At 45.3% G+C, this 72,089-nt stretch overlaps 2 protein-coding genes across 3 annotated transcripts; one reads left to right on the top strand and one right to left on the bottom strand.

Moving 5' to 3' along the window:
- Positions 1-24,563: 24,563 nt before the first annotated feature.
- On the top strand, positions 24,564-29,175 carry LOC109740572 (thylakoid lumenal protein TL20.3, chloroplastic). Its single transcript, XM_020299627.4, has 6 exons — positions 24,564-24,973; positions 25,066-25,095; positions 25,885-25,991; positions 26,459-26,493; positions 28,049-28,177; positions 28,664-29,175. The coding sequence occupies exons 1-6, from the start codon at positions 24,663-24,665 to the stop codon at positions 28,853-28,855; spliced, it is 804 nt and encodes a 267-aa protein (XP_020155216.1). The 5' UTR covers positions 24,564-24,662; the 3' UTR covers positions 28,856-29,175.
- A 43-nt stretch (positions 29,176-29,218) lies between these two features.
- Positions 29,219-32,608, bottom strand: LOC109740571 (NAC domain-containing protein 7). Of its 2 annotated transcripts, XM_020299626.4 has the most exons (5): positions 32,344-32,608; positions 32,076-32,178; positions 30,744-30,924; positions 30,357-30,628; positions 29,219-30,282 (listed from the first exon to the last, which is right to left on the bottom strand). In XM_020299626.4, the coding sequence occupies exons 3-5, from the start codon at positions 30,901-30,903 to the stop codon at positions 29,656-29,658; spliced, it is 1,059 nt and encodes a 352-aa protein (XP_020155215.1). In that variant the 5' UTR covers positions 30,904-30,924; positions 32,076-32,178; positions 32,344-32,608; the 3' UTR covers positions 29,219-29,655. The 2 variants fall into 2 exon arrangements, with proteins under 2 accessions (XP_020155215.1, XP_020155213.1); XM_020299624.3 differs by lacking the exon at positions 32,344-32,608 and having other exon boundaries at positions 32,076-32,337.
- Positions 32,609-72,089: the final 39,481 nt, after the last annotated feature.

Consider the following 72,089-nt stretch of genomic DNA (forward strand, 5'->3'; position numbering starts at 1 on the left):
TCCTAACCCTTCTTTCCTTCTTCCTCACCTCTTCTTCTTCCCCAACAGACCACCGCACGGGCCGTACGGATACTCCCCAACATGCGGTTGGATAAACATACTCTATGAACAAAAATTATGTGTCAGCGATAGGATGGCTGAGTTTGGTTTGTTCACATGCGACAGCACGTGTCAGTGAGGGTGCGTTCCCTTGGTTGGGTTTCCGGCGTGCAGGAGCAACTGTGTGAGGGTGCGGTGCGACCGCGACGTGCAGGAGTGACCGTGTGAGGGTGCGGTGCGACCGCGACAGCCGTGCGCAAGTGTACCTCCTTCTCATTTTGAAAACTTTAGGCAAGCTTGGCAAAAATGTGTGGCGAAGTTTGGCAATGCAAGGCCTAGACCCAAACAGGATAAGTACGTACGTACTAGGAGTACTAGTGTTAAAAAAGAAAGGCGGGGTTTTCCTTCGTGGGATTTAATCAATACAAATCCTTGTTTCACGTGTCAATTAATGCGTATTTGTTTCTCCAAAGACCAAAGAGCTAACCATCTCACTCCTCATCGCTTGATTAATGCAGCGCCATGGAAACCAACCTTCTCACTTCCGTATGCATGCAGGGGATATTAATGTCCTTGGTTGCTAACCCCATCAATTTTGCCTCGATTAGTGTTAGTGGCCCTTTGCAAATTGTAATTTTGATATACTGGCCTTGTGTACAAAAAAATGGAGGTAGTAACTATATTTGACTTCCTTCCCCATTGCGGTGACGTCGACGATATCTTTTTTTGGTGGTTTGGCGAAGTGCGTTCGACGGAGAACACCATTGAGGGACACCACGGTAAGTCGTTCGCAAGTGCCGCCTGCAAGCCGAGACAACCGCCTTATTTGCATCCAAGAAGTCCTTTACTAGTACTACTAGGAGTACTAGTGCGGTGAGATGGTTTCTCGAAGAAGATGATGGAGAAGCGGAGTCAGCGAAGAGTGAAATGATGGTTGCTTCGTCCGTGCTTTTGTGATTTGATGCCTCACTGCTTTGTGATTTGTGATAGAAGGGACAGGGGAGTAGACTCTGTGCTCTATACTGTACTACATGCGTCCAAGCATGGGAGAAAGAGGATAGACGTTGCATTTTTCTATTCCTTCAATCAATCAATCAGGGAGCTTCGGTTCCATCTTTTTGGCTTTGGCAACACCGTCCACAATGGTTCCCACGATGCCAAAAGCTCTTTTCACATTTGGCTACACATTGTGGATGCCCTTAACCGTACCACTTGGTTTTGCTCTTGTGTGCTATCTATACAAATCTCAATTATATTGATCTAAAAAATTATAGAATCAAGATTAGTAAAAAGGAGGTGATTTTGCCGCGCGGATGGCGGGGGAGGTTTCTTATTTGAGCAATGCTACATCCACGTAATGGTTTACGTAAAGTTATGAACTGATGTGATGTGGGACTATTTGATTGGATTAAAGGAGAGGATTAGGCCCACCCCATCTGAAAATCAGGGGGGCATATATAGATTAGATGGAAAGTATACGTAGCAGCTACATAGCCCTTTGTAAGTCTAGGATTAGGCTTCTTATTTTCGGAGGACGTTGTCCTGGCGGTTTGCTAACATGTGGTCCCACGTGTCAGTGCTTTACCAAGCCGATCCGCGTCCCACATGAGGCAGAACAACGGCAGAAGCAACACGTGGTTAAGTTGAAGAAGATGAGGGAGAAGCGGATTCAGCAACGAGTGAAATGATGGTTGCTTCGTCCCTCCAACTTAACTGCGGGAAAGGTGCAGCTTGTGATTTGACGCCTCATTGCTCATTACTACGCCAGCGCCATAACTGGGGTGCTTCACCCCGGCTGCTCTGCACTGTATTCCGGTATGGCACGTGGACCCGGTAGCTTGATGTCCCACATGTCGGCAAAAGGGACTAGAAGATTTATGAAAGCAAGCGCTCCACTCTTACGACGGAGGAGTAGACGACACGACGGCCCAGTGAACTGTCACTTGTAGTACTGTATAGTACTATAGTTTTGCTGTTTCGCACGATGCATCGATACAAACCCGATTAAACAGGAAAGGGCGGGATTTTTCCCGCGCGGTAGATGATACTGGCCATACATTTCGAAGGCAATTTTAATGTATGCAAACTGAATAATTATAAGTAACAATATGATATCTAGTAAAACTAAAAACACATATGATTTATTGTGTTAGAGTGTAGTAGTAGTGCTGTATTGCATAGTTGTTAGATGTAACATGCGAGAACGTGTAGAGATGTAGTTTTGGAGGGCCTACAGAGTGAAAAGCGTAATACGGTCACCAAACTTCAGAATAAGCTGATTACGGTCACTATATACGTTTTGCGGTGATTATACGGTCACTTGCTCACAGTTCAGCATCGGATTGCACTCTGTTGACCGGCCAAATAGTCTGCGTGGCGCCATGTTGACTAGTAAAATTGACCATGTTCCTTGTGGGTCCCACCTGTCAGTTCGTATAGGCAAAAGGTCAGATAAACACAAATTTACGCAGGCACGACAAGGCTCCAACCCGTGCGCGGGAATCACCTGGTTGTGTATATGTCTGTCAGGGCCTGATGTGTGCGCATGCACGTGTAGGTTGAGCACTTGAGCGTGAGGGTGTGTGTTGGTCGTGTGGTGTACTGGCGTGTGCATGCGTGTGTGCATGTGAGTGTTGCGTGCGTGCGTGGCTGCATGTGTACGTGTGAGTGTTGCGTGCGTGCGTGGGTGCATGTGTTTGTGTGAGTGTTGCGTGGATGCAGTTCATGTGCATGCGTGCGTGTGTGTATAATCACCACACCAGCTCCTGTGTGTTAAAACAGACGGCTCAGCATACCAATACAAGGCCACCTTGTCCGTTGTGCCCGCGGTCATGACTTCGAACCACCGTCCAAATATTTTTTGTCGTTTGTTTTCATTCTTACTAGCAAGATGCCCGTGCGTTGCACGTAACATCAAGATGCATTTGTATGACTTGTTTATCTTGTGAGAGAAAAGGATGAACGAGGGAAGGCCTTATTTGCAAATGTGGAGAGGTGTGTGGGTACCTTTTTGCAAAATTGCCATAGTTTCTTTCCTAACCGTTAGATATAAATCGGACGGCCTATATTGCAGGATGGCAGGCACACCATCATCACTAACTCTGTTTTTTATAAGAGTGTATTTTATGTATTTTATAAGAGTGTAGATGTAGAGTAGATACAAGTCGACAGGTGGGCACGATGGTAGTGAGATAATGTGATGCAACACTAGAGGTGCCACGTGGAGCGTTTAACTGGTCAACTAGTCATGTCATGAGCAAAAACAGAGTTGTATGGTGAGCCCGTGACTGTATAATAACCACTAAACGTAAATGGTGACCGTAATGAGTGGATTCTGAAGTCCAATGTATGTATCGTGCTTTCGCTTCAAATACAATGATCGTCATTGCATATATCGCGAGAGAAAGATGAAACATGCGTGAATTTTCTGGGGGCTTACTTTTAGAGGGCCTGGAGATAGTTTTGTGTGCATACGTGAAAGGGGCGTACAGGGGGGTATGCGAAGGAGAGAGAGATGCTCTTCGTTTCTCTTTATTATGACTAACTTTGTATATTGTATAAAAATATACAAATTCACAGTGCGGAATAAATATCATTGTGGGCACCATGCAATGCAAATTACCGTTCGTACTCCTCCATATAACTTTGTAATGTTGTATATATGTAGAAACTCTAAAATAATTTTTTGGCCACACTTTATTCAAAAGGAATGTTGTATGCAAAATAAACGTGAAGAGAGGGCTTTTTAGATCAATGGGGTACGTGATGTAACATGTGTGAATGTGTAGTTGATGCATTTGGCGGGGCCTAGAGAGGTATGTGTGTGTATTACGTATTCGAGAGAGGCATGGATAGAGGGGCCGACGGGGGGTGTGGGAGAGATAGCACGAGAAATGAGAGTGGTCTAGAGAGAGAGAGACGAATATGACGTGACGACAAGAGATTCCATTCCCTTGAGTGTGTATATGCAAGGGGGGAGGGAATAGAGGCACCAGGAGAAATTTTCTGTGTGTGTGGTGTTTGTGTTGGTATGTGTGGGTGTGAGAAGATAATGAGACGTGGGGGCAGAGGGTGTGTCACCGCGTGAGGTCCGGTGGGTCGAGGTGAGGCCCTTCATTCGGTTCCGACCTGCGCCACATTGGTCGGCCCGTGACGCATTTAGGAAGACCCATGGATGACTAGTCGTACAAGACAAAGATAGCAGAATTGTGAAGGACTCTATGTCCACTGACAAAGCCGGCTAGGATTTGTAACCCTAGGTTCTCGGACTAAGGTAACCCATTTATCTATGATATTACTATTCATCCAACCTAACTTTAAGGGGCATCCTACAGAATGCTCTGCTAGAATCATACTCGTCGATTAGGAAGAGAGGTGTGAGACAATGCGTGAGAGAAAGGCGTAAAGATAATGTGCGTACATGAGACACGTAAGGAGCGGTCATTGATCCATCAGACATCTAGATTCTATCGAATTTGAGCATGTCTATGTTATTATTCGACACAATTGATCCACATAGTTAGTATTTTAAACTCCAGACAATGCATCGCTTTAGCAATCGAATATAAACGTGAGTATAGTTCATGTTGTGTGTGTAAAGCACATTATACATACGAAAGTTACACAATGGACATTATAAATAGCTACCTATGAACTAGCATACATTTGAATTCAACTTAAGGTGGTTTAAAAAAATCGAATTCAACATGAAGTCCATTCAATTATTTGAATTTGATATCATGGCATTTGTAAACCATACCTAAATTATGGGGCACCAATCTTTGCTCTGATTTTGTACATAATAGCATATGTAGTCGTGTACAAAATAGATTCAAATTTAGCTCCTCCATTCCAAAATAATCGTAGTTATAGGATTTTCAAGTGTCAAAATTTCAAAAAGAAGCGGATAATTTAATGAGGTTTTCAAACATACAAGGTCAAATATAACGTTGTCTATTTAGGTCAATCCTCATAGTTCAAGAGTACTCTAAACGTGAATGCTTGTGTTTCAAAATTTCGAACGAAGCGCCAAAAGAGCCTCTACTCGCCCGAAACCGCGTGAGACCAATGTTCGGTAGTACAAGGAAATTACTTTTCTAATAACTCCGACCCGTGAAACCTACCGGCCCGACGTCCAAAGGTCTAAACCGGGGTAGGTTTGTAGCTTCATCTAGACGCCACACAACCGCATCCGAAAAACATTCATACACAATGGCCGCCTAAGCACACATGCGTGCGGCCGAAATCGCTCCCGCCCACTATTTGGGACACCTGGGATTACCATCCTACCCCCGACCCGTAGTAGGTCCGAAATTTAAGAGGGGGGCAAAGTTTGTACTTTCCCCAAATTTCAAACAAGCGCGTCCCATCTTCTGTTCAAAAAAGCCAAAAACAAGCGCGTCCCAGACCGAAACATGGTTCCCCCCCACCCGTCCGATTCCCCATTCGTACTCCATGGGCGCCAAAACTACCTCTCCAACAGCCGCGAAACCCCGGCGTCCTCCGTCCGCCACCCCATCCCACCCATCAACCGCCGCCCTCCTCCATCACGCCGGAGCCAATACCCCGACGTCGTCGTCCACCGCAACCTCAACCGCAACGCCCTCCAAAGCTAGTAGTTGAAGCCGAGGCCGAGCCGTCCGTACCCGAGCCAGTTCAACCATGCCGTCCTGCGCCTCACCGCTGCTGCTCCAACTTCGCCACCCTCCACCGCACCGGAGCTGTTCCTGCTACGCCGTCCTTCGCCGCCTCGGATCTGCTTCCCCTCCGCTGACATACGGCCACGGCAACATAGTCAACAATTTGGCCATGGGTTCGTCCAAGCCTGCACCCTCCAGAACATCGGTTTCCCTGGTAAAAAGAAGAAGATCGGCGCGACATGTGGAGGTGACCACACCGGCAACCGAAAAAGGTACTCCTCTTCCCTTATTCGTGCAAATCTTACGTCTCTGCTTGCACGATATTCATCCCACATAAGACACTAGTTGACCGCTTCTTCTTGATATTAGATGTTCCTAGTAACTCGCGATGCATAAGGTTTCTCCTCATATACTATTTCACCTTAGCTAGAGGTCCGTCGCCCCCCTGAATTTCAATTTCTGGCCAGTTGATTCCCAATTAACGAAAGCATTCCCCGGTGTAACAGGCACTAGTACGCCTATTACGCCGGGGAAGCAGCGCCTTGGTGTTTATCTTAGGGGCGTGTGCGGCCTAGAGCTACTGGCGCCCGATCTGGAGGTCGGCCGGGATTAAAGGGATGGCCTGGGGGCGCTGCCAAGCACGGCGGTGGTGTGAGGTCAATGGGAGGGCGGGGCGGCGGAGGCAGGAGTCTGGGCCGGTGGTCGCTGACGGTTCGAGAAAGATCGTCAACAGTGACTGGCGGGAGGTAGACGAAGGCCATCTGCCCGTTCCTTATAGATCGGACGGTTCATTAAAAAATTGACTAACCTATTTATTTTCAGTCGACTGTTATCTTAGATATGACCACATGTGGTGGTGTGCTGGAGGAGTACCTGCATTTCCTGTGCTCATATATTACAAAATCATACGGAGTAGAATCTAATTTTGTTTGCCATGCAATGTTGTAGAGCTATCATATGTCTCCTGTCATTTATTTTTCAGCCACTTGCTATCTGCTACTTTTACAGTGCACTAGTTCTGCACACACTTCACCCTTACTCTCACTATTGTGTTTTTATGCAAGGGTATTTCATACTCTGCTGCCATGAGAGAAGCCAAAAAGAAAAGAGAGAAGTCGCTCCAGCTTCGTGTGCGGTTAGGCAAGACACGTTACAGCGCTATAAAGGGTGCAGTGTCAGCAGATGGAGACGGTAAACGTAGCTCTGGAGTTGATGACCTCGCTCGCAATGAACCACCATCCCAGGTGCTTGCTTTAACTTCGCGGTGTCATATGTGGTTGCATGTTCCATATGGTGTCTAGCTTGTATTCGAAAGGCCGAAGTCGGTAAGATAAGGAAAGATATTTTTTTACATGAACCACCATCCCGTGAGCACCAGAAGACAAATAGCTAGTCAGGGCACTGGCCGAGCCAGTGACAAGCTCAGCAAAGATAGGCATCACCTGGAAGCCAACTAAAAAGATGCGATGGTGGCGAAGCAGCCCGCCTCCCACCAGGCTCTCGGGTCCTAGATGATCATGCTCACCACTCCAGCCGGATGTCTAGCTTGTATTGCTTCCAATTTGGTTAAATTGCATCTGCTTAGCTTACACATTATACCTTTGAATATGACATGCCTTTCTGTTTTTGGTACATACTAGTACATCTGTGTATTAACCATGTTCTTACATCAAACTAATGTTCTTGTGTATCCCTCATCAATCACTTATGACGAGGCAGGCAGGCAAGGGGACTACTCCTCATTTAAAGAATGCAGCGTCAGCCTCCCGACATGATTCTCAAGAAACAGAAATGCTAGATGAAGATAGTGAACGTAGCTCTGTAGTTGATTACAGCATTTCCCCTACACTAGCATCGCAGGTGCTTGCTCTAACTTGGCAGCGTGATATGTGGTTGCATGTTGCATATGGTGTCTAGATTGTAATTCTTCCAATCTGGTTAAACTGCATGTGCTAGTCTGCTTAGCTTATACATTATACCTGTTAATGTGACATGCCTTCCTGTATTTAATACATAGTACATCTGTCTATTAAGCATGTCCTTACATAAAACTATTGTTTTTTTTGTATCCCGCATCAATCAACATGACGAGACACCTTTAGTATATGCAGTGCGATATTAGTTGCATCTTTCATATGATTTATAGCATGCGCTGCTTCTAATTTGTTGAAATTCCATTTATGATGGGACGCTTTTAACTTGGCAGAGTCATATTGGTTGCATCTTTCATGTGGTGTCTAGCTTGCATTGCTTCTTATTTGCTGGAATGGTTTCTGCTTAGTTTACACAAACAGTTGTGAACATGACATGCCGTCCTGTTTTTCGTACATATTCCATCCTGGTATCATGTGTTTGCCTTACATCAAAGTAGTGATTGTCAGTATCATGCATGAATGAGTTTTGAAGAGAGAATTTTATTGCTTTTTCTTGTCGGTTTTACTTGACAATTCAAAATCAATAAAGCGGAAGGAAGTTAGCAAGGCAACGGATAAAGGTGCTCCTTCCGAACGGAGGGCCTCTACAGTTTCTACTCCTCCACACCCCCAAGATGATTTCCAAGACAACACATGCATACACACTCAACAAAGCTGTGTTTATGATGAGCACGTCTCCCCTAGTGCAGCATCACCGGTGCTCCCTCTAACTTGGCACTGTTATATGTGGTTGCATGTTATGTGTGATGTCTAGCTTGTATTGCTTCTAATTTTGTTGAATTCCATCTGCTTACATTACACATTATACATGAATAAGACACGTGTTCCTTTTTGTAGAACATACAATATCTGTCTATCACACCATGTTCTTACATCAAATTACTACTGTTGTGTAACCTGCAACAATCACTTATCATAAGACACGTTTGACTTCGGAGTGTGATATAGGTTACATCTCACATTCTTTTCTAGCTTGTACTACTAATTTGTTGAAATGGCACTTATGACGAGACAGTTTTAACTTGGTAGAGTGATATTCGTTGCATCTTTCATATGGTCTCTAGCTTTCATTGCTTCTAATTTGTTGAAATGCCTTCTCCTTAGTTTACACATCATAAGCTGTGAATATGCAATGCTGTGAATATGCAATGGCACTAATGACGAGAGACCTCTAACATGGTAGTGTGATGTTGTTTGCATCTTGCATATGATTTATTTCTTGTACTGCTTCACATTTGTTTAAACGCCATTTATGATGAGACACTGTTAACTTGGCAGAGCGATATTTGTAGCATCTTTCATATGGTGTCTACCTTCCATTGCATTGCTTCTAATTTGGTGAAATGCCTTCTTCTTAGTTTACACATCATAGTTCTGGTTATCTCTTCCGTCCTGTTTTTCATACATATTACATCCTCCTATCATGTGGTTGTCTAACATCAAAGTTCAGTTCGTCTGCATCACGCATCAATTTGTTCTGAAGAACTAAATTGTTATTCGTTTTTCTTGTCGGCTTGACTTAACATGGCACAGAGAAAGAGGAAGAAACACAGAATGGCAGGGAATGAGAAGCGGATGAATCCTGCAGATTCTGCTGGTACTGATGGTGCAATAGAAGGTCAAAGTCCAGCGGAAAATTCTACAAACACGGCATCCCATGCTACACGAGTTGCAAAAAAAGCCAAACAGAAACAAATAGCTGCCACCAAACAAGCAGAGACAACCCTAGTTCTTGCAACACCTACCACAGTACTACCAGCTGCACGACTTACTCGTGCGTCAACTGAGCTAGCAGCACGTTCCCAAGCTCCCTTGCCACCTGACACTACTTCCCAAGAACTCTTGACACAAGACGAGTTGGCAATATCAGATGAACCTTGTGAGCTTCAACAGCAAGAAGGTAGTTGCTGGAGTCAAGTTACAGTTGCATGCTCCTTTATATGTAGTCTCACAGTTTGATGTACACTAACACTTCCTATGTTCGTTGTTGGACTAGCACCTAGGCGCAAGAGGAAACAAACATCAGGGATAATGCTCGATAGGTTAACTAAATCTAGAGGAGGAAGAATGGAGATTCGTTTTGAGGCAGGTTTAAAAAGGCCACGTGATGCTACAGAGTCAGCCAAGTTAGTATCAGAGGCAGCGGTTGCCGTTAGGTGTCATGTACGTATCCCCCCAACATGGATTCAGTACAGGAATGACAAAAACGAAACCCAGTTCAACACCTTCCTCGACCATTTATCTGTAAGTATGGTTATGTATGGAAACTAGTAATATCGTCTTGCTCTGTCCCATACTTTCTAGGTTGCTGATAATGAGACTCCCATAATTTTCAACAGATGAGGTTCAAGTTGGATAGCCAAGATGATGCAACCAGACAAGCTTGCACCCATGTTTTCAAGTCTGCTCTGCGACAGTATCGGTATAACTTGAGGAAAAATCACTTTGAAGGCAAGGCTAACAGTGAACTTTCCCAAACATCTCCAGTGGAAAATATATCGGATGAAGACTGGAGGGGCCTTGTTAAACACTGGTCTGATCCGAAGTATCAGGTACATTATATATATGTGATCAGATCACATGTTGAAGTCCTATTTACGCATGTGCCACACAAATCTATCTTCTTGTAGGTGAACTGTTCAAAGAACAAGGCCAACCGTACGAAAGTGAAATTCCAACAGACGACAGGATCTCGTAGCTATATTGCACACTGCGAGGCTCTTGTAATTAGCTGCTGTTTCACTCTTTTCGCTGTACCATATTATCAGATCTATATTGACTTGTTCGAAATGCAGAGGAAAGCCCGCAAGGACCAAAAAGTACCTGAACCAAATGCTGTGGAAATCTTCAAGGACTGTCACACCAGCAAGAAGAAGGGCATGACTACGCCAGTCAAAGCCGCTGTTGTAAGTCCTTAATCCTCATGCCTTTTAACTACTACTTACTCTGACTTGTGCCTTGAACTGCATGGTTTGCAGCCAATGTCTATTACTCTTTTCAATTTTATACACAATTGTCTTAGCGTATCATTGCACCTTACAAGGTTTAAAAGAGAGGAGTGATGTTCCTTTGATCTTGACCCGTAATCTAGTTCCGTGCTGGACTTGCCCACACAACGTTACAATTGCCTGTTTGTCTGTTCTCAGTTGTTTTGTGATATGAATGATGTCATACTATGCTTACCGTATTATAAACTTCGTCTCTTTATCCTTAGCCCTCAATACAATGTGAAGAAATAGACAATACATTAGCGATGGTACATGGTCATATGTTTGGAACCTGGTTTTATTATGTACTTTGCAATAAAATACAACTAATATTTTACATGGGTTCACCAGAATAAGTTCTGTATATAGACCAAAGCTATTTTGTTTGGTTTTGCTGCCTCCTTAATATCTTCTGTTCTGGTGCTACTAATGTAAAACCTCAACTTTTCAGCAAGCTATGGAAAAAATGGTGGAACCGCCACCTTCTGGAGGTGGCGAGGCAACTATAACCGCAATGTCAGCTCTTGCTGCAGTGGGTCAGTACCTGTCCACTAACAGTGCCAAAAGCACGTTCCTGCGTAATACTGGGTTGGTTGTTAAGGCAATATCGTCCAAACTGCCTCATGATCAAGATATGCAAGCTCAAAGCAATGTTGTATCTGCGCTCCAGACACAAGTCCATTCCCTAACAGAGACCCTTTGTGAAACAAGGAGAAACATTGCTCAATGTCGTCAAGATATGCATGGTTTTGAAACCAGACTATCAGACATTTGCTATGTTGTTCAGGAACCTAGGGGAAATGAAGGCGAGGGTTATGGTGCTCCATCGGACAATACAACATGAAAACGTAACAGTCAGGTCAAATGAACTGAGCTTCTGAACTTCTGGTGGTGCATTTATCTGCTAGACTGTTAAGTTTTATGCCAACCTTCCTTTTGTTATATAGTTGTAATTTGTTTTGGTGCGATACAAAATTTATTCTTAACGTGCAGCCACCGGCTGAAGGAAACAGCAAGCCATTTTTGTATAGTGTAGGGTGTTCCCTATATTTGCACTGGTGGCGATCTTTGATGCCGTGTGGATGTAATCTGTGCAATCGCCTTAATAGCCTAGCGTTAGTTTCGGCCTTATTTATTTCCTAGTCTTCTTTTTCCCTGGTTTGCTAGTGGGCGCAACTACCATGGGCCATATACGGGCCGTAGGATCCATGGGTCTCCTACAGGCTGTCGATAAATGGGCCTGTAATCGGTGGGCCTCGGGCCGTCGGATAAATGGGTCTACATGGGCCGTAATTGGGCGTAATTGGTATCGGCCCAGCATGGTAACAGGCCGTAGGACAGCAAAGGCTTAATTCTGTCACAGGCATAACGGGTCGTTAATGGGCCAGAATATAGGACGGGCTGGAAATGGCGCAACGGGTTAACAGGCCAGAAACGGGCCGACTCTTGCCATGGGCCGAATTTGGCCCATTAGGGTAACAGGCCAGTAACGGGCCGACTCTTGCCATGGGCCGAATTTGGCCCATTAGGGGAACAGGCCAGTAACGGGCCGACTCTTGCCGGCCGAATTTGGCCCATTAGGGGAACAGGCCAGTAACGGGCCGGAAGTAATCGAGGGCCGAAAAGGAGCCCAAGAACGTATGGGCCGTCAATAGGCCGAAAGCTAACACGGGCTGGAAACGGCCCATGTAAATCACGGGCCGTTAACGGGTATAAAGAAAATTACTGTTCATTATGGGCTAGAGTCACCGTGGGCCTGTAAGGGCCGAAAGATACGAAGGCCTCATATGGGCCGAAAGACGTCGTGGGCCATACATGGGCCGAAAGTGAAATGGGCTGGTGTTATATTCGATGGCCCACATGACGTTGTTGGGCCGATTTCCTTTAGGGCCTAACGGGTCGTGAGTTAACGGGCCGTAAAATGGGCTATTTGCGAAGAGACTGTTAACAGGCTTTTCATGGGCCAGCCCGTTAACTTTTGACCAAGTCAAACGGGCCGGCTTTGTAAGCTAAATGGGCCAGTGGTGGGCCGTGGCACGTGTCAACATATCATAGGCGCCTATCTGACCCACTGACGAGCTGACACGTGTTTCGTCCGCCCAATAAGAATTTTACATGTGGAAATTTCCCATTGGTCGGGGCTGTTAACGGGTTATCGGATCCAAAACCCGACCCGATAGCTTAACGGCGTTCCGTTACGGTGGATGCCACGTGTCGGTCACCCTTGACGAAAGCACTTCTGTGACGTGCGATTTATTGTCATGGAAGTGGACACTTCCGTGATGATAATTTTGGTAATGTCATGGAACACTTCTACGACAGCACAGGTATGACGATCTTGATTCTGTCATAAAATCGTCATGGATGTACATGCATGACAAAAAACGCGACCTACTGTGACAAACACGTATCATCACGGAAGTGTATTTTTTTGTAGTGTTGGTTATTGACCGGAGATGTGTCTCGGTCATGTCTACATAGTTCTCGAACCCGTAGGGTCCGCACGCTTAACGTTCGATGACGATTTGTATTATGAGTTATGTGATTTGACGACCAAAGTTTGTTCGGAGTCCCGGATGAGATCACGGACATGACGAGGAGTCTAGAAATGGTCGAAAGGTAAAGATTGATATATTGGAAGGTAGTATTCGGACATTGGAAGGGTTCTGGAGTGTATCGGGTACATACCGGAGTACCGGAGGGGTTACCGGAACCCCCCGGGGAAAGATATGGGCCTTATGGGCCATAGGAGGGAGGCTAACCAGCCCACAAGGGGCTGGTGCGCCCCCCACAAGGGATGAGGCCGAATTGGACTTGGGAAGGGGGCGCCACCCCCCTTTCCTTCTCCTACTCCCTCTCCTTCCCCTTTTCCCCCTCCGGTAGAAGGAAAAAGGGTGGGGCCGAATCCTACTAGGACTGGAGTCCTAGTAGGACTACCCTCTCCCTGGCGCGCCCCTTGTTGGCCGGCCTCCTCCTCCCCTCCTTTATATACGGGGGCAGGGGCACCCCAAAGGCACAACAAACAATCTCTTAGCCGTGTGCGGTGCCCCCTCCACAGTTACACACCTCGGTCATATCGTCATAGTGCTTAGACAAAGCCCTACGCCAGTAACTTCATCATCACCGTCGCCTTGTCGTCGTGCTGACGGAACTCTCCCTCGGCCTCAACTGGATCAAGAGTTCGAGGGACGTCATCGAGCTGAACGTGTGCTGAACGCGGAGGTGTCGTACGTTCGGTACTTGGATCGGTTGGATCGCGAAGACGTTCGACTACATCAACCGCGTTACTAAACGCTTCCGCTTTCGGTCTATGAGGGTACATGGACACACTCTCCCCACTCGTTTCTATGCATCTCCTAGATAGATCTTGCGTGATCGTAGGTAAATTTTTTGAAATACTGCATTCCCCAACATAACCCCTCTCGCAAGCATCCGCAACTACGAAAGAAGAATTAAGATAAATCTAACCATAGCATGAAACATAAGGATTCAAATCAGCCCCTTACGAAGCAACACATAAACTAGGGTTTAAGCTTCTGTCACTCTAGCAACCCATCATCTACTTATTACTTCCCAATGCCTTCCCCTATTCCAAATCATCGTGAAGTGTCACGTAGTCGACGTACACATAACACCACTAGAGGAGAGACAACATGCATCTCATCAAAATATCGAATGAATACTAAATTCACATGATTACTTATAACAAGACTTCTCCCATGTCCTCAGGAACAAACGTAACTACTCACAAAGCATATTCATGCTTCATAATCAGAGGAGTAATAATTATCATTAAGGATCTGAACATATGATCTTCCACCGAATAAACCAACTAGCATCAACTACAAGGAGTAATCAACACTACTAGCAATCCACAGGTACTAATCTGAGGTTTTGAGACAAAGATTGGATACAAGAGATGAACTAGGGTTTGAGAGGAGATGGTGCTGGTGAAGATGTTGATGGAGATTGACCCCCTCTCGATGAGAGGTTCGTTGGTGATGACGATGGCTTCGATCTCCCCCTCCCGGAGGGAAGTTTCCCCGCGAGAACAGCTCCGCCAGAGCCCTAGATTGGTTCTGCCCAAGTTCCGCCTCGAGACGGCGGCGCTTTGTCCAGAAAGCTTCCTCTTGATTTTTTTTCCAGGTAAAAAACCTCCATATAGCAGAAGATGAGCATCGGGGGCCTGCGAGGTGGCCCACAAGGCAGGGGGCGCGCCCAGGGGGTAGGACGCGCCCCCACCCTTGTGGATGCCTGGTGGGTCCCCTCTGGTGCTTTCTTCGCCCAATATTTTTTATATATTCCAAAATAATTCTCCGTAAATTTTCAGGACTTTTGGAGTTGTGCATAATAGGTCTCTCAGATTTGCTCCTTTTCCAATCCAGAATTCCAACTGCCGGCATTCTCCCTCTTCATGTAAACCTTGTAAAATAAGAGAGAAAATGCATATGTATTGTGCTATAATGTGTAATAACAGCCCATAATGCAAATAGATATCAATATAAAAGCATGATGCAAAATGAATGTATCAGAAAACATGATGCAAAATGGACGTATCAACTCCCCCAAGTTTAGACCTCGCTTGTCCTGAAGCGAAAACCGAAATCGAAAAACATGTCCACATGCTTAGAGGGAGAGGTGTCGATAAAAACAAAATACATACATAGAAGCATCATGTATATTATTATAATAGCAACAATAAAACTTTTATCATAAACTTCTCATGAACAGGTAGCAATTCATCACAACATCGAAGTATAAAGCATAAACTCTATTGAAAACCAACAAACTATGTTCTTAGACAACTTTGCAACTACAATTCATCATCTTTTCAGGAAGGGTCATGTATCGGAGCCTTTTGGCAAGTCCACATACTCAACCAACTTTGCAACCAACATTTGTCAAATTCATAAATTTTGAATTTGTGAACAGTTTTCAATTTGCCAAATTTTTTAGTAATGGACATTTTTTAATTCATGAACCATTTTCAAATCAACGAGCATTTTTTAAAATTTAAGACAATTTTTGAATTCACGAACAGTTTTGCATTCGTGAAGATTTATCGAATCCATGCACATTATTTTGAGCCATGAACTGTTTTTCAATTGGCGAATTTCAATTCCTGAACATTTTTTGAATTACTAGACATTTTTTCTATTCATGAGCAATTATGGAATTTGTGGAAAAAATTGAATCCATGTACATTTTTCAATTCGTTAAGAAAATTTGAAATCACAAAGATTTTTTCAAATTCACAAATATTTTTTATGAATCCGTGAACATTTCTTGGATAAGTGACCTTTTATTGAATTTGTGAACAATTGTTATCTGTGAACTTTCTTTTGAAAAATGTTAATTCATGAAAGTATTGTATACATTTTCTCAAATTCAAGAACCTTTTTCGAGTTAGTAGACATTCTTTGGAATTCGTGAACTTTTCTTATTTGGTAATTTTTTAACATTCGTCAACATTCTTTGAACTGATGAATATTTTTACAAACTACTGAGCCAATTCTGAACTTAGTGCCATTTCTAAATTCACATTGTTTTTCAAACATGTGTAGATTTTTAGAAATGTCCAAAATCCATATAAAAGCCGAAAGCAAAAGGTAAGAAAAAAATGCAAACCCATACATGAGGCAATCTCCTACTTTCATTTAGGCAAAGCAAAGTCGTGGCAAACCCCATACGTGAGCGTTCCTCAAAAATAAATAAAAACCATACGTGAGCATACCGTGCAAAGAAAGGTATGTGAGCTAGCTGAGCGAGTTTGTTATTCCCTGGGCCTGACCCATTTAGTGATCGCTGTGAGTGATCGCTCCATCGGGATTGCTGTAGGCGATATATATGAACCCTCGCCTCAGGGAAAGCCCCAGATGGGCCAGCGTAACAGCGCGGGAGGGCGCGGCCTGTACTTTTTATTATTCTTCTGTTTTCTGTTCTTGTTTTTTCCTTTATTTTTTTACTATTCTTTATGCATTTCTCAAAAAAAACTATTCTTTATGCTTTAAAATATTGTACATACATAATAACAAAAATACTCTTCAAAACACATTTCAAAATGTGTTGAATAAGTATTTGGAAAAATCGTTAAATAAGTATTATAAATGTTGAACGAGTATAAGAAAAATGTTGAACAAGTATTTTAACATGTTGAATAATTATAAAAAATGTTGAACAAGTATTTGAAAAAAATGTTGAATAAGTATTAAAAAATGTCGAACGAGTATTTGAAAAATGTTGAACAAGTATTTGAAATATATTGAATAAGGACTAAAATGTTTTGAACAAGTATTTGAAAATGTCGAATAAGTATTAAAAATGTTGAATAAGTATTTCAAAAACTTTAAATAATTATTAAAAAAATTTGAACGAGTATTTGAAAAATGTTGAACAAGTATTTGAAAAAATGTTGAATAAGTATTAAAAATGATGAACAAGTATCTTAAAAATGTTGAATGAACAATTATTTAAAAAAATTTATTAAAACGTTGAACAAGTTTTCGAAAATTGTTGAATAAGTGTTAGGACAATGTTGAAGATGTATACAAAAAATGTTGATAACTTATAAAAAAAATGTTTTGACATATACGAAAATATGGAGTGAAAATGAAAACAAATATAAGGAAAAACAAAAAATGGAGAATAAAAAAACTCAATCAAAAAAGGAGAAGAAAAAAGAAAAAATGTAGAAGGAAAAATAAAATCGAACAAAATCCTGTCAAAAAAGAAAAATCAAAAAACAACAAAAACAATAAAACTCGGGCTAACTATTTTTTCCAGTGGTCGAAACTCGGGCTAACTATTTTTTCCAGTGGTCGAAACTCGGGCTAACTGTGACGCCCTCGATTCAATCGTACACTAATCATACACGCAAATGTGTACGATCAAGATCAAGGACTCACGGAAAAATATCACAACACAACTCTAGACACAAATTAAAAATAATACAAGTTTTATATTACAAGCCAGGGGCCTCGAGGCTCGAATACATAAGCTCGAAAACACAAGAGTCAGCGGAAGCAACAAAATCTGAGTACAGGCATGAGTTAGACAAGTTTGCCTTAAGAAGGCTAGCACAAAAGCAACATCGATCGAAAAGGCAAGGCGGTCTCCTAACTACTCCTGGTCGTCGACGGTCTCCACGTAGTAGTAGACATCGGCGGTGCCATCTGGCTCCTGGGCTCCGACATCTGGTTGCATCAACCGGAAAGAAGAAGAAAGGGGGGAAAAGGGGGAGCAAAGCAACCGTGAGTACTTATCCAAAGTACTCGCAAGCAAGGATCTACACTACATATGCATCGGTATCAATGAAATGGGCTGTATCTGTGGACTGGACTGCAGAATGCCAAAAGAGAAGGGGGAAAGCCTAGCCTATCGAAGACTAGCATCTTCAAGCAGCACCAAACATCTTGCAGCATCAGAAGAGAGATAAGAGTAGCATAAAGTAAAGTAGTAGTAGTGTTATCAACCTCGGCTAGAGATCCTTTCTCGACTCCCTGCGAGAAAGCAATCCCAGAGCCATACTATCCATTTCTCATATCCATGTCTCATCTCAAGTATCCAGTTCTAGTTGTATCGATCGGGATACAACTCCAAGTGTCCGTTACTGTAGGACAGGCTATCGATAAATGTTTTCTTCCCTGCAGGGGTGCACCTACTTACCCACCAGGCTCGATTAACTCCGGCCGGACACACTTTCCTGGGTCATGCCCGGCCTCGGCCAAACAATAGGCCGCAACCCGACCTAGGCTTAATAGAGAGGTCAGCACGCCGGACTAAACTTATGCCCCCAAGGGTCATGGGCCATCTCCTCGGGAACTCCTGCACGTTGCATACGCGGCCGGTGAGCAGACCTAGTTACCTCCTTCAAAAAGGCAGGTGCTTACCAGTCCAACCCGGCGCGCGCCACTCAGTCACTGACGTCTATTAAGCATCGGTTGATGCAGACAACGCAGAACGCCCATACTACGCCCACGTGATGGTTAGTGCTATCAGGCCAGAGGCCCCTCGGAACAAATATCCAAATCGTAGTGGATTAGGAACGCGCGGTAACAAGCAGAGACTCACGAAAGATGTGACCCCGTTGCCCCGTCTTGAGGACTTGCGGCAAGGGCTAGGAATGCCCGGCCACGCCTCGTAATTATCTCACGGGCACCCTCCAGGTCAACCCGTCTCCACATCACTCGCGGGTACCCCTCAGGGTCGACCCGCCTTTCCAAGTAACAGTTGTAAAGTCCAAGTATCCGTGTGTCCAAACATCAAGGGGAAAACCCGAGGAATCACCCCCGGTGAATTCCACTCGATGTAATCACCAAGGTGAACTTAAGAGGATCCACCCTCGAGGGTCACACTTGAGGGGTTGCACGACAGAGTCGTATCGGAAGTGGTTAAGGAGGAAATCACCCTCGATGACCACGACTGAATAGCTACACTACAGAGATCTCATCAGGAGTGATGTATGAGGTTCCACCCCCGGCACTCGACGGTAACTCTGCAGAGTCGAGCAACAAAAGGGGCGTGATGTGATGTGAGGTGTCGGGCTCTGGTCTTCGATCCCGTTGATCGGGTCTTCGAACATAAAGCGGGGCAACAAGGACAAGGTGGGGGTCACTGATGGATCACTAACCAACCTATATTAAGCAGTTTAGGACAAGCAGGTAGGTAACGATAAGCAGGTTACAAAAGCAGGCTATGCATCAGAATAGGAGCAATCAATTACAGTAGCAAAATCTAATGCAAGCATGAGAGAATGGAATGTGCGATATCGGGATGATCAAAGGGGGGGGGCTTGCCTGGAAGCTCTGCTGAAAGGGAAGAAGGGTCGTCGTCGACGTAGTCGATCACAGGGGCGGCATCGGTCTCGGGGTCTACCGGAGAGAAGAGGGGGAAGAAACAATAAATATAAAGCAAACATAGCATCACAAAGCATAACAAGACGATAAGCAGAACTAGGGTCGACCTAACGTAGTACTGCACGATATAGGTGAAGGGGCAATTCAACCGGGAATGTATTCCCAGTTCCGGACCTGTGTCAGACAGATGACCGGAGGGGAATGTTTCATGTTCATATAGTTAGAGGCATCTGACAGGTAAACGGACCGCATATCCGGATTCGTTGGATTTTTTTGAGCAACTTTCATGTATAAAACTTTTTCATCCGGGTTACGGATTAATTGCTATGAATTTCTAAAGTTTTAGCATTATTCTGAAATTATTTTAATTCGAAATTAAATAACAAATTGTTACGTGTACCCAGCTCTCTGTACATAGAGGATGACATGTGGGCTCAGGGGGACCCAGTTGTCCAGTCAACACGAGGGTGGGGTCCTCTGTCATACACTGATTTGTTAATTACCATTTTAACCTAGTTTAATTAGCATGTTATCTAAACTTAATTAGTTAACTAAACACAATTAATTAAGTTAAATAATTAATTAATTATATTTTTATTTATTTATTTTAAAATCTTTTTTTTACAAAACAGGGGCTGTGGGCCCCTGTGGTCAGTGGCCCATGAGGCTAAACGGGCGCGCGGGTGGCGGGTGCGGTTGAAGGGGGTTTACCCGCATGCCCGAGGCCACCAGGGGAGGGGGTGCGGCCGCGGCGGCTGCCGGAGCAGGCCGGCACCGGTGTAGGGCGGCGAGCAGCAGCGGGAGTGGGCGAGCAGGCGCGGCGGCCATGGCGCGAGGCAAGCGCCGGAGCGGGACGCGGACGGCGGCGCGTGCGAGCGCCGTTCGAAGCTGTGGGAGGAAGCACGCCGGCGGGTGCGGTGCGGCTGCGGGCAGAGGCGGGGCATGCAGGGGCGGCCAACGACTGGTGCGGTGTGGCGCAGGCAGGGGCTCGCGGGAGCCGATTTCGGCCATTGCGGCCGTGCTCGCCGACGAGCGCGGATGGGGTCGCGGGCGCGTAGCAGCACGGGGTAACGACGGGCAACGGCAAGAGAGGCTGCAGCCAGCAGAGCACCTCAAGGTGCAGCAGGCGCGGCAGCAAGCAGCGCGGGGAGCAGCCAGCAGCAGTACAATCAGTAAGCAGCTGTAGAGCATGAGCAGCAGCAGCAGCCGCGGCAAAGCAGTAGCAACTAGCAAGTAGCGGCCGCAGTAGCGTACAGGGGCGGCGACGAGCATCGGTAACAGCGGGGGGGGGGGCTACGGCTACGGGAAGGAGCAAGGGAGAGGTGGAGGGGAAGCTCACCGAGCGGCACACGGTGGCCGGCGGCAATTTAGTAGCGCAGTGCGGCGGCCGGAGTCGAAGAAGGCGGCGTCCACCGGCGCCGTAGCGCTCCTCGATCCCGTCAAGCTGCACCAGAGGGCGAGGCAAACCACGGCGGGGCGGGCGGACACGTTGATGAGGACTAGGGGCGGTAGTCGCCGCGGTGGGGACGGATTCCGGCGACGACAGAGTTCAATCGTGCAGGAAGGGCGAGGGGAGAGAGAAGGTGGATCTGGGAAGGGGGGCGTGGAAGGGAGAGGGGATTAGGGTTCCACGGGGGAGAGAGAGGGGCACTGGGTTGGTCTTATCCCCACGGCGAGGCCGGCGAGGTGGTCGGGGTCGTCCTCGCCCCTGTAGCGACACGGAGCAGAGGAACAGGAAGGGAAGGAGCGACCGATGGGGGGTGTTAGGTGGGCTAGGGTTACTGGAGTGGGAGGGGATAAGGAGGCAACGGGGTGGGCCGGCCTATGGGGGTGGCCGAGTGGGCGGCGGGGTTGAGACCTGGTGGGGAAAGGGGGGGTTCCTTTCTATAATTTTATTTCTTTTATTTTTTAGCAAAAGGATAGCTACTGCTTTGAATAGAAATAAGGCATCAAATGATTTTTGTCGAGTGTGAAACTTAGCAAATAGTTCAGGCACAATATTGTGGTGTTGCCTAAAAAGTTTCAGGGCCAAAGGAATTGTTCAAGCATTTTTAGAGATTGAAAAGGTCATTTAATATGATGTTGGATACTAAATAATTTCCAGGGGCACTTTTGGAATCCAAAAGAGGTTGGTTTTAACATGACAAATACCCAGGGATTATTTGCCACACTTTGAACATTTTAGTTTTCATGTTTGTCAAATTTGAATTTTGACTTTAAATTTGAGTTTGAATATGAACAGTGATTTGATCAAGTGAGGATTAGCAGCAGTAATGTGATGACTTGGCACTATTAACGAAGAATTACTGTAGCTTAATTATCCGGGCGTCATACTAACTATGCCTCATCTGCAACCCTGCTTGTTATGTAATCATATTCCAGACCCTATCTTGGTGGCTAGCACCGATGAAAACTATCTTTGCAACCACAGTTCGAATCCCAGCCACGACGTGCGTAATGCGAGAAATATTATTCGCGATATATACCATCGACTCTAAAATACGGCCGACTATAACAACTCCTATTTGGTGCCTTCTGCGCCTGTTAAAGTGTTATCCCCAAACCACCGCACACACCCCCTATCCTATGCGCAGGGCCGGCCCATATTCCTTTTTTTTTCTTTTTTTGTTAACTTTCAAAAAAAGGTACGTGCGACGTGATTCCAACTAGTGACCTCCTCGTTCAGTATAAATTGCAGTAACCAATTTAGGCGCCTCACCTTTTGTGAGTAGTTAATTATTTCTTCTTCTTTCTTCTTTCTCCTGTTCGCTGAAGCTGCTTCCCAAACCGGTTTTCTGGTTCTCTGCTCGGTTTTCTCGATGGTTCTTATTCAGGTTTTTTTATGTGCCATTTTCTTTTTTGTATGAAATCTAATTCTTTTAAATATTTGTGAACTTTTTCCAAATTTATATAAAAAATTGAATTCATTATTTTTTTGCAAAAGTGATGATGTTTTTTTCAAATCCGGTTTTTAAAATCTGTGAATTTTATTAAATTCATGAAATTGTTTTTTGATGAACCAATATCATCCAACTTATTTTGAAATTCGTGATTTGTTTTGCAAAACCATTGATTTGTCCTCATGTTCGTGAACTCTTTCAAAAATAGATGAACTTTTTTTAAATCTTCAATTTCTTTCCTGAGAATCTATAAAAAAAATCAAATTCCATGAATTTATTCAAAGATTTGAACTTCTTTTCATACTCGTGAACTTTTATTGCACATCTATGCATTTTTTTAATTCCAAGTATTTTTTGTTTTTTTCTTCTACATTTTCTGATTTCCGATTGTAAAAATCAAACACTTGACTAGTCAATAGCTTACGGGTTAATGAATGACCGATCAACCATTGACCCGAGCGATTTAAGACACGAGCGCGATCAAAGAGACGAGCGGCCCGAGTGACGCGAGGAACCATCGGCCCTGGTTGGGCCAAGCCCACGCGAGCAACACGTGAGCGCCAGGTTGCCTAAATGGCTCTAAAGGATCCGAAGAGGAGGTCTCCGAGACTGTGCCTTGCTTTGTTTTTCAGAAGAGTCTATGCCAATGTTATAGTAAGGCAGGATGAGCGCTTGCTTGAATTGCATATTCCAATGAGCCGGCCCAACGCCCGGGCCTTAGGCGCTCGTTTTTTTCTTTTTCTTTTTTTCCACATTTCTGTTTTTGTTTTTTTGCTTTCTCTTTTCACTTTTCTTTATATTGCGGAATATTCTTGCTATAAATTACAAAGACCATTTTACCTAAATGTTGAAAAAATATTAATCCTACATTTGAAAAATGTTAAACATGTATAGAAAAATATTTCCCATGTATACAAAAAAGGTACAACATGTATGGAAAAAGTTTACATCAAAATATTATATGGAAAAATGTTAATTGGAAACTATTAACAGGTATAAGAAATCCTGATGTATAAACAAAATATACAACGTGTATGTAAAACGCATAACATGCACGCAAAAGCCGACATAAAAAATAAAATAATTTTTTAATCCTGTATTAAAAATGTTTGTAATGTATATGAAAAATGTACAACGTATATGAAAAAATAGACATCAAAACATAAATATGAGAAAATGTCAATAAAGTATTTAATATATTCTACCCATTTATAAACAATGTTTCTTATGTATACAAAAAACATAGAAGGTGTATGGAAAAAAGTAGACAACAAAAACATATTAAATTTTTTATTAATCATGTATTTTAGAAATGTTAATTGTCCATAATTTTTTTCCTGATGTATACGAGACATTTACAATGTGCATGAAAAATAATCGATAACAAAATACATGTTTGAAGAAAAAAAATCTTAAGCATGTTTCTGAAAAGGGATAAATATGTATATAAATGTTTTAGATATGTACCAAAGTATTATAATGTTTATGAAAAAGAAAATATGCATCAAAACATTTATTTGACGAAATGTTAATGGTGTATTTGAAAATTGTTAAATGTGAATTAAAGAATGTACCTGATGTATATGAAAAGTGTAGACTTGAGTAGAAAAAACGCAAAGAAAAATGAGAAAGAAGCAAAAAGGAAAGAAAAAAAACCAGTGCAAAAAAGGAACAACTAAAAAGGAAAGAAAAAACCAGATAAAACCGAGAAAGAACAAAGTATAACAAATAAACAAACTGAAGAAAACCACTGAAGAAATTTAAAAATGGAACAAAAAAAAAAGAAAAACCCGAAACAATCACAACGGCGATTGGACCGACCGACCGAATGCATGACCGAGAAACACACCACTGGAGCAGTCCATACGTGTGGATGCTTCAGGCGAGGGGAGTTACCATCTTGCTACGAAAAGTATAGGGTGCTCTAGCCCATTTGGCGATACGCTGCTCCTGGATATCTTGGTGCTGCAGGTGTACATGAAGGGACAAGATCAATTGACCGAAACAAAATTGACTGATTAAGTGAGATATAGCTCATGCGCATAATGTAGAAGTTATGGGCCAATGACAATGCCCTTTTATATTTTAATAGAAAGGCGGGCTTTCATCTATAGAAAAATGGCAAAATAAGGGGGAGTGACTGTGGCCCAAAAACAATACGAGGGCCCAAAAATCTGCGACCACTGGATTTACCCCCCCCCCCCCCCCCCCCCCGCGCTCCCCGTCCGATGGCTGTGCCGCCCGTTACGTGTTCGCGCGCGAGCCACCACCCGTCCACTCCCCACCTCACCCTCCTCCCTAATCCGCCATGGCTCTCGCTTCCACCTCCCCTCTTGCCGCCACCGCCGCTCGTCCTAAGACTTCCGCTCCCCTCACGCTGTGTCGTTCAGGCCGCCTACAGCGCATCTTCTGCCAGGCGACCACCGACAGCCCCCGCGGCGGCAATGCGTCGAACACGTCGCCGTCGCCGCCGAGGTGGCGCGTAGCGGTCTCTGCAGCCCTCGCGGCTGCCGTAGTCGTAGCGATGCCTGCCCACGCGGATCTGAACAAGTATGAGGCGGATCAGAGGGGCGAGTTTGGCATCGGCTCAGCCGCGCAGTTCGGCAATGCGGACCTCAAGTACCACGCGCCACCTGCATCTTTCCGTCTCTTGTTCCTGCTCGTTTTGCTGTACTGGGTTGCTGATGCTGTCCTCTTCTGTGGTTTTGCAGAAACACTGTGCATGTTAACGAAAACTTCAGGTTGGTTTCTAATTTATATTTTAGAAGTTCCATTTTTTATTTATCTGTATAAGTTAGAATTGGTAGATGCCTCGATGTCAAATTCTGCTGCTGACATGTACGTAACTTTTAGGGACTAAATGAAGCAAATAGAAGTTCTAAAAAAATTATCCATGTAGCAGAAGAATTGCTTGCTTTGTGACTTCTTGGGCCTTAAATCAATGTTGTTTTTGTGGAAGTGTACTATTTTTCTTTTCGAAACAGAAGTATACATATTTATGCACCCCAGTAAACTTCAAAGTAGATACTTGTGCACCTCAAATATTATACCCTTGTTTTTAAGATACTGCATTCTATACAAAAAAAGGTATTTGAAGTTATCTAGCTCAATCTTGTATGGTCATGCTTGTATTGTCGGTGGAAAGTCACATTCTTTAGACCTTACATCCTAGGTGGACGATGCATTCTGAAATACTGGCGATTGGCTTGTCTGTCTTGCCAGTTGGTTTGTCCTTCTAGTATATGTCAAGATCTCTCTGTATAAAGTTTGCTTATAATGGAGGAAAGGCAGTCCAAATGTTCAACCAAAATTACCATAAGTCTGCATCAAAATACAATTGGTGTGCATTTAGATGCATGTTCGAGAAAAATAATATAATCTGCAACAATAAGCTGTATTTAGGGGAACAATGTAGCAGTTATTGTGACGCTTATCTCCAACATTTTTTTTTCAGCATGGATAACTGAAATAAGAGTAGATTTTCCTATTCATTGTTTCGCCTTTAACTAAGACCTCAGTTATTAATGTAGGCGGGCGAACTTCACATCTGCTGATATGAGGGAATCAGATTTTAGTGGTTCCACATTCAATGGTGCCTATATGGAAAAGGCTGTTGCTTTCAGAGCGAATTTCACTGGTAAGTGTAGTAACACCTTTTCATCTCTTGGAGATGTTAGCCTTCCTCCCAAATGTTATTATACTTGATGTGTGCAATGTCCTCAGTCCACATAATTAATCACCTTCCTCTAGTAATCAGTGGTCCTTTGATGTGCCTTATCAGGGAGACCACTACAGGTCTACAGTAGAGATATTTTAGATCAATCTAGCTACTACACTTACAAGCAACTCCACTATTTCTTCTAATTATAAACTCAGCGAAGGAAGCTAACTATGAAGTTCATTGCCTTTTTTTGGTTCCAAGTTGAATCACTATGGTACTAATAATGCTTTAGCTACCGGCACAGGAAAGTTATAGTAGGATTCTCTGTGACTTTTACCCTAGTGGTTTTGACTACAATCAATATTGTCACGCGGTACTTAAATCTTCTCATGTGGATATTCATGAAATGATTTTCACGATACTGCTGTTTTGGTTTCATGCAGGTGCAGATTTGAGTGACACTTTAATGGATCGCATGGTAAAACCAGAATGGTTTCTTTAGCTTGATCATGGTTGTTTTAATTAGCAGCTAATTTGTGCAAATGCATGTAACCATACATGTAGTGCATACTGTCATGGTCCTGTAGACTGTATGTGTTGATGTGTCCTACAGAAATAAATTGCTATGCCAACCTTAATATTTCGATGAAATGTATTTTATTTTTCTTTAGCAATGAATTATTATGATGATAACACTGCTTAATAATTTACGGCAAGACAAGATGTCGGAGTAAGAACCCAATTTGTTGGTGCCAGCTCTATACTATTGTCTTCTGTTTGTGTCATTCATGCATGAAATTTTAACAGCACCGAAATATCTAATTATCTGAACGATCAAATAGAACAGAAGACTGAAATAAATGTTATCTTCAAGTTGGGTTTCCCCACCATTTCCTGTTCAAAATAAAGAAATATAGAAGACTCATGAAATGGGAACTTTTGTATCGAAAACTACAATTGGTTGATGATGTGATTGCTAACTAAGAAATTCAATGTGATCATATGTCTTTTCTGCTTCTATATATGTATGGGGTGTTCTGGAACATGCTGCTTCTCCATCTCTTCTGTTCTCATGTGTTTTTTTTAATCTCTGTCTGCATTTCTTGGTTATGATATTCAAGTGTATATGAGTGTCTTGAGAATCTAGTAATGAATAGTCAGACAAGTCCAGCCGTAAACTTCTAAGGTTTAACATTAACACAAGTATGGAATAAAGTTCTAAGATGGGCATTCTCTGAAATAACAATTTAAACATCGAGTTCTCATCCACCATTACTGAATGCTTGGAAGGATCCTCTAGGAAAATGCAGACAAGCAATAAAATATATTCCAATTGCATTATCTTACTCTTGATTGAATATGCTGAAGGGGAGAAACCGTCAAACCTTGATCACCAAGAAAGTGACTTAAAACTCCTTTGCCCTTCTCATAAAGCAGGATGCCAACCACTAGCACAGAGCATTCGACAGTCCAAATTTACTGTTAAGGCGTTAGCCTCTTGTCGGGTGGGCTACAGTGCTCTTGTGCTGCTGCCTGCATCAGCATATTTTAATTTTGTCGCTTCCTTTGTACATAAAAATGCCATTTCCAATGTTAACTATCATGCATTTATCCTGCCAATATTTTCAAGAACAAAGAATAATTTCACACACTAGTGGACACTTTATCTCCGGTTGAACATTACCCAGTGGTTTCATATTGATCCAGAGGCTTTTACAAAATAAGGAGTAAGCGTGCCTTTGTATTCATTTGTGCATGTTTAGAATTTGTCATTGGGATGTGAAAAAAAATGTAGTGAAGCATACATTTTGGCCAGAGCAGTCAGACATTCTTATATGCTTCTAGTGCTATATGCATGCATATGCTTTGTCAGATTTGCAAATGTGAAGTCAAGTTCAGTGATCCATTCACTGATGACGGCTACTGGAGCCTTTTCTCCTGTTTTAATTGCAATAGGGATAGTTGTCCAAATAAATAATTCCATGGCAGATTTACCTTTAAGCAAGTTTTGAACATTGAATTATTATGGACAGGTTCTCAATGAAGCTAATCTCACAAATGCTGTGCTTTCACGGACTGTCCTTACACGTAGTGATCTCGGTGGAGCAACCATTGAAGGTGCTGACTTCAGCGATGCTGTTATTGACCTACCACAGAAACTGGTACATATTTGCTTTTATCCCAGTATTATCGCATAATTCTGCCATGTAGGTTTATGACCTTAAACAGCATTTGTAAGTTTCATGATTCCATGATAAACAGTTTAGCACTTCAATTCTTTCAGAGGCATCTTTCCTTTTGTTCCTGTTTTCAAGTGTTACAATCATTTATGCTTTGTGAATTCTTACATTGGATTAATGTGTCTAGTTTGTAAGAGCTGGCCCATAAACTCTGAACAAAAGCTGCACTTTGTAGAAGGAAGAAAAAGGAAATTGTTCATATGTCCACCGAGTAATAAAGTCAATTCTGTCTTGCACTATTCGAATATATTGTTCCGTATTTAGAATCTCCATGAAACCATGATATACCAAAGGATCACCCTACTCTGGTGATCATCAGGGTCGATCTTCATTGTTTTCGTGAGTTCTCTTTCTAGAGCTATAGGCACACATATAGAAGATGCCGATTCTTATAATTCTTAACTGTAGGCTTTGTGCAAATATGCAAGTGGGACAAATCCTATAACTGGAGTCAGCACCCGGAAAAGCCTTGGATGTGGCAACAGTCGCCGCAACGCATATGGGAGCCCTTCCTCCCCTCTTTTAAGTGCCCCGCCACCTAAACTTCTGGACCGTGATGGTTTCTGTGATGAAGCTAGTGGTTTGTGTGATGCGAAGTAACGGGGATTGATCCAGTATACGGTAAAAGTTGAGCACTTAATGCTGTATATGTATGGAAAATTTGAAGATTGGGTGAAAGACAAAGCAGAATGGATCAGAAATTCATAGAATCCAGCCTTTTCATCTTCTTTTCTCCGAGTGTTGTGACAATGCAAGGGAATCAGTTAAACTAGGGAATCTTCGGGAAAAAGGTAAACTGAGGAATGTAAGTAAAGTATTGACACTGAATAAATATTTTGATGCCTTCTGTAAACTATGTACATGTATCATAACATATTATACGCACCTGTCGCTGTAAAAAAAAAGTGCCCATCGCTTCATTCTCTAGTGTATCCTAGCTATCTGACCAGAGGAGTAAAAGCATTTTTGTCAATAAATATACTTTCCATTCCATTTCAATGAATTGAGAGATACATGGTACATATATAGAGTTGGTAAAACATTGTTGGTGCATCGGCAGTGTCCTTAGCTGCCGTTTGTGTGATGGACTGCACAAAATAGACGTCCATCAACAGCTTGACTATTTTCACAAAATGGTCAAGTCAGTCACTGAAGCCCCTTAGCCTCAACTTTCGGCTACCTTATTAGCATCAGGTCCAGAGACCTGATACCAAATACTACTATAGATACTACATAACCACTTCGGTTACATATTTATTATGTATATATATGTGTGTGTGTGCATATATATACCATGATTAATCATGGCATACATGGCCAGCTATATTTGTACACTAGATCAGGTCTGGATTGTATAAATTGTGTAGGGTGTCCAATGGAGTTGTGCTTGCTTGTGCATGCTATTTCCACAGATGAGCCGAGCCTCCGCCGGCAGATGTCGAAGCGTAGTCCAGGGCCTCTTCATGCTTGTTCTCTGCCTGAAACACCTGGACTGCTGCATTGGAGTGAGTGGCCTGCTCCTTGGGATTGGTACCGTCATGGCTGAACAGCTGAGACGCGACGAACTTGTCGAGGTACCTCCAGTCCGTGGCCGACGATTCACCAGTGTAAAGCGCATGGTCCATCGGCGGTTGCTGCGCTGCGAACCTGGAGGGCCCGTCATGCGCGAGGGGGTGGTTGCTGGTCGACGATAGGATGCCGCCGCTGCTGCCGTGGCCAATGTAGGCCGTAGTAGGCTTGGGGCTCTCCAGGTGAGGAAGCTGTTGCATGAAGGCCTCCTGCGGCAGGAGGCGATGGTACTCCAGCTCCGGCTTGCAGTGGTACTGCTGCTGCTGCTGGCTGTGGTACGGCGCCAAGTTCTGGGGGTGGTGGTGCTGGTACCCGAGCTGCCTTGGCGAGTCGAGGTCCGGCATGAACCCACCGCCAGCACCATGGTCGTCGAACCAGCAAGGTGAGCTCATATCTGCCATCCTCCGCACCGTCGCGACTCGCTTCTTGAACACCCGGCAGACCACCCATCCTTCCTCCTGAACGATCAAACCAGCCATGGTTAGCAAGTGAAATGCATAAAGGTAAGGATGGAACAACGAATAATACATACGGGCGTGGCTCCATTCTCGTTCGTCTCGAGGCGGTACTCGTGCATGATCCAGTCCGACTTCTGACCGTTGGGGGCACGGCCCTTGTAGAAGACGAGTGTCTTCCTCATTCCGACTAGGCAGTGGTTGGTGTAGATGGGCTTGTCCCTCCCGGTCGCCTTCCAGAACCCGGCGCTCGTCGCCCTGTTGGTGCGGGTGCCCGTCGGGTACTTCTTGTCCTTGTGGCTGAAGAAGTACCAGTCATTCTGCTCCTCCATGCCAATCTTGCACTTGTCTGCTTAGCCAAAATTACCATTAATCAGGGCACGACCGATCGATCAATGAGTTCAGTGTTTGTGATCCATGTTTGCATGAGCTGACAAGAATGTGCCGATTAATTAGTTTGTTACCTTGGAGATCCCATGGCTCGATTTTGTACAAATCGACGTCCTTTATGACGTCTAGGTCAATCTTCTTGGATGCCACCTTCTTCCTCAAGTAATAATCGACGAGCTCCTCGTCGGTAGGATGAAACCGGAAACCCGGCGGAACATGGGAGAAAGTGTCCATTTTATTCCACTATCAGCGTGACTACATCACAAAGAAAATAAAACAGTAATAAGATTGAATAGCACATACAAGCTTTTCCCATTACATACACTGCTTTCTCACAAGTTTTCAAGCAGGAAGCTCAATTAGGGCACATGGTATATATATCAAAATAAAATTTAAAAAATGAGGTGTTTCAGTTGTAGTTCCTCAGAAAACAAATGTTCTTTTTAGTTAGCTTATGTATATTTTCTTGTGAAAATGTTGCTTCGTACCCAAGTTTGGTAGATGGGCACACTAGCTGTATATTTCACTTACAACTGGATGAGAAGCTTTTGTTCCATTTCAATGGGATTGATGATATTTCAGGAAAAAGCAAGCAATCATGACAGTAGATAAAAAGTGTCATACTTTCATCACATATACGATAACCTGATTAATTCAATGTCTTGCCAGGTTACTTTTGTGTCAAGGAAGCTAAGATTTGTGAACACATGTATATGGACCTTTCAGCCCAAAGATATATTACATGATCGAGCTAGCGTATGAACAAAATACGACGCTTCAAACAATATTTGGGTAGTATGACATGGAATTAAGATGGGAACACAGATAAAAGGCTAAACAAGATATACAGTATCCATTTTGGCACTAGAAATTTATCCAAATTTATGCATGCACTTAAGCCTCCTTCCCAGGTGAGGACTTCCTTTTATGAAGCTAACGCAGGTGCTACATAAAATAACAAATATTTTCAGCGGACAATGAAACCACCTTCATAGAACAAGAACGACATGTACGAAAAGGGTGACCCCAAACCGAATTCATCTATAGAGAAGCAAAAAAGAAAAGAAAAATTGTACAGGTGGATATACAGTTAACTGCAGGTTCGAAATGAGTGCATTCTAGGCTCTAGCTGAATCCATGTGGAGGGACTCATTAGGATCAACCGAATGTGGTCTATGGAGTGAAGACTTTCGTATGTCGCACTACCACAGGTCCACAATAACAAACACTAATGATACACAAAAACAAATTTGGAAATCTTCAACTGATGAAAACATGTAGAGGAGATAATCAATAATGCAAGTAGGGTACTGCATGAATGCATGTTAATTAATTAGAAAACCATACAAGCCGGTTCAGAGAGAGAGAGAGAGAGAGAGAGAGAGAGAGAGAGAGAGAGGTCTTACATATTGCGCTAGAGGAAGAACAGGAGCCTGATCAGCGCACTCCACAGCCTAGCAGAGCACGGTCTTTGCAGTTCCTTCGTGTAGTGCGTACCTCTCCTTGCGCCTGAAGAACCAACTTGATCAGTTGGCAACCTCTCTCACGTACCCTCGATCTCTCCCAAGAGAGAGCGGAGAAGAGCCCGAATTTATAAACAAGCCGCACCGCAAGAGAAGGCAGCTAGCCAGATAAGAAGAATATATATAGAAGAGGGTCTACAGCTCCTCTTACCACACCAACTTGTAGCTAGCTAGCTAGCTATAGGCAGCTTGGGCTTGATCACGCAGTTGAAACTATATAGGCACGCACGCTCTGTCGTCTCGCTTTCGCCGGGGAGGAGGGGGAGAGGGACACGCACGGATGGGACGCCGACCGGCGGAAAGGGCGGATGGATTGCGGGCAAAGTCTGGCTGAAATCCGGGGAGCCCTGGATCTCCTGGTGCCCTTTCCCAATTGGCCACCCCGCGCCCGCGCCTTTCTCCACCGTAACCGCCACCACCTCCACCCGCCACCAACAGCGACCGCCCGCTACGGTCTACGGCGCCGCCCGTCCGAGGCTGGCTCTCTCGCTCCTACTGGCGTGTATGTGTCTCTCTCAGTCAGTCTCAGATGTGGCCGGCCGGAGAGGATGGAGGAGAGGGGGAGGGGGAGGGAGGAGGTGGAGTGGAGTGAAATGTAACGGGGGCTATGGGGTTGCCTCCCATATATATGGTGGCGTTCTAGAGGGCCGGCCCACTGCCAGCCACTGGAATTGTAAATGGGAGCTGGAGTCAGGAACACTACAACTCTCTCTCTCTCTCTCTCTCTCTCTAGCTACGACTAATCTCTCTCTCTCTCCGCGAAATGCCACATGCACCAAATGGTAGAGCACGTAGCATAGCAGCAGTCCCAGGGTGGAGGCGTGGAGCTTATTTCAGATCACTCAGATTAACCTACAGATCCAAGTGGGGCCATGCACTATGAGCATGCAGAAGAATTAAGTAATTACTTTGGTTGGTCCCACAGTCGTTTCCATCTCGATGGTCGCTGTCTGGATGACCCACTTCGGAACCGACCTAGCTAGTAGTATAATTTGACGGCGACCCTCCTCCAAATGAAAATCCAGTGTCATCAAAGCCAAATATCATATCCCCTGTCCACAGTCAAATCAAAGTTAGGAGTAACTAGTGCATGTGAAAGCTGCATGCATGTACTGATCAATCTACCTCCGTAGTTTAGCCAGCTTCATTTAGTAGCATTATACGGAGTACAGACTATTCCTAGGTACGACCTTAAACTTGGTAGTACACAAAAATCAACAAGCATGCAACAAGAAGATTGCGTCGGATGCCGATGCCGGCAGGAACAGTCAGGCCGTAGCGGCCGGTGGTCCGGCGTGGGCTAGACCTGATCATTAGCTACCTTTACCTGGAGCTTGCCCAGCACTGAACTAGTGTCTACTGGTGCTGGCCTGCTGGCTCAACCTTGGACTCCACATGCCACCGTAAGTGTGCATTCCTTTTCCGGAAGGGCAAACGAATTTCGGAAGATTCCAACCCTACCAATATGATCGATAGTATATATTCGTATACATAGGCTAGTACTCTGTACTCATGTAGTCATGTGCTTAAGTTTGCCAAAATTGGGGGGCTTTACAAAGCATGACGATACGCTCTTTTCTTTTGAACAATATATAGCTATACACTTCCAATTAACTACTCCCTCCGTCCCATAATGTAAGATGTTTTTTGACACTACACTAGTATGAAAAAACATCTTACATTATGGGACGGAGGGAGTATATCATACGGTTGTTGAAATTAGTGTCGAATATGCATATAGGGCTACCGTTAGACTCTGTGTATGAGTCGAACCAAGATCTATGACATAATGGCGTCACGGGTAGCGAAAGTAGACTAGCCAAAGCAGGTAAGCTAGACACAAGGTCACAAAAGGGATGTTCTGGCATTGCGGGGGGTCTCCAGACAAGTCGTGGCGATCTGTACTATGTCGAGTTAGGATATGGGAGGAGCTCCCGCAGTTTTTTTTTCTATAACGGAGCGCCCGTAGTTATGCCTTGAAGACGTAATCGATGTTTGATGAACCTCTTCAACATATATGGTCTCTTCTGTCTATTTTCTGCAGTGATCTAATCACATAAATTCTAACATAACTGTATACACCGTGATTTATGGTTGACCGACGGTGATTAGACCCTTGCGAGATTTGCACCATGCATGCATACATATCCTGTATTGTCTGAAAGAATTTTTGTAACGTAAATTCGTATACATGAATCGTCGACAATGGTCCTGATAGCTAGCATGCTAACATCCAAAATCAAGTGCTACTTATGTGGCCAGTTCGATATTTTTTCGAAAAGGGGTATCCCCGGCCTCTGCATCAGAACGATGCATACGGCCATATTATTAATAAGCAAAAGGTTCAACAAAAGTCTTCATGTCTCAAGAAAGAAAAGAGGCTCATACGGAGCCCAAGCAGAATAACAGGATAGCCGCAACCGGCAGGCAAAAAGATAAGATAGGAAACTAAACATCTATCCTATTACATGACCGCCATCCAAACCGGTTGAAAATATCTCGTGCTACCGTCTCCCATCGGATAGATCCAGTAACCAAACGCTCCCTGGCCTCCGCCGGAGTGAGTAGCAACCACATACGGATCAGTGCAGTGGCCCGGAAGATAACCTGCAAGAAATGAATATTTGTTGTTCTGTTAAAAACCAAATCGTTTCCGCAGTTCCAAACTGCCCATAATAAAGCACATACTCCTACACGGATATGTCTCGCTGTTTCTGCTTGATATATGGTAAAACCCTAGCTACTTGATGAGTATATGTTTTTGTTGGCGCGCGTGCGTGCTTAGTTGTGTGGTCCACAGGGCGACAATGCACGCGCTTTGTTCGCACGCAAATGTGAAAGCTAGGATCGAACAACATATGTGGATGGTTGTAAAGATCGATTTTTGCACATGCGCGCCGCGCGCGTTCCGATCTCTTGAGAACATTGACGTAAGCCGGCGGCCTCTCATACTGTATGTCTCACGTGCGCATGCAGCTACTGTTTAGCTCTCTGGCGCAGGCCACCCGATCAACCCTAATGCTTGGATAAGCAGCAAGCTCGCTCGCCTGTGAGAATTAATGCATCAATAGAAGCGGTTTAGTCAATAAGAATGTACTGTACCCGCATAGTCGCATTATACACAGACAAAGGTTTGTATGGCGACTATCCGGGAGACCTAGCGTCGCATGTTTAGAGCCGTCGACAGGTAGGCCTGCTGGATGAACCGTACGATGTCGATGTGCCCCCCGGATGAGCGCCGTTGCGAAGAACTTTTCGCACTCAGTGCGCACGCATATGATAAATCAACCAACAAAGGCATCGACCGGCCGGTCCAGCGCGCGGATAACATCAACCTCCAAACGCCTCGCTTCGACGGCGACCGGCCAGCCGATCTCGTGTCGATCTCTTCTCGGATGCATTTGGTTGGACGCTAGCCAGCTCGGTTGCGTCGGTCTTTGTATATTCAGTCAGTCAGTCTAACACTCCGATCTCCGGTGTGGTGGGGAATTGAAGCAAAGTGAAGGATCGGCTTCTCCATCACACATTGACAAGCACGCGCGCACCACACAGTCATCGTGCACGGCGGCGCGCGCGCGCGCGCCGGCCGGCCTGGCACGGGCATGCATGCATGCACGTTTATCGACGGGCAAGTGTACAAGTAGTGGCCAAATCCAAGCACAACGGTACATATGCATGGGTGCCTAAATATAATCATGCCCTTTGATCCTTTTGACCTGTGATTTGGAGCTTGGCCTTTGACATATGCATATGTAGGTAGCATTTGTGGCTCCACTCGCGTGCGCCGGCGCCGATCCACAGTCGACTTACCGCGCGCGGGTGCAGAATTTGGGTGCGGCAGAGAGAGCATGCAAAGCGTGCGGCGGGCAGCCGGCCAAAAGTGGCCAACTCCGAGTTCTCATATGTGCAGTCGCAATTAAGCTGTCAGTCTTGCCCAGCTCCGCCACTAGAGTAGTGATCGGTTGGCATCATGGCCGATCCAAACGCTAGCTTGCGCCATCAATCAAATCAGATCGATTCTGCGCATGCACTGCACATCAATGCATGCATGCCTGGACACGACACGACCGATCCATCTTTCCACCATGGCATGCAAGATTTCTTTCCCGTCCTGGAAACGTGGGGCCCGACATTTATCCACTTGCATGCAGAATTATGGGAAGGCCATTGAGCGAGCTGTAACTTTTTTCCCGTCTTTCTCCCTCTCATCGAGTGCTGCAGCGGTAACTTTGGCCAGGTGAGAAGGAAAGGGGGGTGGTGGCAGTGGGCAGTGGCAGGCACCGCCGCAAGGACGCCCACGCGACGCAACAACCGCCGCTCATAATTTACTGAAGTAGTACGAGCTACCTATAGCCTATCGGAGCTGGGCGTAGATCATTAGCGGTGTCGGTGTCACGGTAAAAAAGAGGAGGAGGCCTCAATCGCTACGTTATTCGGTGCTCTGCTGATCTCCAACGATGTGGAGGTGGTGGTTAAGCTCGATGATGCTACTTGAAAGCCATGGTAAGCTACGGATCCGAGGCAATTATCCGGAGCTAATTACGCATGGCCGGGCCGCCACACAAATCATTAGCGGCTCCAGAGCCTACATGGCATGGCCTCAAAGCCTTTCCCCCGTCCTAGGTGGCGCCGCCCGGTTGGTCGTGGTGGGGGCCATGCGGCCAATGGGAAGGGGACGTTGCGGCCGCGCCAATCCTCGTGGGGCCCCAGCTGCACCCACCTGCTCGGTGTTACCCCATCATGGCAGTGCCAGGCTCAGGCTGGCTGCCTCTACGCCACCAACTACTACTGCTGCATGCCAGTGCCACTCCCAATACGGTACATATACACATGCAGTAGCAGTATACAGTATGTGAATACCCTGTGCAATGCACAACTGTGAAAAAGGGGAGAGGAAAAGGCGAGAAGAAAAGTGGCAAAGGCTGCGTAAGCGCGTGTGCCCAGATATTTACAGATCTTTCTCCGGCCCCACCGCGCGGTAGCTCTACAGGCTCCATGGCCGTTAGGGCCCGCATGTCGGTGACCGATACAACCAAAAGGCACAGGAGACAAGAGGGCGTAGGGATACTGACCGTTCATGTGGGCTCTGATTTCTGGTGTACGTTTCTGGAGCTCGGCATGTATTTGTACAGGTAGCGCAGATCTGCGAATACGCTGGTCCCATGCGACAGCTCTGAGCATGCTAGCTAGCTAGGTATACGATGCAGAGACAGCTAGGTATTTTTACCAGCTGCAGGAATTTCTGTGTGGCTGCAATTGGTCACTTGGAAGAGCAGCCAACTTAGAGAAAATAATGGAAAAGAGGACCAAAAAGGTCTGGGGTTTGGTACGAGCATATAGCTGAAGAATTATGTAGTCATTTCATCATTTGTACTATGTATGGGCGTGTAGGTACTAGTGTGGTACTGTATTGTGCAAAACTTGCTTGATCTGTATGTATACTGATGTCTATTGGGACCATTTGTTTTAGGTCAGCTGTAATGCCAATTTTATCGCCATGCGTGCTTCAGGACTTATAATTCGTGGTCATGTACTCAGTATATTACCTTGGCACGGTAGTGACGGGGATGGGAGCGTGAGAGTGCTGGGGTGAAGGAGCGGCAATGGCAAGCCTATATCTAATGAGTGATTCAACCGCAGTGAGAGCGTAGTTGATATTTGCGCAAAAGGTTTTGTCTCAAGACTCGTAGAAAGTTGGATAGGTCGTCAACTCCAACCAAAGATATTGACACGTACAGGAAGCAAAAGATATAGGAGTATAGAATGAGATATACAGACGGGCCCGGTTACAAATAAACTGACGGCGAGAGGTGTCGTCGCCTTCATTGTAAAGGTAATCTTGTTAAAATTTAAAGGTTGAAATGTTGATGCTAGCTGCAACTACCTTTGATGTTGATCAGCTGATCAGAATTGTATTAGTTTTCAACACAGTACAAACGTAGATGTTAACATACACGCCCATACATTCATCCCGGCGACGACGAGCTCGCCTCCAAACAGTGGTGGGCTCCCGGTTTGCGTGGCTCCCGCCCGTGGCGGCGCGCCTCCATCCGGGGCCGACGAGTCTCGGCAACGTTGCTCTGCTTCAGGGCAGCGGATCCCGGCGCTGCGGCGTCCCCTCGACGCTTGGGTGACGAATCTGGTGTGGCGGCGTCTCGTCGCTGCTTCTCCAGTGTTGGCTGGCCCTGGTCCCATAGGGGGTGGGGTCCCACGGGCCTCCGCGCGGCGGGATGGCGGTCCCGTGTGAGCTCTCGTCGACAGTCATGGTAGTGCGGGCGGCGCGGCTGCCGGTGTTCTGGTGGGGGAGGTTTTGCCTCCTCAGCTGCGTAGTGTGGCGGCCTCATGTGGCTTCCCTGGCGGCGCTCCGACGGTTGGCAGCTTTGGCATCCGCCTGCTCGGGGCTGTAGCGTCGACGTGCTAGATGGCTTCGTCTTGGCGTCCTATTGGTGTGTGAGGGTGGGGTAGCAGCCCACCTCCTGGAAGCTTGGTGGTCTCTGTGCGGTGGCGGGCGCTGGAGATTTGTGGTGGCTCTCAAGTGTGGTCGGCGCGGCGACGTCATGGGAGGTCTGCGGACTAGCGAAGGTGCGGTGAGCGTGGGTGTGGTGTTGGGTGGTGCCTCGAGCGAAAGCACGCTCGGTTTTTATCGGCCGGCAGGGGCGGCTTCCGTGGACGTCGTTTCACCTCCTTAGAGGCGTCGCTGTGGAGTTCATTCCCTGCACACCCTCGGTCTTAGGTCTTCAGGTGAAAGCCTAAGGCCCAGTCGGGTTGGGTGACGGCGTCGACATCGTCGCTTCACCCTTTGGGCGTTGTCTTGAAGACCTTGGGATCCGATTCGTGCTCTCCATGTGCTAGATGTTCATGGCGTTGCGGTCGATAGGTGCCCAGTCGACAGTGTGGAGGTTCTGGCACCGCGACTTGTGCTGCAACGATGATGGTGGCAAGATGTGTAGGGTTGTGCCTGGTCTTTGTTCCTTGACAGTCGGCTTGCTTCTGAGCGCGAAGTCAGAGCTGCGGCGTTGCGGGGCGACATGGCGGCAACGATGCCATGCGATGGGCAATTCTGGCTCTGTTGGCGCCAGACATGCTCCTTTTCTCCCGCGACGCTTGTCATCAAGGTCGTAGCTGCTTGGTCCTCGTCGTCGCCGGCCAATTGTGTGGCTTTGGCCAACATGGTTCTCATGTGTCGTTCGTTCGGAGGGGCCTTGACGGGTCATCCGGCTGAAGTCGGAGTCGCTTGCTCGGGGAGAGGTGATGACGATGACATTGCAGGCAACCTCGACGGTGTCCTCGCCTCGGCGGTGTGTGTGGGTCTTGTGGGTGCCAGATCGGTTGGGTTGCCCTTCTTTCTGGGCATGTTGTAACGGTTTTAGCCCAGTTCTCCGTAAATTAACCGGGCAACTCTGTTACGCTTTTTAAAGAAATCGAGATCCTCAGGGGCCGAGTTACAAAAAAATGAGCACTTATGAGATACCGAGTCGACATGATATCTTGAGATTGACGCAGTCACCACACGCGTCTTCATAGTCGCTGAGACAACTCCTCCAACGGAACTAACATCGCCGGAAAGCATGACATAAATTCATGAAAATATGAGCATCAGTGCCAGGTCTACAATTTGAGCCTTGCTGGGCTGGTTCCAGCACAAGGAACATGACATCTGAATAGTTGAGAAGCATATGTACGGTATGGTGATTTCTACATTGATCGTTATAGTGATGCTTTTGTTGGGGAACGTTTCATGGAAAACAAAAAATTTCTACGCACACGCAAGATCTATCCATGGAGATGCATAGCTACGAGAGGGGGAGAGCATCTTCATACCCTTGAAGATTGTTAAGTGGTTGATGTAGTCGTACACCTGCACGATCCGTCCTGATCAAGTATCAAACGTACGGTACCTCCGCGTTCAACACACATTCAGCTCGATGACGTCCTCGCCTTCTTGATCCAGCAAGCACTACAAAAAATACACTTCCGTGATGATACATGTTTGTCACAGTAGGTCACGTTTTCTGTCATGCATGTACATCCATGACGATTTTATGACAGAATCAAAATAGTCATGCATGTGCGATCGTAGAAGTGTTCCATGACAATACTCAAATTATCATCACGGAAGTGTCCACTTCCATGACGATAAATTGCGCTTCATATAAGTGCTTTCGTCAAGGGTAACCGACACGTGGCATCCACCGTAACGGGTCGCCGTTAAGCTATCGGGTTCCGGTTTGGATCCGATAACCTGTTAACAGCCCTGACCAATGGGGATTTTCCACGTGTAAAATTCCGATTCGCCGGAGGATCCACGTGTCAGCTCAGCCTTGGGACAGATGTCATCCAGCCAATGGACGGGACGCGCCTATGATAAGTCGACACGTGGCATGGCCCAACAGTGGCCCATTCAGGTTAAAAGGCCGGGCCAGTCAAAATAAGCGGGCCGGCCCATTAGCGGCCTACTTGCGTCAGGCCCATTCACAACCACGGCCCATACGAGTTACACATAATCGGCCCATTTTAGATTTGACAACTTCCAGCCCATCGTCAGTTCCAGCCCGTTAACGGCCCACTACATCTTTGGGCTCAATTACGGCCCGACCTTCTTTTGGCCTGTTAGCAGCCCATTATAGATATGAACCAATATGCCGCTGGTACGTCTTTCGGCCTTTTCTCGGCCCATTCTGTAGTTGGTCCAACTTATAGGCCATTGTGACTTTCGGCCTTTCCTCGGCCCGTTCTGTACATGGGCCAACTTCTAGCCCATTTTGTATTTCGGCATGTTAACGGCCCGCACAACAGTTGGGCCTTTGTCGGTGCCACCTGATTTTGGGTTCATTAGCGGCCCATGTTAAGCAGGGCACAATTTCAGCACGACGAGACTTTCGGCCTGTTAAAAGCCTGATTCATAAATTGGGACTCTTTTGGCCCAAAACACTTTCGTCCTCTTACTGGCCCGTCAAGTAAAAGGGCCGAGACAAAACTGACATTTATTTCGACCTGCTAGAGGCCCACGGGCCATTTCCATTTATATGGCCCTAAGAGCCGTTGTTATGGTGGGCCACATCAATTGGGATCCACTAAATATTAGTTGAGCAGCCCAATTAAGGTCCTCTTTGACAACACATGTTTGTTCGTTCGAATGGCGTCCAGGTGATGTTTGGGCGTGTTGGCCCCGTTTCAACGACATAGCATATACAAAGAATTATCCTACTCTATACTATCGCCTCTAAAAAACCTACACTATACAATAAAGAGACTAAGGCATAGAAACGAAGAATAATCCTACACTATACAATAAAGAATTTACAGCAAATTGTATCCACTGGGCATTATAGTTCAGCACCAGTGATAAAAAAGCGTACAGAAACAACAAATTACATACACTTGGCATATAAATCTCATACATCATGGACGCGTATCAACAGAACTTACCATTTGAACTATAATCTCTTCAGAAAATAGGATTGGCCGGATTCAGATAGCACAAGTTTCAGTCTGCAAAATCTCCAATTCCTTTGTGGTTACCTCAGTGTCTTGTTTCATTTTTTGACTCCTGCATCTAATACCTGCAACTCCGGCCTCAACATTTTGATTACATGTTGAGAATCGTATACACGTTGTCTTGCCACTTCTAGTTGGTGCTCGAGAACATCAGCACATTCCAATTCCAATCCATAATCATTTGGTAACGGCCATGCCGCACTGCTCTGAGATCTTTGTGTTGATGTCACTTCATCCTAAAATGTTTCTGTAAGTACACATGACAAGGGCAAAAATATAGTTACAACAATGAAGCGAGCAAGACAGACTATCTTGTACATGGAAAAACAGGACTAACAATACTGTTACACGTCATGAAGCATAAGCAGGTGATATTTTAAAAATTATAAAAATGGTAGTCTGTGCAACCCGCATACAGCAATCTCCCTTAGCTCACCAGAGGAGCATGATGTTGGGGCCAAATCCAAAACACAGACATGTTACAAATATATATCATGCGTATAAGTAAGCAACCGGTTGGCCATTCTGTAGCTCAATTAACTAGCTGGAACATTGTGTGCCATGTTCCAGAACGGTCTTAGGGAGCATAATGAATAGCAGAGGGATTCATACAAACCTACTACAGCAAGCAAAACTATGCAATCATTAGCCTCGTATAAACTAGATTGTGAGCCTCATGCAGTAATAGTTGGTTAATGGACTTCAAAGCTTCAGGCACACTTCACCAGAGTAATTAAATGGTAAGGCCTTTAATTATGTCAACTAATAGTTATACAAGTACCCTACATCAGGCATCATTGTTTGGGCATCTCATTAACTGAGGACAAATAAAGCAAATGAAAAGAGCAATTTAACTATGCCTGAAACAAACAAGCAATTGAACTGTTGAGTTGGCAGCATGCATACATGCACGCCTCAATAACATCCATGGCATAGCTACATTTACTATATAAAGGAACAAGTAATGTAATATTGTTTGCCCCCTATGAAGTATCTCGACTTGTATGTAATCAAGATCCTAGTAATGATAGGGAGGCTAATGATGTGAATATGCGTTTGGTTATGACATTTATGACATCAACAACTCTACCATAGCATGAAGCAGTTTCACACTGTTCACTACTATAAGATGTTTTAGACATTTAAAAGTAGACTACATACGTACTGAGTGAACAGACACATTAAAATGTGTTTACATACATTTGATTTACAAAAAAGTAAGAACATCATATAGTAGTGAGCGGAGGGAGTTTTAATCAATGGCCCAATGACTGGGTTACACGTGAATAACCCTACACAAGCACAATGTCAGACAAATAGGATGTCTTGGTAATTGTAATATAGTGACTTACCATAACTGGTTGAACAGGCTCAGCGCTGCTCCTCCTTCTCTTGCAAGGCTCCTTCCTAATATCTTGTACTTGGAAATCCTCAATCTTATCTTCATTGCACCCCCTCTGCAAGGTGACACAAATTAGTTACTGGTCTCCTTGGAAGATAAATATGCAGACTTTCCAGTCTGTGAACAACACCAAAGGATGAGTTTATAACAAAACAACACCACATAATGAAACATGCCACATCTCTTGCACACAATGAAATGAGCATTTACTATGTGTGTGCTGTGTAAAAACTAGGCATGCCTTCGAACTGGACCTCCAGGTACTCTTGGAGAGCCTACTTTAGTGTACAGCCAAACCTTTATGTCACCCATGAGTTATACAAGCCCCCACTACAGCAGCCCTTAGTGTCTAAATCGTTGACAAGCTCTGTTAGGTTAAGAACAGTAAGTAATCAAACAAACGGTCCTAGTATGGCTAGCTGATTCAAACAAGCAATTGAACAGATGTGTGAGGAAAACTTGCACAATACTAAATTACATATCAAAAAAAGAAGCAGAGAAGGAGGCTTAAAGACCATCACTTGATTGACCAGATTTAAGGGGCATTTAAACATCATGTGCAACGTATGAACTAACATAAACATTTCATACTTCAGATTCTATAATGAAATGCACATGTATTAGGTTATGCCATGTATGATGCCTAAATGTACACTATAGCAGGTAGGAGTGATTCATCATTGCACACACAATTGAATTGCAGGTTAAGGGCCAGTTCTATTTCGCCTTTTCAGAGCTTATTGTCAAAATAAGCCATAAAAGATGTAAATAACTCATTTTTGAGTTATGGGCTTGGGCTTTAACTTATTTCGCTATGGGGGTGCTTCGGGTAGAAGCTCACTAAAAATTGAAGGGAAGGGGAATAGCGAAATGACTCTGTTGTCTGCCTATATTACACTCAAAATGCCACTGCTCATGCCCGCGTCACACCTAACCCTCAAGTAAAAAACAAACACGCAAGCGTTCATTGCTCTGCCCGCTTGCATCTCCTCTCCCCTTTCCCTCTACCTCGATCCCTTGCGTGCAGCGCTAGGGCTCCTCCAGCGAGCCGACACCACTGGTCCCATCTGGCCCGCTCCTCGACGATGCTCTGTCCAGCTAGGCTACATGGCCAGCGGGTTGGGGCCAAATCTCCCCGGCTGCTCCTCCCTCTGGCGCCGCCCCTCATTCTCATGGTCTCCCGCAGCTGCTCCGCTATGGTCCATCCATCACACTACTGTGACGGTCGCCGCACAACTACGGCTGATGCCCCACTCCGACAGAAGGCACCTCGTTCCCCTCCCCTCCTCCAAGCCGTGGCCTTGAGGTGCTGTTGAAGGATGAGCTCATCCAACAAGGTGAGGATCTCCTCTGAATTTTTGCCAAATTTTCATTCTGATCCGCTATACGATGAATTGCTATGAGCTGCTACTGCTGCTATATGATGCATTGCTATGAGCTGCTCCTGCTACTGCTATATGATGAATTGCTATGAGCTGCTGCTATATGATGAATTGCTATGAGCTGCTGCTGCTATATGATGAATTGCTATGAGCTGCTGCTATATGATGAGGTTCTATAAGCTTCTCATGCTGCTGCTATATGATGAATTGCTATGAGCTGCTCCTGCTGCTGCTATATGATGAATTTCTATGAGATTCTGCTGGTATATGATGAATTGCTAGCTGCTGCTGCTGTATGATGAGTTGCTATGAGCTGCTGCTGCTATATCATGCTTTCAGGTGGTGCTACTATATGATAATAGCCAGCCACTTGGACCATCGAATTTCGATAAATAATGGTTCTTCATTTAAATTTAGGCAATGCGTTCTTCATTTAAATTAGGCAATGGGCTCTCTATGGAAGACATTGACCAAAGTAGCTTGTGCCAAGTAGATGGTATCTTTGTATTTGCACTCTGAACAAATATTGATGGTCTGTTTTCCTATCATATTAATTACTGCACTGGGTTCAATTTGTGATGTTTGCAAGTCAAATTAATTTTCATACGGGTAGCAAAATGACAACATATAATGCAATCTAGACTTTTCACTGATCATACCATAGATAAGCTGAAAAGGCACGCAATGAAAAGAACTGGTTGCCTTATTATCTGGAGGTTATATTCAAAGGTGCTTATTTTCTTAGGATAACTCGAAATAACTGTCCCTAAGAAACTTGGCCAACAACACTGACATACAAATAACATGTCACGATGATTGCAATGGAGGCCCAGTTCTTTTGCCAGATTCTCCCAGAATCTGACCCCTACCCAGATTCTCCCAGAATCTTTGAGCCCCATTTGTTTTACAATCCTATCTAGTTTGGGTCTACTTGGTTAGGATTGTAAAACAAATGGGGGTCAAAGATTCTAGGTGAAGCTAGAGAGGGGCAGATTCTGGGAGAATCCTGCAGAAGAACTGGGTCGGAGTGACCTACCATAGCACACTGTATATGCTCACCGCTGCCTCTCCTTTTTTTTGCGATGTTCAATGAAATTGCCACATACATCTTGTACTAAGAAATCTTGTACTTTTTCATTGTGGCACCCCATCTGCAACTTGACACGGCTAATTTGAGTTATCTCTACATGATAATACATTGCATATCCCTTGCCCATATTTAAACCACCAATTAACGATTGTGTGCGTAGCATAAACTAGCCATGACTCTGTTTACTAGACTAGCAGGCACTATAAGGGAGCCTAATGTAGTGCACTGGAATTCCTACATGCCACCTACGATTTTGTGTAATGTACTACCTTTGTTCCTAAATATATGTCTTTGTAGAGATTCCAGTATGGACCACATACAGATGTATATAGATGCATTTTCGAGTGTAGATTCACTCATTTTGCTCTGTATGTAGTCTATAGTGGAATCTCTAGAAAGACTTATATTTAGGAACGGAGGGAGTATCATGTATGACATCTACATCTCTAATTTAGCAGCCAGTGGTGGAAATCATTGTCTGCACAAAGGGATAACTGGTCAAAAATCCTAGCAAAGCACGCTGGCAGGCACACAACAATACAAGAGAGAGACACACTTACATGATCATAGCAATGCTTCAGTCCAGGATCTTGGTTGGCCAAGCTGTTAGATCCAGAAGAAATCTCGTCCTTGTAGTTCTTGCCAGCTGCATAACATGTAACAACGACCTGTTAGTATATTTGAAGTACATCGGGTGCTGGACGGGTTTAAAGGTGACAAGTACCTAGGCCGCGGCGGGTGCTTGGCATCTTGCCAGACGGTGGGAATCAGGTTAGAAACGTCAAGGGTGATGACGCTGCGCTGGGAGCCGGGGTCCGGTAAGGAGATCTATAACTGTGGAGTAGGGTGTTTGTGGAGCGGCTCCGGTAGGGTGGACTACGGTGTGGGTGAAGCGGATCTGAGGCCGTGGACGAGGGCATCGGTGAAGCTGCTTCGGTGGTTGGGTTCAGGATGGTGTCGACGATGCGGATCTACGGCCGTGGATGGGGCGTTAGCTGCTCCGGTAGGTTGGACGAGGGTGCGACGAAGCGGATCTGAGGCCATGGACTTGGGCATTGGCAAAGCGGCCCTGAGAGGGTTGAGAATGGTATAGGCGAAGCTACTCCAGTAGGGTTGAGGATGGTGTCGGCGAACCGGCTCCGGTAGGGTTGAGGAAGGTGTCGGCAAAGAGGATCAAAGGCCGTCGACGGGGGTGTCGGTGGGGCGACTCCGGGGTTGTGGACGAAACATCTTTGGTGGGGAGTACGAAGGAGCCGCTGCAGATGCGCTACGGTTGACGAGAGTACTGGCGAAGCAGATCCGGCGCCGTGGACAAGGTCGGCACTGAATGGGCTGTGGTACAGTGGTGGATGAGTAGTCTACTTGTTTCTAAGGGAGGTGGGAGGGGTAGATGCAGCCGCAGAAGCAGATCCGGCGAGGTGGACGACGCTGGCAGTGAATGGGCTCTGGTATGCCGGTGGATGAGCAGTCTAGGGTTTCGAGAGGGAAGGGGTAGAAATGCCGATGATGTACGGAGGACGTGATGTAAGATGCTCTGGTGCTGTGGAGTAGTCGTTTTTGCGGGAGGGGGAGAGGAAATGGGGGTGCTGTGTGGTGGGGGGAATCGGAAGTTACCAAAGCAACCCTGACCTATTATGTAAATGACGGCCGTATTGTGACTATTGTTCTCCGTGCACCAAGGGTAAAAGGGGAATTTCGCACGGTAAAGACTAGGTGGTGGAAATTTTAGAAGGAAGCGGGAGATTTTGCCGCCGGCGGGATCGTTCGTATCCAGTTTCAACTAATTTTGGACAATGTTAGCGGGAAGGTCATGCTAGACTGTGTACACGGGGCAGACGTCAGCAGTTAATAACTGGTATGATGTCCACCCCAGAAAAAAGATAATAACTCGGGATGATGCACCGATAACTTGGATATTCACACGGGCACGACCAATCGTACGGGTGTAGAGGTGCGTTCACAAAAAAAGGGATCAAACACTCAGCCTATGTATTTCTCGTGTAAATATATAATTTAGTGCCATTGGTTATTTATTTTAAACATAATGCATTGACGTGTTAATTTTAATATTGATGCACAAAAAGAAATGGATATTGTAGTCCGCTACTTAAAAGTTTTACCTCATATGATTACATATGGCCCCCATTTCATAAATTGCGTACCCGTTGAATTCATATATGAATATTACATATATTACTTCATAATAGAACATTAAATCATCCCAGATGAATTTGAATGCAAAACTAACAATGGTGCATGTACATGATAACTAGAGGGGTTGTTTGAAGAAACATCATTATAACTTTGGCATGCACAATTGAAAAAGACTATTCGAAAAAAATGTGATATGTGAGTGTCCAATCTTTATAGCGTTGAATTGATGTTGTATCTTTGGCCACGATACAAAGTTGATATTGATTATGTTCAAGCGATGCACATCCACGATCGCTAGATAGTGATACATGAATGAATTGCGCAATCTCTCTCACACGCAGACATATCTCGTTTCTCCGTGGGCATCGGAATCACACACGCGCACTTTGTGTATTTATCTCCCTCTATACACATATGCGTAAGGTTAACTCGAGTCTCGGAACCATATGAATACATACAATGGGAGTCCAGGAGAGCACCTTTTGTTTTGAGATTTCGCTCACACACACACACAAACACGCACGCGCGCGTAGACATTGTTTCTCTCCATTTTTTTCGGCACTTGCATGCACACCGCTTGTTTATCTCTGTGATGCTTTAAGTATGCTTCACACACATGCTATCTGCCTATCCCTTAATATAGATATGTATCACATCAACTCCTTCTCCCTATATCTAAGTGTCACTGCCCCCCCCCCAAACACACTTCCCGACACCGAAGGACTAGGGTGACACCTCGATCTTGATACTAATCTATCTGCTGGCTTCTCTCTCAAACACACACACACACACACACACACTTCCCGGCACCGAAGGAGTAGGGTGACACCTCGATCTTGCTACTAATCTATCTACTGGCTTCTCTCTCAAACACACACACACACACTCGCTAGTTGTGCCTCTGTGCCTACCACGCGCACACTCTCAATACGTCTTTCTCTCCCTCCCCTCCCCACCCCCAACAATGACAACAGAAGGGTGACACCTTGATCTTGATCTTAATCTATCAATTGGCTTCTCTCTCTCTCTCTCTCTGTCTCTCTCACTCACACACACACACACACTCACACTCGCTAGTTGTGTCTCCGTGCCTTGCTCACACACACTCGATATGTCTTTCTCTTCGTAGCTCCCCTCGATATGTAGATTTCTCGCGCGCACACAGCTGCAGTGACGATGACGCTTAACCGAGTGCGCCTTGTTTTTACCAGCCTCATATGATAGTTTTCACCCTGTTTTCTGTTAATTAACAAGGCAACCTTTTCTTTGTTACTACTAGTGAATTCGAGATCATTCGGGGCAGACATAAAATATATCAGTTCAACCCAATTATCGCAGTAACTATTTAAAAAGAAACTAGCAAGATGCCCATGTGTTGCACGGAACATTAAGATGCATTTGTATGAGTAGTTTATCTTGTGGGAGAAACAGCTGAACGAGGGAAGGCCTTATTTGCAAATGTGGAGAGGGGTGTGGGTATCTTTTTGCAAAATTGCCATAGTTTCCTTCCTATCCGTCAGATATAAATCGGACGTCCTATATTGCAGGATGGCAGGCACACCATCATCACCAACTCTGTTTTTTATAAGAACGGAGATATATCTCTTGCATCGTCCACAACGAACATCTGGTGGACTGGTTAGAAACGGATGCTCGCAACGCGATGACCTAAGTTCGAATTCTATCTTAAACTTTATATTTTTATATTTTTGAATATATACTTCTTTCGCTACTGTACTAACAGTGGAACCTACAGAGTACTTAAAATACAAGATTAAGGATGGATTTGTTTCTTTTTAACTTTCTGTACGAATCTGTAGCCACCCTGCAAGTCATGTACACTGTACATGCAATTAACTTTTTATAGAGGGAGAATTATACACCCAATTAACTCAAATGGATTGGATGTGAATCTATTATTTCCGGCATAAGAGCATCTCCAACGGCAACCGGCAAATTTCCCCCCGCTTCCTTCCGTGGAGGATGACATCCAACGTCGGCGGCATACATTTTCACAACACTAACAAACCAGAGGTAATTCATGCAAACACGGACTGATTTCATATATGCATGAAGGATTTCATATTAAAAAGCCAGATCTTCATATAAACATGATGGGTTTCATTACATTTACATGAACTAAGTGGTGCTAATCCGGCTCTCGTGGTATAATTAATACCTAATCTAAATGGCCGCCCGCGGATCCCTTTGTATTCCTCATGTCCGGCAGACACTTGCGGGGTCGACGAAGGTCCTCGCAAGAGACGAAGCAGCAAAGAAACCACCTATATACGCAGTCGTCGCCTCGGCGGTGGCCTTCATGGGACCCAAGAGGCGGAGGCCTCCCGTGTTCTACTTCTCCATGATGATGGCGGCGGACACGGGGAAGCTGGCCACCGACTCGTCGCTCTCCGCGCACCCGACTTCTGTCTCTGCCTGCATGGCGCTGCCGCAGGCACGGGAGGCGCGGCCACAGACACGGGAGGCGCGGCTGCAGACACTGGTGGCGCGGTACGACGCAGCAGCGACGATGCCCGTGCCGTCGTGCCGGCGTGGAGCAACTCGCCACTCCTCATGGAGCTGAACTGGAGCGGCGAGTTACTGAACCACACGCCGGATTGGGGCGGCAACTGGCTCCGTTGGGCCAGGCGAGGTAGGTGAAGCACCGAGCAGCCTCGCTCCTATCCGGAGGGCTCGGCAGGCCTCCCAGATGGGTAGTATGCCGGAGAACGGCTCCTCGGAAGCCCTCAGAAGAGTGGAGAAAATGGTGAAGGAGGAGATGGGGGAGCGGCGGAGGGGTGCGATTCTTGCCCGCTGTCTGGCCTCATTTGAGGGCGGACGGTAGGAGCTTGGCCGACGTTTGGCCTCGTTTAAACTGAGGGTGGATAGGAGGAGCTCGGGCGGCATTGCGTTTAATTTCGGCCCGCTCATGAACAGACGTGTGTCCGGAGTAGGTTTCTCGATTTTCATGCGGATTTAACGGAGGCGTTTGATGGAGGCGAGGAGGCGTGTTCAGTCGGTCGTGCAGCGGGCGGCGCAGTACTATTTGATTTGATAGCTACTAGTAAACCAGGACGGTAAAAATATATTGAGTAAACCAGGACAGTTCCCGATACGGCTTTAACGCAGACGAGGGAGAGGGTAGTGGTTCTCGAAATGTTGAACGGCCAATGATGCATCCTCCTTTAATTAGCATGATGAGGGAAGTAATAATGGGAGGAGGACAGGGAAAAGAGGCAGCACAATGTGAATGCAACACAATTTGCACTCATATAAAGGCGCCCCTCCATTCCAATGCATCTACCACATCGTACGCACCTAAGAACCTACACTAAGCGCAAAAGTGCTCACTCCAGACCCATGCGGCGATGTGCGCGAGCGGCCAGCGGCTGTGCCAGATGGTCCACGACGCCGGCCTGCGGCATGGCACCGAGGATCGTCTCCAAAGGGTGTTGGCGACCGGTTGGTTCATGGCCATCGCCGACGCCAGCTATGACTCTCAGTTGGACAAGATGATCGTTGCCACCATCAACAAGTTCACCGTCATCAAGAAGCTCGCGGACGACATCGCCGTGCTACTCCAGCCCACACGCCCGGGCTCCTCATTGCCTGCCACCCTAATCGGCCTCAATGGCGAGAACCTCTTTCAAGCATTGGTGGCCCCATGACTGCCCGCCGACGCAACGAAGAATGTCCACCTAGAGGTCGCACTCGCCGCGAGGCACCTCGCCCTGCAAGAATTCGTCGACCTACACATCCACGTGTACGGGGAAGTCATGTACATAGGTATCTACAAGGCCGGTGAGGATGCTACGACGTCGGCCTTTGTCAACCGGCTGGAAGCCTTGGACGCCTTTGTCGAGAAGCACCTTGACCTCGCCACAAAAGCCGCCGCTCCTAAGCCGCCGGTCGGTGGCCCGGCGCACTGAGTCGAGGAGGAGGAGGTCGTACGTTGATGGATGCATCTTTCTTCTTGCCTCTTGTAACAACCACTCCGATCGCATCATCATGGCCTTAGTTCTTATTGTGCTATTGCATTCTCGTTCCAGTCAATAAAGACATGTGCGATCCCTTTGCTTACATTTGGAGGCAATTATATGTATCACTCTAACTAGTACTCCATCCGTCAATTTATAAGTTGTGCTTACCTTTCCATCAACTTCGTAATTTACGTTCGATGCTTGACCTGACCTACGAACTACTCCTAAATTCAAAAACTGAGACTGGACTTATAAATTCAAAATTACTCGTGCAGCACGCCTGTCACGTTCGCAAGTTCAAAACGAGAAACTGGAACACGTACATGAAGAATGTCCCTTCCTCGTTGCATACCACACTGTCATTCCGGCCCCTCGGTCAACGCGCATTAGCTAGGCTTTACTACAACATGTGGGACCACATGTGACCAAACCGATGATGCGCCAACCTAGCTACTGCCCTGCTTATTATCTGGCGGGAAAAGCTCCGCCCTAGCGTTTCCATTCATTTTTTGTATCTATCGATCGTGCCAAAGAGCAAAACCAAATGTTACAATTTATACATGTTTCTCTACTCCTATAAAATACTCAGTTGGTGATGATGGTGTGTGTGCCATCCGTCATTTCTGACCATTAGATCTGCATCTAACGGCTGCGTGTAAGTTGTGGCATTTTTGCAACAATAGCCCACTTCTCTGCTCCAATTTGCAGAAAACCCCTTATTATCTTGAAAGCAACCACATCCCTCCCTTGCCTCATCAAAACAGCCTGAGAAATATATTTTGAGTGAAATGTAATATATTTTTAGTGGTATATATGTATATCAAAACAAGAGTGCTTTCTATCAAGTTTGTGAACAAGTACTATTCTACTTTGGATCCGTTGCAATGTTCGGGCACATTGCTAGTAAAAGGAAAAGGCCTACCGCGTTCGCATCGCACCCCCACACGCCCGGGAATCGGGAGTACTCCACGGCCCGTCCGTCACGCCACATAGCTAGGGAAGGCGTGTTGCCTAGCATTTTCACTTTAATGTGGGACCGCAGTTGAGCAAAGCGACTATGGGCAAACCGCACCCCACCCGCCGCTTTGGAAAACAGAAACGAGGAGGGAAGATCTAGCTGTAGCATGGAAGCCAAGAAATTTGGTGTCAGGTGGGACTCGTTGATAGAGTAGGAGCACTCCTACTACTCCTACTACGAAGTTTGTACTACTACTACTACTACTACTACTACTACTACTACTACTACTACTACTACTACTACTACTACTACTACCACTACTAGTAAGGTACACGTGCATTGCACGCATGAGATTTGGCAACCAAATTATGAATAAACACCACACTATAGCATGTAAGTTTTGAGTCATATATGCATGATGTAGATGTTCATTTAATTCTTATAGTTCATCCCATTCAAAACCAATTAGTTTTTATAAAAAAAATTAATCTATTTTAACATTCATGGAATGGTGCATTGTAAAGCATAAAGTAAAAACAAATAATGGCAATTCATCTAGATTTTTTTTGGGAAATTATGATATAGAAGATTCTAGAACAAAGGAGAAGTGCTTGTGTCTTGAGGTTTGTGCATTATGCTTAAGTTCAACCATGGAGTATTCTAGATTGTACATGTGGCAGAATCTGGTGGAATGTAGATGATATCCAATGGCCGGTAGTGCTCGAATTTGCCATCTCTGCACCGTCGGATTGGCTTCATCCAACGACCATCTTTCAAAGTTATTCGCACACTGTATAGGGGTATAGATACAACTAGGTACGTGCATGGCACAACATCATAGGAACAAAAAAGGGGAAGAACTAGGTACGTACTACTACCACTATACATAATACCGCATATTGGGTTTCTCTAAAGTCAAACTTTTTATACTTTCCACAATTTGTAGGAAAAGCTATTAACATATACACCACCAAATATATATCATTTGATTCATCATTGCTTTTATTTCCACATTGTGTAAATTTGTTAGTGTAAATGTTCATATTGCTTTCAAAAAATTCGGTTAAGCTTTATAAAATTTGGCTGCAGTCGAAGCTATATATGTGCGGAGTAAATTACAAACGGAGGGAGTGGAATAGATATAGATATAACTATACAAATAAAAAATACTAATATAGTCTATAGATATAAATAAGGCTACTGCCCTTTTTCTAGGTTAAAACTTGCGTTGTTGTGTACACATTGTTTTGCTTCGCTATAATTTGCATTTGCAGGGTGTGTGTGTAGGACTACCGCCTTTTGTTCAGTACCAGCAACCCCACCATTGTCCTTAATTAATTCATATTGGCAATTACGATTGCTTTATCTTAGTTCTAGCCGGTTCTTCGGTTGCTTGGAGGAACTCCATCTCGTTATTCAGGTTGATTTTGTGCATACGATAAGATTGTTGTCCATCGAAGATTTGTTTAGGAACAATTGTCGATCTGTATTATCGGGTACGATATAGCTGGATCGTCAATGTCAAAATCCACCAATCGATACTTGTCCCCACTCTCATTGAAAGATTGGGTCACCATCATAAGACTACCACCTAGACAATTCCTTCCCTATAGCATACACATGAGCACCCATCTCATTATTCAGGTCCACGCCTCCTCTCTCTCTCTCTCTCTCTCTCTCTCTCTCTCTCTCTCTCTCTCTCTCTCTCTCTCTCTCGAAACACACACACCTCTCCACACGATGCGTGTCTCTTGGTCTCTCTTCTGACCCATGACAAAAGGCACACCGCCATTCTCTTCTTCTTGCTACACCCATCTATGTAGTTAGGTCTCCTTGCAACAAACAAGCATTCATCTGTCTCTCTACTATCTCTTTATACCACACATAACCTTCCACCCCTAGCCAGCCATGCTGTCGAGGTCTATCCAGCTCTCTCACACGGAAACAAACGCTGTCTGTGTGTCCCTTCATCGCACACACACTATCGCTCTCCCATATCCGCAACCTCGTAACCTTGTCGATCCCGACATTACACGCACCTCTATCTCTCTCTCTAACACACACACGCACACGCATACACCCTCTCTCTCCCTTTCGGACACTCCTCTCTTTATGACACACACAGTCTTTCGAACACGCATATGCCCCTCTATCGTTAGGTATCGCTGCCCCCGCCCCCTTTGTCACACAAATATTCTCTCTATATCTATCTCTCGCAATAATACATGCATAGTCTAAATTGAGACCAACTACAAAAATGAGCTCCGATTACAAAATCAATTCCACTCCCGAACTGAATATGAAAATAGGGTGAAATCGTGCACACAAATATTTGTTGCTTGCATGAATGTCAATGATATGGATTTACTAATCATACATCCACACAGACCCATTTTACACAAATTACATTAAACCCTTCTCAAGATATGGTGCGTATATGATGTTTGTTGTACTGCTCCTGCCAGCCTTCCTCCGACACCTTCCAACATACTGTGCTACTTCCGATTCTATTTTTCACTACAGACCATGTGAAACCACAAAAAGGTCAACCCGCCCCACTGGCACTGTAGCTCGAAGCTCCCATACGGACGCAACACCCACCAGAGCACGCAGACGTTGCCGAAGTGGACGGCGCTGCGACCTGGGAAGAGGATGGAGTCTCCGACATCGCCGAGGCAGAGTAGGTCCTCTACGGTCGCGAGTAGCGTGCGCTGACTGTCCATGCGGAGGACAGTGTGATCTAGCGGCTCGCCCTCGTCGGCCAAAAGGGGTAGCTGTGCTCCAGCAACATGCACTGGCCGGTCACGAGGAGGTGCATCGCGTCCTCGCCGCTCACAATGTGGACGAGCGCGTTCTCCAACAGCATGCCCGCGAACATCACATCGTCGAGAGCAAGCCCGCGAACATCGCATCATCGCCGCTCTCCACGTGGACGAGTGCGTGCTTCGGTAGCACGCCCGCGAACATCGCATCCTCGCCGCTAACAATGTGGACGAGCGCGTTCTCCAGCAGCATGCCCGCGGGCATCGCATCATCGCCGCCCGCGAACATCGCATCGTCGCCGCTCTCAACGTGGACGAGCACGTGCTCCGGCAGCACGCCCGTGAACATCGCATCCTTGCCGCTCAGGTGCATGAGCGTGTGCTCCAACAGCACGGCCGCGAGCATGGCATCCTCGTGGCTCATGAGGTGGTTGAGCCCGTGCTCCAGACAGTACCCCAGGAGTCGGGACGCGAGCACCCCGCCCCCGGCTACGAGGAGTACTGCATGGTGCCCATCGGGGTTTAGGAAAATCCCGTGACTCCGCCACTCCCTGGAGGAGCGCGAGCTCCAGTGGGCGCTTGAGGAGTCCCGCGCCGATAGGTAGGTGGCGGCGGATGTTCAAGATTATCCTTCAAGCTCTCCACCTATTACAAAGACGCCTCCACCGCCCCCGTTGTACGTCCTCTTCCTCGGCTCCGGCGGACATTTGGAGTTTAGTTTTATGGAACATTAATATTTGGATTAATCATACCTCTACCAAACTGTGAAGGATCAATACTAATGCAAAAAGCAACCTATGACTAATAGGCATAAATAGATGATGTGGCGGCATTGCATGCTGGAGTATAATGCAATTTATTGATTGCATGCATGACTAGCTTATGTGGCTTGGTTGCATGGCTAGGAAAGGCTAGAGAAAAATAAATAGATAATGTGTTTAGAGTGCACTCCACTAAATGGGAGCATGTAAATATCTTTAGAGTGCACTCCACTTTTTTCAGACACTTAAGTGAACCGGATGCTGTGCCACGCTACAAAATATTAGAAAACAAATCTACTTCAATGTTTTAAAAATCTATCGTTATCTTGAAACCAGGCACACACGCCCTCACCTCATCAAAACAGCCCGAGGAATATGTCTCCAGTGAAGCATAATTTATTTTTACTGATATATGTATATGAAAACTAGAGTGTTTATATTTCAAGTTAGTGAACAAGTATTATTCTACTACTTTTGATCCATTGCAACGCACGGGCTGGCACATTGGTAGTAGTAAGAAACAAATTCCGAGTTTAGCACGAGTTCGTACTGTGGGAGCACCACAAGGCCTGGCGCAGGAGTTACATTTCCCTCTTGGGGCCCACAGGACCGAGCTTCAGCGGCTTAGTGCACCTGCCTTTGAGTCAATGACATGTGGACCCTAAATGCGCCTGGCCCACATGTCATTCTTATAAAAGCAGAGGGGCGGTAGGACCGAGAGAGGTTAGGCGCAGGTCGGGGGACGTGTGGTGTCATGGGTTCGAGCGGCATCGTGGGACTCACATGTGGCTATGGTAGAAACTTGATGGTCTCCGTAGTTCAGCTGGCCTGCATGTCATGCACACAAAGGCAGAGGAGTGGTGGCGCCAAGAGGGGTGTGGCGCACATCGGGGGACGTGGTGCCGTCGGTTGGAGCGGCGCCGTGCGAATCTCGTGTGGCAGTGGTAGAAACGCGATGGTCGCCGTAGTTCAACTTCCATGGACAAGTTGTCATGTCTACTGAAACAGGCATTGCATATTGCTCACTGCAAGGAGTAGTACTAGTAGAGGAAACTAGGCAGATAACTAGTTCATTATAGTCATGCGGACCTATATCAATGTACACAGAGTACACTTGTTCCAAAGACATGCACTCCCACGAAATAGTTCATCTATATCAATGTACACAGAGGGGAAATATAATTTTTACAAGAGAGGAAATAGTTCATCCATCTATAATGCCATGCTGCTGGTGCAACTTCTTCTTCTTCTTCTTCTTCTTCTTCTTCTTCCTCTCTTCTTCTTCTTCCTCTTCTTCCTCTTCTTCCTCTCTTCTTCTTCTTCTTCTTCTTCTTCTTCTTCTTCTTCTTCTTCTTCTTCTTCTTCTTCTTCTTCTTCTTCTTCTTCTTCTTCTTCTTCTTCCTCTTCTTCTTCTCACTACTGGAATTAGCTTATTTGCCATCTGCCAGTTCTTTGCCGTCTGCTGGCTGACGTCAAAGAAGGTCTTTGCCGTCCGCTTCAGGAAAACGGACGGCAATGAACTGGCTGATGGCAAAGAAGGTCTTTGCCGTCCGCTAGCGGACGGCAAAGAATCTTTGCCGTCAGCTGGCAGATGGCAAAGAGAGAGGTGGCCCCCGCTAACGAGCTGATCATAAAAAACTTAACGGGCCCCCTTCTTTGCCGTCTGCCAGTACACGGCAAAGAGAAAAAAAGCGGACGGCAAAGGTGGGGCGGACGACAAAGAGCTAACCTAACTAACGGCCGAGCCCCACCCCGCCCCTCCATCTCTCTGTTTCCGTCTCCTCCCCGACAACCACCGCCACCCGCCGCCGCCCCCTTGCCCCGCCACCCGCCCACCCGCCGCCCCCAGCACCCGCCGCCGCCCCCTTGCCCCGCCACCCGCCCACCCATCGCCCCTCGCTCCGTCGCCCCGACCACCCGCCGCCCCCCTTGCCCCACCACCCGCCGCCGCCCCCTTACCCCGTCGCCCCCTTGCCCCGTCGCCCCGCCGCCCGAACGTCCCACAGCCGCGGCGCCCCCGCCGCCCCATCGCCCGAACAGCCCACCGCCGCGGCGCCCCGCCGCCCCCACCACCTGCCCAGCGCCACCGCCCCGAAGCCCTGCGGCCCCCGTCGCCACCGCCACCCTGCCGCTGCGAAGCCCCGACCAACGCCATCTCCGGTGAGTTTTTTCTTCTGTTTTTTCTTTTTTGTTGTTTAATTGTTAGATTAGACTAGATATGTGTTAGTGTTAGATTTAGTGCTAGATTATATTAGATTAGACTAGTGCATGGGTTTTAGTTAATTAGTTATATAATTATAAGAAGTAGTAAAAAGATGAAAAAAGAAGAAGAAGAAAAGAAGAATATGTAGAAGGGGGAAGAAGAAGAAGAAGAAGAGGAGGAGGAGGAGAAGAAGAAGAAGAAGAAGAAGAAGAAGAAGAAGAAGAAGAAAAAGAGGAGAAGATGAGAAGAAGAGGAAAAAGGAAAATAAGGAAGAAATAAAAGAAGAAGAAGAGAGGGAAAAAAGAAAAAGAAGAAAGGAAAGAAGAAGAAGAAGAAGAAGAAGAAGAGAAGGAAAGAAGAAGAAGGAGAGAAGGAAACACCCCGACCCCCTGACCCCCTGACCCCGACACCACGACCCCGACACCACACCCCGACACCCTGACCCCGACACCCTGACCCCGACACCTCACCCCGACACCCCGACCCCCTGACCCCGAAACCCCGACCCCGACACCACACCCCGACACCGACACGACACCCCGACCCCGAAACAGCACCCCGACCCCGACACGACACCCCGACTCCCGACACCCAGACCCCGAAACAGCACCCCGACCCCGACACGGCACCCCGACCCCGACACGCCACCCCGACACCCCGGCACAACACCCCGACCCCCGACACCCTGACATCATATATTTTTCGATTTTGTTATGAGAAACATCATATATAATTGTGTTGATCGGGTAGATTTAAACATCATATATATTTTTTGATTTTGTTATGAAAAACATCATATATTATTATTCATGTCAGTATTTTTTTATGTTGTACTAATTTCGTTTACTCTTTGTCATGGCAGGTGTTGAAAGATGGTGGGCGCTGGTCGGGAGCGCTCCGAGGCCCCTTCTTCGTCGGCGCGTGGTGGGAGGTCTTCCATTCCACACGCACCTCTCTGCCGAGCGTTGCTGGACAGTATGGCGACACTGCCGGGCCCTTCTTTGTCGACAGCGGTGCCCGGCAGGGGATGAGGTAAGGGAGGGAAGAAGAGAGGAGCACGTGGTCGCGGGAGAGGAGGTAGGGTGACTGCTAGGGCGCCTTCCTCGCCGCCACCCCAGCTGTTTCACCCGAGCACGTGACTGCTAGGGTGGACTCGTCCGAGGAGGAGGCTACACGGACTCCGGTCCACGAGCCTTCGGCCCACGAGCCTCGGGTCGACGGGCCTTCGGCCCACGAGCCTTCGGCCCACGAGACCCCGGAGGAGCACACGTCTGGATGGGGTACCTAGCCGGATGAGCCTGAGGGGCCGAGTGGCCATGCTGATGATGGCGGGGAGCTGACTGATATTGAGGAGGAGGGGGGCACCGTCTACCAGCATGGTTGTACACGGCTCCCGTCCGTGCCGGTGACCCGCGAGCAGAGGTGGTTGATTTACCCTGATGGGGAGAGGTAAGTGCATTTAATCTTTCTGTACCTTCTGCATTCACGTTTCTTCAAATATCTAATGCGTTGGCCTTGTCATGCTGTAGGGGTTGGGACCACCATCATAGTGTCCGCCGGCCCAACTCCGTCCTTGGAGTGCTTTGCCGGCAAAACTTCCCGGGGTTTGTCACGTTGCCTAGTGAGGGTCGGCTTCCAGAGCTTGGATTGAGCTGGGAGCACTACTTGGCTGCCCCGGCCCCGTCGGGTGAGATTATCGACGGTGTCTTGTGCGACACGAGGGCAGACGTGGTGATCAGAAAGTTCTGGGTAATTTCTCCTTTACACATTTAAAAATCTTCAACTAGCTAGTTATTAATTGTACTAATCAATATTGTCTGATTGCAGACATTCTACAGGTGTGAGGAGTGATACGAGGAGGAGGCGGCAAATGTTATCGAGAACGTCTGCAAGCGCCTACTACAAAACTTACGGCACGAGGCTCGGGTGCAGGCTGTTCGAGACTACTACGCCTTGCTTGGTATCAAGAAGCCCAAGACGGCGTGCCGCGATAAGTTCCTAAGTAAGGAGCAGTACATGAAGGTAATTCTTAAGGCCTTGTACTTACTTCCTTCATTTAGTAATTCATAGCCGTAGCGCTCAAGTTTCTATTTGCTAACTTAGGCGCCTCGGAGATGGTGTGCGGATCGGATGGATTGTTGGGAGTTGTTGGTCAATGAGTGGTGCTCAAAAGAATGGCTAGCCGTCCACAACGCGGCCAAGGACAAACGTGCCCAAATGGAAGGTGTGCCACACCATCAAGGCAGCTCCAACTTATATCAGTTCGGGCGGAACTGGGTATGTGGTTTGCTTCATGATTCATGCAATTCATTCATCATGCTAGCTTGAGCCCTTTAATTACTAATTTACTTTGTTTCTCTCTTTCAGGCATGCTACAATAAGGCGGATAAGGTGCCAGAGGTGTACGACCTGTATGCCATGGCCCACACTGCCTCTTTCAAGAAAGTCAAGGCATTCTCTCCATCTGACCTCGATGATGCAAACAACTTCACCAACATCTCCTCCCACGAAAAGCTCGTGAAATATAGAGATGAGGGGAAGGCGAGGAAAGGGGAGGACTTTAACCCGAGCCAGGGTCCCGTTGATCCAGAGCTGGTGATGATATCTGGTGGCGGGAGGTCCCATGCCTCCATAGCCATTGGAGATGGACTTATCCATTGTCCTAGCACTCTCCCGGAGATCAAGGCGTGCCAGTCGAGCTCCGCCCCTGAGATAAGGCCTCGTGAACGGCCAATCCAACTCGCCATCAAGGTTAGTTATACGTACTCAGCTATCTTTCTCCATTACATTGTGTGTGCTTCCATCGATGATTACAAATGGTAACGAGGAGTGGTGTTGCAGGCTGCTATACAGAGTGAGAGAGATAGAACAGAGAATCTTCTGGTGGAGGCGGCGGAGAGGCAGCGGGAGTTGGAGGAGAGGACGACAAAGATGTTGGAGGAGGAGAGGGCACGGAATGACATGCAGGCAAGGGCCATGTACGAGCTCCTTGTGGTAAGTTTCTTCTGCAGATTAGCCAAAACATTCATGTAGTGTTTGTCTCATTACTAACTAGTATGACTGAGTTGTCAAAACCAAATGTGCAGTCTGTGTGCGAGAAGACCGGTCAGACCGCTCCGCCGGTGCCAGTGATTGCTCTTGGGACCATGGTGAGTTTAATTTGAATGGACATTACTTGCTAGTCTTAACATTTGAGTGTCATCATGCTAACGAGACATTGGAAATGATCTTTGGTTCAGCGTAACTCCAGAGAAGCATCGCATGATCCTTCTCCAGCTACCGGCACGAGCCTGCCCGCTCCTACACCTCCATGATCATGGTAAGTTTCTCTAGTGTTTTGCTTAACAAATGCATAAAGACCTAGACTTAGCCTTATTTCCTCCAATATGCTTACCACAATGACCTAGACTTAGCATAATTAGCTTAGTTAGCTCATAAACAATCCATTTTACCCAAGTTAGCTCTGAAATGACCCATTTTACCTTAGTTAGTTCATAAATGATCAATTTTACCCAAGTTAGTTCTAAAATGACCCATTTTACCTAGGTTAGCTCCAAAATGACCCATCTTACCTAGGTTAGCTCCAAAATGATGCATTTTACCCAAGTTAGCTCTAAAATGACCCATCTTACCTAGGTTAGCTCCAAAATGACCCATCTTACCTAGGTTAGCTCCAAAATGATGCATTTTACCCAAGTTAGCTCTAAAATGACCTATTTTACCTAGATTAGCTCATAAACGATCCATTTCACCTAGGTTAGCTCACAAACGATCAATTTCACCTAAATTAGCTCATAAATGTCATATATTCTTCTTCTTCTTCATTTTCTTCTTCTTCTTCTTCTTCTTCTTCTTCTCCAAAATGACATAAGTTAGCTCTAATATGCTTAGTTCACTCAAAGATGGCATAATTAGCTAGGTTGGCTCCATTTTACCTAAGTTGGCTCTAATATGCTAAGTTATCTCTACTATGCTTAGTTTCCTATAGGTTAGCTCCAAAATTACTTATGTTAGCACAAAATGACCAAGTTTACATAATAAGCTTAATTATAGTCTTCTTCTTCTTCTTCTTCTCCAAAATGACATAAGTTAGCTATAAGTTAGCTCTAATATGCTTAGTTCACTCAAAGATGGCATAATTAGCTAGGTTGGCTCCATTTTACCTAAGTTGGCTCTAATATGCTAAGTTATCTCTAATATGCTTAGTTTCCTATAGGTTAACTCCAAAATTACTTATGTTAGCACAAAATGACCAAGTTTACATAATAATCTTAATTATAGTCTTCTTCTTCTTCTTCTTCTTCTAGTATTCTTCTAGTCTTCTTCTAGTCTTCTTCTAGTCTTCTTCTTCTTCTTCATTTTCTTCTAGGTTAGCTCCATTTTACTTAAGTATGCTTACTTCTTATAGTCTTCTTCTTCTTCTTCTTCTTCATTTTCTTCTTCTTTTTCTAACATCTTGTTTATCATTTTGCAGATTTGATTTAATTCACGGAAGCTTGCATGGATGGAGTGCTTCTTTTCCATTTGTGCTTTTATAGACGGAGTGCTTGTTTGGATGAACTATGTTTTTTTTGTATCAATGAACTATGCATGTATGGTAGGATGACACTATCGTAATATGTATGGTTGGATGCATGTATGTGGAACTGGCTATGTATGGTTGATGGAACTATGCATGTATGATGAAATTATATGTGTTGGATATCTCATATGTTTGCTGTGAACTTGCCATGTGAAAAATATATATGTATCATCTATTTGCTGTGAAAATGGTTGGGTATAAGAAAAAACAGAAAAAAGAGGCAATGCAGGCTCTTTGCCGTCTGCCACCGACGGCAACGGGCTCTTTGCCGTCCGCCGCGGATGGCGAAGAAGCCACATGGCAACCACCTGTGCTTCCTGGCAGCTGACCCATTTGGTCAGTTTGCCTACAGTGGCAGACGACAAAGGCTTGATGCTGCCTTTGCCGTCAGCGGCGGACGGCAAAGGCTGTCGTTAGACGCCTAACGGACTAACAACGAATTTATTGCCATCGGCTTTCTTTGCCGTCCGCCCCTGATGGCAAAGGCCCCTTTGCCGTCCGCTTCAGAAAGCAGACGGCAAAGAAGCTCTTTACCGTAGCCTACTTTGCCGGAGCCTTTTGCCGTCCGCGGCAGATGGAAAAGGCCTTTGCCGTCCGCCATCCTTGCCTTTGCCGTCTGCCGTGGCAGACGACAAAGTAGCTGATTCCTGTAGTGTCTTCTTCTTCTTCTTCTTCTTCTTCTTCTTCTTCTTCTTCTTCTTCTTCTTCTTCTTCTTCTTTCTTCTTCTTATTCTTCTTTTTCTTCTTCTTCTTCTTCTTCTCATTTTCTGTGGGAGACGGCTTCGCGACAAGCTCTTTCGACCTTGCAGTTATCTCGAAACTCAGACGGGCATCAAGGGCAGCATATTTTATCCACTCGTAGGTCAATGGATAATTCTCCCATCCAGACGACCATAATCCCAGCATCTTGTCACCCTTCTCAAGATTTTTTCCGAGCACAGAATTTGCTACGTCGAACAAGGATGGTGTTTCTTTATCACAATCGTCTACAGGAATTCTGGTTTGTAGGTTAGCAATGTTTTTCAAGTCAAGGTTGTACGGCGCCAACTTCTCTTTGACCCCTTTGATGGCTGCCCCACAGAAGTATATGTCCTCCTGAGACATGAAATCGTGGAGCTCACCTGGTATGGAGGGCGCGTGTATGATGTGATACACCAAAACTTCATCTTCGAGGCACAACTGAAGGACGGCGACACATTGGATCTTCCCAATGGCACGCTCCGTGTACTCTGCACCGAGACCGATGACCTTCATCTCCACCTTTTGGAGGGAGTTGGATACATTGTTGATCCACTCCCAAACAACCCTTGGGTGGTCGGTGAAGGTGTCAACTATGCTCAACGAGCCTTCGACGAGGACATGTTTGACGCTAAAAACCTGCATAGGGATCTCTTTTGCCATTTGGAACCGCTGGACCGGAGGGCTATGGTTTGGAGAATTAGGATTAAGATGGCTAGTCTAACTGAAGAAGATGATTATTTAGAGGGGCTTCAGAATTACTCCAGGAGGATTTGAAGAGGTTAAAACAATGTGAATCCAGTGGGGTTTGAATGCAAATGAAGGAGAGGTGAAGAAGCCGAGGAAAACCGGTTCCCGATGGAGAAGTAAATGGGAGAAGTGGCATGTAGTCAGTTGATTAGATGGCTAGGTAGACCAACCTACAAAACAAAAAGGCTATGCGGGTAGCATATTGAGGAGTGGTCCGTGTCTGCGTACGTGTCCATCCTTCTATCACTACATGTGCCACTGGTTAGTTGAGGTCACTCTTTCGAATCACTGTGGCGAAACATTTTATGATTCCTTTTTATTTCTGCACCCCTCCTGATAGGTGGGACCTATGCAAAACCCACTTGGGTGGACGAACAGATATACAAACATATACATCTCTTTGCACACACAAAATGTGTCGTAGCTGGTTCAGATTGATATTGGCGTGTGCCTGAGAGACACAACCTTTTCTGGTTAAGGATTATGTGGTTATCCTAAAATAAATAAAAAGCCCTTCTTCGCGCTTCCGGATGCACGCGAATTTGGTTTTGCTCGCAATATGGATGCTACCTGGAGGATGAAGTGAACCCAGAGGCATGCTAGCACGGGAGACCTATTTCTGCTATACAGTAGTACTCTGAATGTTGCTACTAGTAGTAGTACAACTATGGTACACTTGATGGTCAAAATATTATTCATCCGGTCCTCACAGTGAAGTGACAAGACCCTGCGCCCGAGGTGACACTAGTCCAGGCGGCGTGTTCGGGTTACCAAAGTCAGCCTCACCTTGTGCATTGTGCAGTCACTGTCACCGCCGCTGTATAGCATGCCTCGCCTCCTCTCGCTCTCCCCTAGAACCAATCCATCTCCATCTCCATCTCCATCTCACCGGAGATCCTGAGGTCACTCTTCATCATCTCACTCTGCCCCTGCGTACCCTCGCCTCCCTCGCCTCCCCCAGTACTACTATTCCCTCGCTAGCCGCTCCAGCACGGAGAGCCTTCTCCCTCGTAAATCAAGCCCCCCAAAACCCCACCTTCCAAACTCTACCATGGCCGAACGCGAACCGCGCAGCATCCATATGAGCCACGATTGGACCAATCTCCCCAGTGGCATCCTCGACCTCTGTTGTTCGTGTATGGATATGTTGAGCGCCGTGCGGCTGGCTGCATGCTCGAGGGACATGCACGCAACCATCGTCGAAGCGAGGCCTGAGCTTTTCAAGACACCCTGCTTGCTGCTATCTGGTCTTGCGAGATTTGCTCACCATGATACAAAGGCGTACACGATGCCCCTCGACTTCAATCCGACCTCCATTAGCCGAAAATTCTTTGCAGGTATGTATTGGGCCACAGTACATCATGCCCCTCGACTTCGATCCGATCACCATCGCCCAAAAATTCTTGGCAGGTATGTACTAGGTCGGCATGAACTCCCACTGGATGGCTGCCGTCGGAGAAGACCGGAAAAAGTTGGTGCTTGTGAACATCCCAACCTCCCATGAGATTATCCTTCCTACGTTATGATACATCTCCAACGTATCTATCCATGTTGTTATATTATCAATCTTGGATGTTTTATAATCATTTTATAGTCATTTTATATCATTTTTGGTACTAACCTATTGACAGTGCCAAGTGCCAGTTGCTGTTTTCTGCATGTTTTTTTACATCACAGGAAATCAATACCAAACGGAGTCCAAATGCAACGAAACTTTACGGAGATTTTTTATGGACCAGAAGACACCCAATGTGCCAAGGCTGCGCCTAGGGGGTGCTCCGTGGGGAGCACAACCCACCAGGGCTCACCAGGAGGCCCAGGCGCGCCCTGGTGGGTTGTGCCCACCTCGGGTGGCCCCCGGACCGCCTCTTTACTCTATAAATACCCCAATATTCCAGAAACCCTAGGGGAGTCGACGAAAATCAATTCCAGCTGCCGCAGAGTCCAGAACGACCAGATCCAATCTAGACACCATCACAGAGGGGTTCACCACTTCCATTGGTGCCTCTCCGATGATGCGTGAGTAGTTCTTTGTAGACCTTCAGGTCCGTAATTAGTAGCTAGATGGCTTCCTCTCTCTCACTGAATTCTTAATACAATGGTCTCTTGGAGATCCATATGATGTAACTCTTTTTGCGGTGTGTTTGTTGGGATCCGATGAACTTTGAGTTTATGATCAGATCAATCTTTTTATATCCATGAAAGTTATTTGAGTTTCTTTGATCCCTTATATGCATGATTGCTTATAGCCTCGTATTTCTTCTCTGATATTTGGGTTTTGTTTGGCCAACTTGATCTATTTATCTTGCAATGGGAAGAGGTGCTTTGTAGTGGGTTCGACCTTACGGTGCTTGATCCCAGTGACAGAAGGGGAACCGACACGTATGTATCGTTGCTACTAAGGATAAAACGATGGGGTCTATCTCTACATAGATAGTTGTTGTCTACATCATGTCATTGTTCTTATTGCATTACTCCTTTTTTCCATGAACTTAATACACTAGATGCATGCTGGATAGTGGTCGATGTGTGGAGTAATAGTAGTAGATGCAGGCAGGAGTCGGTCTACTAATCTTGGACGTGATGCCTATATAATGATCATTGCCTGGATATCATCATGATTATTTGTAGTTCTATTAATTGACCAACAGTAATTAGTTCACCCACCGTTTGCTATTTTTCTCGAGAGAAGCCACTAGTGAAACCTACGGCCCCCTGGTCTCTTTCTCATATTATTTACCTTTGCGATCTAGTTTTCCTTTGCTTTTATTTTCAGATCTATTAAACCAAAAATACAAAAATACCTTGCTGCAATTTATTCTTATTTATTTTATTTGGCGTTGAATCTATCAATCTACTAAAATTTTATTCATGTTCGTTTGCCTATCTTGGGGCGCCGCTACCCGAAAGGGATTGACAACCCTTTTACACGTCGGGTTGCGAGTATTTGTCATTTGTGTGCAGGTGCTGTTTACGTTGTGCTGCTTGGTTCTCCTACTGGTTCGATAACCTTGGTTTCATATCTGAGGGAAATACCTACCTCCGCTGTGTTGCATCATCCCTTCCTCTTTGGGGAAATACCGACGTAGCTTCAAGCCGCCATCAAAAGGAATTTCTGGCGCCGTTGCCGGGGATGACCACGTCAAGATAGTCTCCCGTCAACTCGCCAATTTTTGGCGCCATTGCCGGAGAGGACCTTCAACATATACCAGGTTCCTAATCACAAATCACATCTCCTTGCAATTTACATTATTTGCCATTTGCCTCTCTTTTTCCTCTCCCCCACTTCACAAAAATTTGTCGTTTTATTCGCCTTATTTTTTGTTTGCCTTTTTATCATCTCATGTTTGCTTGTGTTGCCATGTGCCTTCTAGTTGCTTGCATCTTCGCTTGCTAAAAATCTATTGATATGGATCCTCATCCACTAGCTAATCTTTTTAAGAGATCTAATTATGTTGAACCGGTTGCTAGTGATTTGAGTGCACTTGATTATCTCTATGAAGTTTTTCTTTAAATTTGTGAATTTGAAAATTGTGATGAAGTGTTAGAGGAAGAAATTTATGAAGTGATTCATGATAGCACCTTGAATGAAAAGCATGATTGCAATGATTTTACTATAAATTCTATTAATGTCAATTGTGCGAATAATATTCAAAACCCCAAGCTTGGGGATGCTAATTTTGATATGTCCGATACTTATGGTAATGACCATGATTGGGGTGATGATGCTTCTTATGATCTTGAAAATTTATTTATGCCTCATGATGAATACGATATTGATAATAATTTTTGCAATAGTTTTGAAAGTGGGTTTGGAAGTGTGTCAACTTTAGGTAAAAATAATCCCACATATTTGGAGAGTGTTCACTTATGAAAGTTTTGATGAAAGTGGGTTTGGAGAGGTCGTGACTTTAGTTGATGTTAATCCCACTATCTTGGAAGATTATAAAACTTTTATGCATGTGGATCATGAAGAGAAAATTTTATATGATAGCTATATTGTTGAATTTTTGATTATGATCCTACATATAATTATTATGAGAGAGGAAAATATGGTTGTAGAAATTTTCATTTTGCTAAATTACCTCTCTTCGTGTTGAGATTGTCTATGTTTTATTCTTCTCCCTTGCATATGCTAGAAATTGCTCGTCTTGATAAATTGCTTATAAAATGCCTATGCATAGGAAAAGAGTTAGACTTAAATGTGTTTGTCACATGTTTCATTATGCTCTCTTTGTGTTTCAATTATTATCTTTCGTGTGAGCATCGTTGAAATCTTATGCCTAGCTAAGGGCGTAAAACAATAGCGCTTGTTGGGAGGCAGCCCAATGAATAAAATTTATTTTTGCTTTTTGTTTTCTGTTATTGAGTGTTTGCACAATTATGCTACTATTATGATTGTGGTTTTTTGTGTTTTAATTAATGTTTGTGCCAAGTAAAGCCTTTAGGATCTTCTTGGGTAATAGTTGTTTGATCTTGCTGAAAAACAGAAAATTATGCACTCACGAAAATAATTTTCATAAATCACATAAAAGTGCTTTTTCCCAGATTTTTTTTGCAGAAGATTAATATAAAAATTTCTCAGGCCGTCCTAATTTTTCAGAATTTTTGGAGTTTTAGAAGTATTCGAAATATCCAGATTGCTACAGACTGTTCTGTTTTTGACAGATTCTGTTTTCTTTGCGTTGTGTGCTTGTTTTGATGGCTCTATGTTTTTCTTTGATGAGTTTTTGCCATAGAAAAGTTGGAATACAGTAGATATAATGCAAAAACAAAATATGAATAGGTTGCAACAGTACTTATAGTAGTGATTTATTTTCTTATACTAACGGATCTCACGAAGGTTTTGTTGAGTTTTGTGTGATTGAAGTTTTGAAGTTTTGGGTTATCTTACGATGGATGAAGGAATAAGGAGTAAGAAGAGCCTAAGCCTGGGGATGCCCCGGCATCTCAAGCTATTATCCAAAAGAAGCAAGCAACTAAGCTTGGGGATGCCCCGAGTGGCATCCCCTCGTTCTTCTAATGACCATCGGTATTTTACTCGAAGCTATATTTTATTCATCACATACTATGTGTTTTGCTTGGAGCGTCTTGTATGATATGAGTCTTTGCTTGTTTTATTTTGTGTTTTTAGTCTTGGTTCCTTGCTGGACACACCTATTTGAGAGAGCCAAAATTATGTCATGACTTGTTAGAATTGCTCTCTATGCTTCACTTAAATTTTTTATGAGCTATGGACTTGCTCTAGTGCTTCACTTATATCTTATTGAGCATGGTGTGCTTTAGTATTTTTGAAGAAATGCTCTCTTGCTTCACTTACATTTATTTGAGAGTTAGTAAAAATTTGAATAAATTCTCTCTTGCTTCACTTAAATTAATTTGAGAGAAAGAAATATTATGCTCATGATCTTCACTTATATTTGTTTGAGCTTATGAAAAGCAACATATGAAAATTAGTCCCAAAGTGATAGATATCCAACAAGGATATAATAAAAACTTTCATGAAGATCATTGGACAAAATAAACTTGATTTTCAGTAATGGTTTTGAGATATGATGATGTGATATGTGAGTTATGTTGATGAGTAATTATGCTTTAGTAAGAATATTGGTGTTAAGGTTTGTGATTCCCTACGCAAGCACGAAAGTCAATAGTTATGCAATGAAATTATATCCTACTTGTGGTGCATTATTCGGTGTTAATTATGCTTAATGCTCGCTTATGAGATTATTTGTTTCTTGGTTGGTCGCTTCTCAATCTTTTGCTAGCCTTCATTTTGCACTAAGTATGATCACTACTTGTGTATCCAAAAACCTTTAAACCAGTTTTGCCATATGAGTCCACTATATCTACCTATATGCGGTATTCTTTTGCCGTTCTAAGAAAATTTGTATGTGCCATCTCTAATTTTCAAAATAAACTTCTCTTTTGTGTGTTCGTACTGCTCGCGGAGCAGTGAGGGGTGGCTAATATTTTCCATGCTAGATGTGTCATTCTCAAGATGAGTGTTTATTCACTTGTCATTGCACGAGAGTAAGGCAAAGGTATTAGGGATGCCCAGTACCGAAATGAAAAATGAATTTACTTTATGTTGTCAAATAATAAATTCCTTGGAAAGTGTTGGTATGGAGGGCAACTATGAATACGGCTAGCCATGGAAAGTGAAAGTATGGTGGAAAAAGGAATAAACTTTATTTTCTGTTTGGGAACCGCCTATGATATATCTAGCATGGAATGTGTTGGGAACTCTAAGTCGTTTTCGTTGGTGGGAAAGACACACCTCCCAAAATGTTTTTGTCTCTATGTTTTTTGCTTTGAGCTCTGGCACGTCTACAAATCCCTACTTCCCTCTGCGAACGTCCTTTCTTTTATTTTATGCAATTTTTATTTTGAATTTGAGTCTCCATCTTCTCTTATAAAAGCACCAACTAGGAGGCAATATGATCGTACTTGAGTATTGGGTGTAGCTAATATGCGAGTGTGTTTCATGAATGGATCAATGATTGATCATGATGGGCTAGGGATAACTTATTTTAGCGTTGATATTTTGAAAGACATGATTGCTTTGTTGATATGCTTGAGTATTTAAATTATCATGTCAACACTATACTATTGCTTTGAATCATATAAAAGTCCAAATGTCCATGCTGTAAAGAAAAGAATATGATATGACATGTTAGGCAGCATTCCACATCAAAAATTCTGTTTTTATCACTTACCTACTCGAGGACGAGTAGGAGTTAAGCTTGGGGATACTGATATGTCTCCAACGTATCTACAATTTTTGATTGTTCCATGTTGTTATATTATCAATCTTGGATGTTTTATAATCATTTTATATCATTTTTTGGTACTAACCTATTGACATAGTGCCAAGTGCCCGTTGTTGTTTTCTGCATGTTTTTTACATCACAGGAAATCAATACCAAACGGAGTCCAAATGCAACGAAACTTCACGGAGATTTTTTATGGACCAGAAGACACCCAATGGGTCAAGGCTGCGCCGGGGGGGGGGGGGGGGTGCTCCGAGGGGAGCACAACCCACCAGGGCGCGCCAGGAGGCCCAGGCGTGCCCTGGTGGGTTGTGCCCACCTCGGGTGCCCCCGGACTGCCTCTTTGCTCTATAAATACCCCAATATTCCAGAAACCCTAGGGGAGTCGACAGAAATCAATTCCAGCCGCCGCAGAGTCCAGAATGACCAGATCCAATCTAGACACCATCACGGAGGGGTTCACCACTTCCATTGGTGCCTCTCCGATGATGCATGAGTAGTTCTTTGTAGACCTTCGGGTCCGTAGTTAGTAGCTAGATGGCTTCCTCTCTCTCGCTGAATTCTCAATACAATGGTCTCTTGGAGATCCATATGATGTAACTCTTTTTGCGATTTGTTTGTTGGGATCCGATGAACTGTGAGTTTATGATCAGATCTATCTTTTTATATCCATGAAAGTTATTTGAGTTTCTTTGATCTCTTATATGCATGATTGCTTATAGCCTCGTATTTCTTCTTCGATATTTGGGTTTTGTTTGGCCAACTTGATCTATTTATCTTGCAATGGGAAGAGGTGCTTTGTAGTGGGTTCGATCTTACGATGCTTGATCCGAGTGACAGAAGGGGAACCGACATGTATGTATC

Source organism: Aegilops tauschii, chromosome 6 (genome assembly GCF_002575655.3).
Source record: "Aegilops tauschii subsp. strangulata cultivar AL8/78 chromosome 6, Aet v6.0, whole genome shotgun sequence".
NCBI classification, from domain to species: Eukaryota; Viridiplantae; Streptophyta; class Magnoliopsida; order Poales; family Poaceae; genus Aegilops; species Aegilops tauschii.

Coding starts and splice junctions, on each gene's coding strand:
- LOC109740571 (XM_020299626.4), bottom strand. CDS start 30,903: ATGGACACTTTCTCCCATGTTCCGCCGGGTTTCCGGTTTCATCCTACC. Junction 30,629..30,743: donor CGAGCCATGGGATCTCCAAG/GTAACAAACTAA, acceptor TTGGCTAAGCAG/ACAAGTGCAAGATTGGCATG. Junction 30,283..30,356: donor ACGAGAATGGAGCCACGCCC/GTATGTATTATT, acceptor TTGATCGTTCAG/GAGGAAGGATGGGTGGTCTG.
- LOC109740572 (XM_020299627.4), top strand. CDS start 24,663: ATGGCTCTCGCTTCCACCTCCCCTCTTGCCGCCACCGCCGCTCGTCCT. Junction 25,992..26,458: donor TTTCAGAGCGAATTTCACTG/GTAAGTGTAGTA, acceptor GGTTTCATGCAG/GTGCAGATTTGAGTGACACT. Junction 28,178..28,663: donor TTGACCTACCACAGAAACTG/GTACATATTTGC, acceptor TCTTAACTGTAG/GCTTTGTGCAAATATGCAAG.